The 62,896-nt window shown below is 46.5% G+C and overlaps 19 non-coding genes across 19 annotated transcripts; all 19 read right to left on the reverse strand.

Annotated features, from left to right (window-relative positions):
* Positions 1–229: 229 nt before the first annotated feature.
* LOC126292408 (U4 spliceosomal RNA) lies at positions 230–369 on the reverse strand. Its single transcript, XR_007552145.1, has one exon. It is a non-coding gene; the product is annotated as a U4 spliceosomal RNA (small nuclear RNA).
* Positions 370–2,651: 2,282 nt separating this feature from the next.
* On the reverse strand, positions 2,652–2,791 carry LOC126292409 (U4 spliceosomal RNA). The gene has a single exon (XR_007552146.1). It is a non-coding gene; the product is annotated as a U4 spliceosomal RNA (small nuclear RNA).
* Positions 2,792–10,539: 7,748 nt separating this feature from the next.
* On the reverse strand, positions 10,540–10,679 carry LOC126292411 (U4 spliceosomal RNA). Its single transcript, XR_007552147.1, has one exon. It is a non-coding gene; the product is annotated as a U4 spliceosomal RNA (small nuclear RNA).
* Positions 10,680–12,961: 2,282 nt separating this feature from the next.
* On the reverse strand, positions 12,962–13,101 carry LOC126292439 (U4 spliceosomal RNA). The gene has a single exon (XR_007552174.1). It is a non-coding gene; the product is annotated as a U4 spliceosomal RNA (small nuclear RNA).
* Positions 13,102–15,383: 2,282 nt separating this feature from the next.
* Positions 15,384–15,523, reverse strand: LOC126292412 (U4 spliceosomal RNA). The gene has a single exon (XR_007552148.1). It is a non-coding gene; the product is annotated as a U4 spliceosomal RNA (small nuclear RNA).
* A 7,740-nt stretch (positions 15,524–23,263) lies between these two features.
* On the reverse strand, positions 23,264–23,403 carry LOC126292413 (U4 spliceosomal RNA). The gene has a single exon (XR_007552149.1). It is a non-coding gene; the product is annotated as a U4 spliceosomal RNA (small nuclear RNA).
* A 2,282-nt stretch (positions 23,404–25,685) lies between these two features.
* Positions 25,686–25,825, reverse strand: LOC126292414 (U4 spliceosomal RNA). Its single transcript, XR_007552150.1, has one exon. It is a non-coding gene; the product is annotated as a U4 spliceosomal RNA (small nuclear RNA).
* Positions 25,826–28,107: 2,282 nt separating this feature from the next.
* Positions 28,108–28,247, reverse strand: LOC126292415 (U4 spliceosomal RNA). The gene has a single exon (XR_007552152.1). It is a non-coding gene; the product is annotated as a U4 spliceosomal RNA (small nuclear RNA).
* A 3,258-nt stretch (positions 28,248–31,505) lies between these two features.
* On the reverse strand, positions 31,506–31,645 carry LOC126292416 (U4 spliceosomal RNA). The gene has a single exon (XR_007552153.1). It is a non-coding gene; the product is annotated as a U4 spliceosomal RNA (small nuclear RNA).
* Positions 31,646–33,928: 2,283 nt separating this feature from the next.
* LOC126292417 (U4 spliceosomal RNA) lies at positions 33,929–34,068 on the reverse strand. Its single transcript, XR_007552154.1, has one exon. It is a non-coding gene; the product is annotated as a U4 spliceosomal RNA (small nuclear RNA).
* A 2,282-nt stretch (positions 34,069–36,350) lies between these two features.
* Positions 36,351–36,490, reverse strand: LOC126292418 (U4 spliceosomal RNA). Its single transcript, XR_007552155.1, has one exon. It is a non-coding gene; the product is annotated as a U4 spliceosomal RNA (small nuclear RNA).
* Positions 36,491–38,772: 2,282 nt separating this feature from the next.
* LOC126292419 (U4 spliceosomal RNA) lies at positions 38,773–38,912 on the reverse strand. The gene has a single exon (XR_007552156.1). It is a non-coding gene; the product is annotated as a U4 spliceosomal RNA (small nuclear RNA).
* A 2,282-nt stretch (positions 38,913–41,194) lies between these two features.
* Positions 41,195–41,334, reverse strand: LOC126292430 (U4 spliceosomal RNA). The gene has a single exon (XR_007552166.1). It is a non-coding gene; the product is annotated as a U4 spliceosomal RNA (small nuclear RNA).
* A 2,279-nt stretch (positions 41,335–43,613) lies between these two features.
* LOC126292441 (U4 spliceosomal RNA) lies at positions 43,614–43,753 on the reverse strand. Its single transcript, XR_007552176.1, has one exon. It is a non-coding gene; the product is annotated as a U4 spliceosomal RNA (small nuclear RNA).
* A 2,282-nt stretch (positions 43,754–46,035) lies between these two features.
* On the reverse strand, positions 46,036–46,175 carry LOC126292437 (U4 spliceosomal RNA). Its single transcript, XR_007552172.1, has one exon. It is a non-coding gene; the product is annotated as a U4 spliceosomal RNA (small nuclear RNA).
* A 2,285-nt stretch (positions 46,176–48,460) lies between these two features.
* On the reverse strand, positions 48,461–48,600 carry LOC126292420 (U4 spliceosomal RNA). The gene has a single exon (XR_007552157.1). It is a non-coding gene; the product is annotated as a U4 spliceosomal RNA (small nuclear RNA).
* Positions 48,601–56,327: 7,727 nt separating this feature from the next.
* LOC126292423 (U4 spliceosomal RNA) lies at positions 56,328–56,467 on the reverse strand. The gene has a single exon (XR_007552158.1). It is a non-coding gene; the product is annotated as a U4 spliceosomal RNA (small nuclear RNA).
* Positions 56,468–58,752: 2,285 nt separating this feature from the next.
* LOC126292424 (U4 spliceosomal RNA) lies at positions 58,753–58,892 on the reverse strand. Its single transcript, XR_007552159.1, has one exon. It is a non-coding gene; the product is annotated as a U4 spliceosomal RNA (small nuclear RNA).
* Positions 58,893–61,174: 2,282 nt separating this feature from the next.
* LOC126292425 (U4 spliceosomal RNA) lies at positions 61,175–61,314 on the reverse strand. Its single transcript, XR_007552160.1, has one exon. It is a non-coding gene; the product is annotated as a U4 spliceosomal RNA (small nuclear RNA).
* Between the last annotated feature and the right edge of the window lie 1,582 nt (positions 61,315–62,896).

A 62,896-nucleotide genomic window follows, 5' to 3' on the forward strand; every position in this document is an offset into this window, starting at 1 on the left:
ATTTCAACTGTCCACATTGGCATCTTTATTCACACATAGCAGTTGCACAACATCTTACACTGAGGAGAATGTTTCTCACCAGCTCCCAAAGACATGTACACAATTCATCAGTGAACACAGACTGGTCTGTGTACATTGTCCCTAACAACCATCAGCCAAACACTTCCACAAGTGCACAATGACTTCACAGATAAACACAGCTTGAAGCATTGTTTCCATGAGACTTACACCCCCTCAGAGGCTTCCAAAAATTGCCATAGAGACGGTATTGCACGTCTCTCTGGCGGGGTATTGGTAAAAGTTTTCAACTAGCAATAATCGCACCTCAGTTATGCTTCATTGGTTACGATATTGCCACTGCGCAAAGATTAACTACCTAGCGCCTGACACTGCTATTTATACCTGACGTTCGTTCCAAACACCTACAGGTACTTGCATCATTGCAACCCATCAGTATTACCTTACACTACTCTAGTTCCATTGGGGGAAACAAATACAGAAATATGCAGGAAACAAAACCAGTAAAACACATTTTATTGGAGGCAGACACTCTGTTCTTGCCTCCTTGTGTCTAATAGTTGCTTACACACCCGCTTACCGCCATCTTAAACGCTCTAAACTGCACAGTAGTTCTCTCCTTGGCCGTCAGGCGCGCTACTGTCCACTCGCCTAGCCCCACACAGACGAAAGTGGCACAACCTCAGTTAGCAAATACCGGCACACCCATTAAGACTCATCGTTAGATTTTATTATTTTGTGGCTGCTGGTTAGTACTAGACACCAAAAAAACTGCCAACTGCATTTACATTAACCATAACACTTCTCAGCAAAAGCTGTTTCACGCACTGTGCAGTAAAATGCTAGTTTTACTCGAATCATGCCGTGAAATTGATTAATGTCGATGGGTGAAATATTTGTGTAACAGATTAGGCACCCTAGAAACACAATGAAATGAGATTTACAAATCCTCTCATGTATCTGGGTGAAGTTGTTGACATGAGTTTACCTTGCAGGAAAGTACAACTAGAAATCAGTCAGTAAATTGCTTCATAGCGCTGGGGACACGTGCTGCAGTCTTAAATATACAAGATACACGCTTATTCCACATTGCGCCAAACAACCTGCAAAACTATATATATATTTTGGACTCCTTTACTGTTGTTGTCCAAGAAGAGACATAGAAAGCTAACAGTATCCAAACCTGCCTGCTGTGTCATTGGCCCCAGCTAATATACTGCCTGACAAAAATTAAAATATCTGAATGTGTGCTAAATAGTATCTCGAGTCCAAGTGCCAACCATTCATAACAGATCCAAACAATAAGACATTTTCTATGGGTCCATTTCTACTATAGTAGGCAGCAAATATTGCTCTCCTTGCATATAGGAAGAGTCATATTCTCAAATGAAGAGAGGCAGAAAAAATGAGTCACCACAAGCCAACTGCTTCTGCTCTCAAAGAATGTAAGACTCCTGCTACAATTCTCACCTACACTTGCTCTACCACTGTGTTTTTCATTGCATTCTTTGATTTATATTCACAGATACAGTCACAAAATTTACCCCACAAGCATTGGTTCCCTCCCTTCAGTATTCCACATGCAATACATTCTCATAGCACACTGGACCCTCATTAAGCTCGCCATCCCATTTAAACTATCACACTGTATTATCTGTCACATTTCCACAGCAAATACACAGTTCAAGGAATACACCAAGAAATGCACTAATCACACTGTTCAAAAAGGAAATGCCATGGCTGCAGCCAACCAAATTCTACTGCGCAATCACTGTTATCACTGCATGAGGGAGATTTTCCACCAGTAGCCCTTAGATGAAACATGTAGGATAAATAAAGATTCAACAAAACCTCAACATCAGGGACTGCATTAGCTACCATCCAAATAGCTACTAGCCCTTACCTTTCTTTCAATCCCTCTGCTCTGCACACTACAGAACATGTATGTATTCTCAAAATGAGGCAACCCCTTGCACAACATTACAGTTCTTCCTGTTTCATGTAACACACACCAGATAGGACACTGTCATCAATGTGAGTGCTCTTACTAGGCACTGTGCAGCCTAACACATCAATCATCTCAAGTCAACAAACTCATTGCCTAATATTATCAACAGCAGTTCCATGGTCATAAGTTCTAATTATCAAGGTGTACACACAGCAAGGATCAAACATGCATCTAATGATCAGGACACAAACACAAAATATAACACTGGCAGTGCTGTGAAAATGATTTAAGTACAACACCTGCCTCCCACACACTCACCAACTCTCACTGTACTGCCCTAGTCTCCTCCACTAAATTGTGACAGAAGTTTTGTCAAATCCTACATTTATCAGTAACCACTGCATGTGTGTACCACAAGTATGCTATGGAGCAAGAATTGCCGCTAGACAGAACCACATTTCAACTGTCCACATTGGCATCTTTATTCACACATAGCAGTTGCACAACATCTTACACTGAGGAGAATGTTTCTCACCAGCTCCCAAAGACATGTACACAATTCATCAGTGAACACAGACTGGTCTGTGTACATTGTCCCTAACAACCATCAGCCAAACACTTCCACAAGTGCACAATGACTTCACAGATAAACACAGCTTGAAGCATTGTTTCCATGAGACTTACACCCCCTCAGAGGCTTCCAAAAATTGCCATAGAGACGGTATTGCACGTCTCTCTGGCGGGGTATTGGTAAAAGTTTTCAACTAGCAATAATCGCACCTCAGTTATGCTTCATTGGTTACGATATTGCCACTGCGCAAAGATTAACTACCTAGCGCCTGACACTGCTAATTATACCTGACGTTCGTTCCAAACACCTACAGGTACTTGCATCATTGCAACCCATCAGTATTACCTTACACTACTCTAGTTCCATTGGGGGAAACAAATACAGAAATATGCAGGAAACAAAACCAGTAAAACACATTTTATTGGAGGCAGACACTCTGTTCTTGCCTCCTTGTGTCTAATAGTTGCTTACACACCCGCTTACCGCCATCTTAAACGCTCTAAACTGCACAGTAGTTCTCTCCTTGGCCGTCAGGCGCGCTACTGCCCACTCGCCTAGCCCCACACAGACGAAAGTGGCACAACCTCAGTTAGCAAATACCGGCACACCCATTAAGACTCATCGTTAGATTTTATTATTTTGTGGCTGCTGGTTAGTACTAGACACCAAAAAAAAACTGCCAACTGCATTTACATTAACCATAACACTTCTCAGCAAAAGCTGTTTCACGCACTGTGCAGTAAAATGCTAGTTTTACTCGAATCATGCATTCTTCGGCGGACCTCGGAAGAGTTCCGCCCTTCGATACCTTGCAGAGTACTGCTACGTATCGAAGTGCTAGGGCTTCGCAGAAGTCGCAGTCGCAGTCGCAGTCGCAGTCGCAGTCGCAGTTCCGGAACCGCCAGCAGCAGCAGCAGCAGCAGCAGCAGTTTCCAGTGCCGCCAGTTTTGCAGTAGCAGTCGTCGCCGGACCCAGCCGCAGCTTCCGGACCCAGCCGCCGCCGCCGCCGCCGCCGCCGCAGCTTCCGGCCCCCGCCGCCGCCGCCGCCGCCGCCGCCGCCGCAGCTTCCGGCCCCCGCCGCCGCCGCCGCCGCCGCCGCCGCCAGGACCCAGTGCTTCGTCTTCCTCTCCTGCTTTCGTTGTCGTCGCTATTCTCGTCTTCGTCTTTGCCTTCATCCTTTCGCTCCTCGACGTCTCTCATCTGTCATCTGTAATCTGTTCCTGACTTTGTCCCTTGTCTGTCCCCATTCTTCTTTTCTGTGTTTCCAGTTTTCCTTACTGCCATCATGACCACCCCCACCACCACCGCCACTACCACCGCCATCGTCTATACGACGCCCTCCCTCGCTGCCACTACTCTTACTTGGTGTGCTCAGTCGCCCCCGTCCTACTATATCCCGCCCCTCCTCACCCTTCCCACCCCAGCTCCCTTTGTCGCCCCATCCCCTGCTCCTTCTCCCCAAGCCTCCACACACGACCCCTTTCCCCCACTCCCCCACACCACTCATGCGGCCCCTGCCAGGGTTGTGTCTCGTCGGGCTATGACCCATGCCGCACCATCGCCGGCGCCAGCACCACCACCTGCAGCAGCGCCACAACCAGCAGCAGCACCAACAGCAGCACCAACAGCAGCACCAGCACCAGCACCGACACCGGGACCTGCCGCTTCCCGTCATCTCCCCATCACTCCTGTGCCCCACGCCTCCTCCCATCCTGTCCCCGCTGTTAAGCGTCCCAGTGGCACCCCCGCCTCCTCTGCACCCAAGAAGTCCCAGCATCTTCCCCCTCCCCCACCCCTAGATGCCATGGATGTCTCCCCTCCAGCCCCCTCTACTTCCTCTTCTAACTCCCCCTCCTACAAGTATCTCCTCTCCCGTCCTGATCCCTCTCTCCTGGAGGCCCGCAACCTGACCTTGCTCCTCCGCCAATACTTCCCTGCAGCCCCCATCTCCCTTCTTACCCCCCGTAGGGACTCTGTCTTGATCACCTCCCCAAGCCCTACCCTACACTCCGACATCCTCTCCCGAATTCCTCTCACCCGATTTGGACCTAATGCCTCCCTTGCCCCTGCTCCTTCCCCTTCCTCCCCCCGTCAACCCCAACCCCCACGTCGCCCGCCGACCCTCACCGCCGTGATCACTCGGCTTAGCCCGACGATCACGGAGGAAGAGGTGCTGGCGGAGTTGAAGGCCCACCCGTACCTGGAGGTGCGAGCTGTTCGCCGCATTTTCAACTCTGCGGGCCCCACTCGCCTTATGCGAGTTTTCTCCGAACACGCTCCCTCCATCGACCATCTCCTTAAGGAGGGTGCCCTCCTCTTCCACCGCCGGTATAAGGTTGACCCCTCCCGCTCCCCACCACAATCCATTCGCTGCCAGAGGTGTCTGCGTTATAACGCACACCCAACATCAGAGTGCCGCGAGGCCCCAGTCTGCCCGCATTGTAAGCAAGCGCACTTCCTCCGGCAGTGCCCCAACCTTCAGTCTCCTCCCTCCTGCAATACCTGCAACCTCCAACACCCTACCTACTCCCAGAAATGCAAGGCTCGACCTCCTCCATCCGCTCCTGAACTCACTGTTCCTCTCCGCCCTTTGGATGACCCCACCCCTCCTGGCAATTCCCTCCGTCCTCCCCCCACCGCAGAGGACATCATCAGGTTCGTCACAATAGTGCTCCAGAACGTCCATCCCTTTCAGCGTCCCCACACCCTCCACCAGATTTCCCTCGCTGCCCGTTCCGTGTTCCACCTCAACACCTACGCCACCTATTCCCACAACCAGGCCCATTTCACCTTCTCCCGTCTCGACACCCTCGTTTAAATTCCCATTATGGCACGACAGCACCGTATCCTGTTCAATAACATCCGCTCCCTTCCCACCAACAAGCACCTCCTTATGCATACCCTTACGACCCACCGTGTGGATGCCTTCCTTCTGAACGAAACCTTTCTTCAGCCCCACCACACCGTCCACACCTCGCCCTACCTCCTTCACCGGTCTGACAATCCACTCCAGATAGCGCGTGGCGGAGTTGCCATTGGCCACCACCGCCAGATCCCTGTCCGGCTCCAACCCCTCCTTCCTGACCCCACGGAACACTTGATCCTTAGTCTCTTCTTCCCCGGCCTTACCCTTACCTGTGCCACCATCTATGTCCGCCCCGCTGCACCTATTCCTTTCGACTTCCTTTCCCACATCGACCGTACCTTCTCCTCCTACGTGATCGCCGCCGACCTTAACATCCATAGTCGTTCTGCCGCCCAGTTACGGCGGTGGCATCGGTTCCTTGCCACCCTCCAAGGCGACGTCCTTCCAATTCCCCAACACACCCGCCCTGAATCCAATACCACTCCCGATGTCGTCCTAGCCTCCCCCACCCTGCTTGGCCGCATAGCGGTGGACGTCCTTGATCCCATTGGCAGTGACCATCTCCCTGTCCTCCTCACTGTATCAGACGGTCGTCGCCCCCGTCCCGACCCGCGCCATGACCCTCCCCCGAAATATGTCCATGACTACTCCCGTGCCAACTGGAATGCCTACCGGGACTCCCTTGCTCTCCAGGTCGATAGCCACCCCCTCACCTACCACCAACCTGATGACGTTACCCGTGCTGCCTCCTTTCTCCAGCAGACCTTGTCTGAGGCCGTGGAGGCCCACGTCCCTACCATTGCCATCCATCCGCACCGCCCCACCTTACCCCCACAGGCCGTCCTTCTCCTGCGTGAATCCCGCCGGCTCTACCGTGCCTTCCTTCACACACGTGACCAGGACACACTACGACGCCACCGGCAACTACAGCGACACATCAGGAACTTACTCACGGCAAAGAAACGCCGGGACTGGCGACAGACATGCACCCGTCTTAATGCCACCTTACCTATCAACTCGTCCAAGTACTGGTCAGCCTTCCGCCGCCTTACCGGATCTAAACCCTCTCCCTACTACCCTCTCCTTCATGATGACCACCCCTTCCCTGATGCCCTTAGTAAGGCCAACCATTTCGCCTCCTACCTCTCCGATATCCTTACCATCCCTGACGATCCCCAGTTCGATTATTCCCTCTTTCCTGATGTCCGTGATCGAACTGATACCTCTGTCCCCCCGCTTGCTCCTGGCTTCCAGTACTTGGACAACATCACACACACAGAACTAAATACCCCAATCACCACTCAAGATATCATTGCTACACTTCGCCCTAAACGCAACACTGCTCCCGGTCACGATCGTGTTACTTACCGTCACCTCCGTGAAGCTCCTGCCTCCTTCCTCTCCACATTGGCCAGGCTCTACAATGTGGTCCTGTCCACCGGCTACTACCCCGACCTGTGGAAAACCTCCCGGATCCTGATGTTCCTCAAGCCCGACAAACCGCCTTCCGCTGTCTCCTCCTACCGTCCCATCAGCCTTACCTCGGTCTTCAGCAAGGTCCTGGAATCCATTCTTACCCGCCGCCTACACAAGCACCTTCACCAACACCGCCTCCTCCCCCCTACCCAATGTGGCTTTCGGCCGTCCTTCTCAGCCGATGACCTCCTCCTTCACCTCACTCACCTCCTCTCCGAACAACTCAATTCCCGTCGTTCCGCCATCTTCCTTTCCCTCGACCTCGAACGCGCATATGACCGTGTGTGGCATTCCGGTCTCCTTTTCAAGCTCCAAACCTTTGCTCTTCCTCTCAACTATGTCCGTCTGGTCGCTTCCTTCCTTTCCCACCGTCCTTCCTATGTCACCATCCACAACACTGATTCCTACACCTTCTACCCCTCCGCCGGTGTGCCCCAAGGTTCCGTCCTTTCCCCTCTTCTCTACCTCCTTTACACGGCAGACATGCCTCCACCTGCACCTCCCCTACACCTTCTCCAGTACGCCGATGACACTGCCTTCCTTGCCCTCGCTCCCACCCTGCAACGCTCCCAGCACCTTCTCCAATCCTATCTTGACCGGTTCACCACTTGGTGTAACCAGTGGTTGCTCAAGGTCAATCCTTCCAAGACCCAGGCGATCATTGTAGGCAAAACCACTCGTTCCTTCCGTCTCCTTGATTTCTATCTTACTATTTATGGCCGTCCCATCACCCTCACACCTACTCTCAAGTACCTTGGTGTCACCCTCGACCGTCGCCTCTCCTGGAACCCACATCTCCGGACGATCCAAGCCAAGGCACGCTCCCGCCTCCGCCTCCTTAAGCTCCTTTCTGGCCGTACATGGGGTCTGGACCCTTCCACCATCCTCTACACCTACAAGTCCCTCATCCGTCCTATCCTTTGCTATGCTCATCCCGCCTGGATCTCTGCCCCTCCTACCTTCTACAAGTCCATTCAGATCCTAGAACGCCATGCGCTCCGCCTCGCCTATCGCATCCGTCTCCCTTCCCCCACGCGGATCCTCTATGACCTGATTCCCTTCCCGCACCTCCTCCTTTTCCTCGAACGGTTACGGATCCTCTACACCTCCCGCAAGCTTGATCCTCCACACCCTCTTGTCTCTCCCATCCTCTCCCACCCCAACCCGCTGCCGCGCCTGCATTCCTATATCCCACCTGCTCTCCATCTTTACACCCTCCACACCCTCTCCCTCGGTGGCTTCCGTCAACTCCCCCTCCCTGATGATGCCCTCCTCCCCTCCATCTACCCCTCCTACCAACTTTGAGCCTTACCTTCCCTCTCCTCTCCTTTTCCTGTGGGCACCCTCTCTCCCTTCTCTCCCTCCCTCCCCTCCCCTTTCTCCTTGGGCTTCCACTCCCCCTACCCTCCCCTTTCTCCTCCATCCCTCTCCTCCACTGGCATCTTCCCCTCCCCCTCTCTCTCCTCTTCCCCACACCTTTTCCCCTTGGCAGGCCACGACTCTGCTGTCTTCCATCAGTTACTTTCATCGTCCTACGCCGAAGACCATCGCATGTGTTTGTGCCTCGACTCTCCTGCAGTGTGTTTGTGTTTCGTCGTTTGTGCTCCGCTGGTTCACGTGTGGCCATCTGCCATCTGCGTTTGTGCACCGTGTTTCTCCGCTTTTATCCATTGTGCTACGCACGTGACCGACTCCGTTTTAACTCTGTTTTGTCTACTGTTTGTACCCCGCCGTCTTGATTGTTTTTCTATCTCACTCATCTCTGTTCTGTGTATACTCTGAGGCCGAAGAGCGGCATACTTGGTCCGCTGCCGGCCTACCTGTTTGTCACAGGTATTAAAATCACAATAAAGGAAAAAAAAAAAAAAAAAAAAAAAAATCGAATCATGCCGTGAAATTGATTAATGTCGATGGGTGAAATATTTGTGTAACAGATTAGGCACCCTAGAAACACAATGAAATGAGATTTACAAATCCTCTCATGTATCTGGGTGAAGTTGTTGACATGAGTTTACCTTGCAGGAAAGTACAACTAGAAATCAGTCAGTAAATTGCTTCATAGCGCTGGGGACACGTGCTGCAGTCTTAAATATACAAGATACACGCTTATTCCACATTGCGCCAAACAACCTGCAAAACTATATATATATTTTGGACTCCTTTACTGTTGTTGTCCAAGAAGAGACATAGAAAGCTAACAGTATCCAAACCTGCCTGCTGTGTCATTGGCCCCAGCTAATATACTGCCTGACAAAAATTAAAATATCTGAATGTGTGCTAAATAGTATCTCGAGTCCAAGTGCCAACCATTCATAACAGATCCAAACAATAAGACATTTTCTATGGGTCCATTTCTACTATAGTAGGCAGCAAATATTGCTCTCCTTGCATATAGGAAGAGTCATATTCTCAAATGAAGAGAGGCAGAAAAAATGAGTCACCACAAGCCAACTGCTTCTGCTCTCAAAGAATGTAAGACTCCTGCTACAATTCTCACCTACACTTGCTCTACCACTGTGTTTTTCATTGCATTCTTTGATTTATATTCACAGATACAGTCACAAAATTTACCCCACAAGCATTGGTTCCCTCCCTTCAGTATTCCACATGCAATACATTCTCATAGCACACTGGACCCTCATTAAGCTCGCCATCCCATTTAAACTATCACACTGTATTATCTGTCACATTTCCACAGCAAATACACAGTTCAAGGAATACACCAAGAAATGCACTAATCACACTGTTCAAAAAGGAAATGCCATGGCTGCAGCCAACCAAATTCTACTGCGCAATCACTGTTATCACTGCATGAGGGAGATTTTCCACCAGTAGCCCTTAGATGAAACATGTAGGATAAATAAAGGTTCAACAAAACCTCAACATCAGGGACTGCATTAGCTACCATCCAAATAGCTACTAGCCCTTACCTTTCTTTCAATCCCTCTGCTCTGCACACTACAGAACATGTATGTATTCTCAAAATGAGGCAACCCCTTGCACAACATTACAGTTCTTCCTGTTTCATGTAACACACACCAGATAGGACACTGTCATCAATGTGAGTGCTCTTACTAGGCACTGTGCAGCCTAACACATCAATCATCTCAAGTCAACAAACTCATTGCCTAATATTATCAACAGCAGTTCCATGGTCATAAGTTCTAATTATCAAGGTGTACACACAGCAAGGATCAAACATGCATCTAATGATCAGGACACAAACACAAAATATAACACTGGCAGTGCTGTGAAAATGATTTAAGTACAACACCTGCCTCCCACACACTCACCAACTCTCACTGTACTGCCCTAGTCTCCTCCACTAAATTGTGACAGAAGTTTTGTCAAATCCTACATTTATCAGTAACCACTGCATGTGTGTACCACAAGTATGCTATGGAGCAAGAATTGCCGCTAGACAGAACCACATTTCAACTGTCCACATTGGCATCTTTATTCACACATAGCAGTTGCACAACATCTTACACTGAGGAGAATGTTTCTCACCAGCTCCCAAAGACATGTACACAATTCATCAGTGAACACAGACTGGTCTGTGTACATTGTCCCTAACAACCATCAGCCAAACACTTCCACAAGTGCACAATGACTTCACAGATAAACACAGCTTGAAGCATTGTTTCCATGAGACTTACACCCCCTCAGAGGCTTCCAAAAATTGCCATAGAGACGGTATTGCACGTCTCTCTGGCGGGGTATTGGTAAAAGTTTTCAACTAGCAATAATCGCACCTCAGTTATGCTTCATTGGTTACGATATTGCCACTGCGCAAAGATTAACTACCTAGCGCCTGACACTGCTATTTATACCTGACGTTCGTTCCAAACACCTACAGGTACTTGCATCATTGCAACCCATCAGTATTACCTTACACTACTCTAGTTCCATTGGGGGAAACAAATACAGAAATATGCAGGAAACAAAACCAGTAAAACACATTTTATTGGAGGCAGACACTCTGTTCTTGCCTCCTTGTGTCTAATAGTTGCTTACACACCCGCTTACCGCCATCTTAAACGCTCTAAACTGCACAGTAGTTCTCTCCTTGGCCGTCAGGCGCGCTACTGCCCACTCGCCTAGCCCCACACAGACGAAAGTGGCACAACCTCAGTTAGCAAATACCGGCACACCCATTAAGACTCATCGTTAGATTTTATTATTTTGTGGCTGCTGGTTAGTACTAGACACCAAAAAAACTGCCAACTGCATTTACATTAACCATAACACTTCTCAGCAAAAGCTGTTTCACGCACTGTGCAGTAAAATGCTAGTTTTACTCGAATCATGCCGTGAAATTGATTAATGTCGATGGGTGAAATATTTGTGTAACAGATTAGGCACCCTAGAAACACAATGAAATGAGATTTACAAATCCTCTCATGTATCTGGGTGAAGTTGTTGACATGAGTTTACCTTGCAGGAAAGTACAACTAGAAATCAGTCAGTAAATTGCTTCATAGCGCTGGGGACACGTGCTGCAGTCTTAAATATACAAGATACACGCTTATTCCACATTGCGCCAAACAACCTGCAAAACTATATATATATTTTGGACTCCTTTACTGTTGTTGTCCAAGAAGAGACATAGAAAGCTAACAGTATCCAAACCTGCCTGCTGTGTCATTGGCCCCAGCTAATATACTGCCTGACAAAAATTAAAATATCTGAATGTGTGCTAAATAGTATCTCGAGTCCAAGTGCCAACCATTCATAACAGATCCAAACAATAAGACATTTTCTATGGGTCCATTTCTACTATAGTAGGCAGCAAATATTGCTCTCCTTGCATATAGGAAGAGTCATATTCTCAAATGAAGAGAGGCAGAAAAAATGAGTCACCACAAGCCAACTGCTTCTGCTCTCAAAGAATGTAAGACTCCTGCTACAATTCTCACCTACACTTGCTCTACCACTGTGTTTTTCATTGCATTCTTTGATTTATATTCACAGATACAGTCACAAAATTTACCCCACAAGCATTGGTTCCCTCCCTTCAGTATTCCACATGCAATACATTCTCATAGCACACTGGACCCTCATTAAGCTCGCCATCCCATTTAAACTATCACACTGTATTATCTGTCACATTTCCACAGCAAATACACAGTTCAAGGAATACACCAAGAAATGCACTAATCACACTGTTCAAAAAGGAAATGCCATGGCTGCAGCCAACCAAATTCTACTGCGCAATCACTGTTATCACTGCATGAGGGAGATTTTCCACCAGTAGCCCTTAGATGAAACATGTAGGATAAATAAAGGTTCAACAAAACCTCAACATCAGGGACTGCATTAGCTACCATCCAAATAGCTACTAGCCCTTACCTTTCTTTCAATCCCTCTGCTCTGCACACTACAGAACATGTATGTATTCTCAAAATGAGGCAACCCCTTGCACAACATTACAGTTCTTCCTGTTTCATGTAACACACACCAGATAGGACACTGTCATCAATGTGAGTGCTCTTACTAGGCACTGTGCAGCCTAACACATCAATCATCTCAAGTCAACAAACTCATTGCCTAATATTATCAACAGCAGTTCCATGGTCATAAGTTCTAATTATCAAGGTGTACACACAGCAAGGATCAAACATGCATCTAATGATCAGGACACAAACACAAAATATAACACTGGCAGTGCTGTGAAAATGATTTAAGTACAACACCTGCCTCCCACACACTCACCAACTCTCACTGTACTGCCCTAGTCTCCTCCACTAAATTGTGACAGAAGTTTTGTCAAATCCTACATTTATCAGTAACCACTGCATGTGTGTACCACAAGTATGCTATGGAGCAAGAATTGCCGCTAGACAGAACCACATTTCAACTGTCCACATTGGCATCTTTATTCACACATAGCAGTTGCACAACATCTTACACTGAGGAGAATGTTTCTCACCAGCTCCCAAAGACATGTACACAATTCATCAGTGAACACAGACTGGTCTGTGTACATTGTCCCTAACAACCATCAGCCAAACACTTCCACAAGTGCACAATGACTTCACAGATAAACACAGCTTGAAGCATTGTTTCCATGAGACTTACACCCCCTCAGAGGCTTCCAAAAATTGCCATAGAGACGGTATTGCACGTCTCTCTGGCGGGGTATTGGTAAAAGTTTTCAACTAGCAATAATCGCACCTCAGTTATGCTTCATTGGTTACGATATTGCAACTGCGCAAAGATTAACTACCTAGCGCCTGACACTGCTATTTATACCTGACGTTCGTTCCAAACACCTACAGGTACTTGCATCATTGCAACCCATCAGTATTACCTTACACTACTCTAGTTCCATTGGGGGAAACAAATACAGAAATATGCAGGAAACAAAACCAGTAAAACACATTTTATTGGAGGCAGACACTCTGTTCTTGCCTCCTTGTGTCTAATAGTTGCTTACACACCCGCTTACCGCCATCTTAAACGCTCTAAACTGCACAGTAGTTCTCTCCTTGGCCGTCAGGCGCGCTACTGCCCACTCGCCTAGCCCCACACAGACGAAAGTGGCACAACCTCAGTTAGCAAATACCGGCACACCCATTAAGACTCATCGTTAGATTTTATTATTTTGTGGCTGCTGGTTAGTACTAGACACCAAAAAAACTGCCAACTGCATTTACATTAACCATAACACTTCTCAGCAAAAGCTGTTTCACGCACTGTGCAGTAAAATGCTAGTTTTACTCGAATCATGCCGTGAAATTGATTAATGTCGATGGGTGAAATATTTGTGTAACAGATTAGGCACCCTAGAAACACAATGAAATGAGATTTACAAATCCTCTCATGTATCTGGGTGAAGTTGTTGACATGAGTTTACCTTGCAGGAAAGTACAACTAGAAATCAGTCAGTAAATTGCTTCATAGCGCTGGGGACACGTGCTGCAGTCTTAAATATACAAGATACACGCTTATTCCACATTGCGCCAAACAACCTGCAAAGCTATATATATATTTTGGACTCCTTTACTGTTGTTGTCCAAGAAGAGACATAGAAAGCTAACAGTATCCAAACCTGCCTGCTGTGTCATTGGCCCCAGCTAATATACTGCCTGACAAAAATTAAAATATCTGAATGTGTGCTAAATAGTATCTCGAGTCCAAGTGCCAACCATTCATAACAGATCCAAACAATAAGACATTTTCTATGGGTCCATTTCTACTATAGTAGGCAGCAAATATTGCTCTCCTTGCATATAGGAAGAGTCATATTCTCAAATGAAGAGAGGCAGAAAAAATGAGTCACCACAAGCCAACTGCTTCTGCTCTCAAAGAATGTAAGACTCCTGCTACAATTCTCACCTACACTTGCTCTACCACTGTGTTTTTCATTGCATTCTTTGATTTATATTCACAGATACAGTCACAAAATTTACCCCACAAGCATTGGTTCCCTCCCTTCAGTATTCCACATGCAATACATTCTCATAGCACACTGGACCCTCATTAAGCTCGCCATCCCATTTAAACTATCACACTGTATTATCTGTCACATTTCCACAGCAAATACACAGTTCAAGGAATACACCAAGAAATGCACTAATCACACTGTTCAAAAAGGAAATGCCATGGCTGCAGCCAACCAAATTCTACTGCGCAATCACTGTTATCACTGCATGAGGGAGATTTTCCACCAGTAGCCCTTAGATGAAACATGTAGGATAAATAAAGGTTCAACAAAACCTCAACATCAGGGACTGCATTAGCTACCATCCAAATAGCTACTAGCCCTTACCTTTCTTTCAATCCCTCTGCTCTGCACACTACAGAACATGTATGTATTCTCAAAATGAGGCAACCCCTTGCACAACATTACAGTTCTTCCTGTTTCATGTAACACACACCAGATAGGACACTGTCATCAATGTGAGTGCTCTTACTAGGCACTGTGCAGCCTAACACATCAATCATCTCAAGTCAACAAACTCATTGCCTAATATTATCAACAGCAGTTCCATGGTCATAAGTTCTAATTATCAAGGTGTACACACAGCAAGGATCAAACATGCATCTAATGATCAGGACACAAACACAAAATATAACACTGGCAGTGCTGTGAAAATGATTTAAGTACAACACCTGCCTCCCACACACTCACCAACTCTCACTGTACTGCCCTAGTCTCCTCCACTAAATTGTGACAGAAGTTTTGTCAAATCCTACATTTATCAGTAACCACTGCATGTGTGTACCACAAGTATGCTATGGAGCAAGAATTGCCGCTAGACAGAACCACATTTCAACTGTCCACATTGGCATCTTTATTCACACATAGCAGTTGCACAACATCTTACACTGAGGAGAATGTTTCTCACCAGCTCCCAAAGACATGTACACAATTCATCAGTGAACACAGACTGGTCTGTGTACATTGTCCCTAACAACCATCAGCCAAACACTTCCACAAGTGCACAATGACTTCACAGATAAACACAGCTTGAAGCATTGTTTCCATGAGACTTACACCCCCTCAGAGGCTTCCAAAAATTGCCATAGAGACGGTATTGCACGTCTCTCTGGCGGGGTATTGGTAAAAGTTTTCAACTAGCAATAATCGCACCTCAGTTATGCTTCATTGGTTACGATATTGCCACTGCGCAAAGATTAACTACCTAGCGCCTGGCACTGCTATTTATACCTGACGTTCGTTCCAAACACCTACAGGTACTTGCATCATTGCAACCCATCAGTATTACCTTACACTACTCTAGTTCCATTGGGGGAAACAAATACAGAAATATGCAGGAAACAAAACCAGTAAAACACATTTTATTGGAGGCAGACACTCTGTTCTTGCCTCCTTGTGTCTAATAGTTGCTTACACACCCGCTTACCGCCATCTTAAACGCTCTAAACTGCACAGTAGTTCTCTCCTTGGCCGTCAGGCGCGCTACTGCCCACTCGCCTAGCCCCACACAGACGAAAGTGGCACAACCTCAGTTAGCAAATACCGGCACACCCATTAAGACTCATCGTTAGATTTTATTATTTTGTGGCTGCTGGTTAGTACTAGACACCAAAAAAACTGCCAACTGCATTTACATTAACCATAACACTTCTCAGCAAAAGCTGTTTCACGCACTGTGCAGTAAAATGCTAGTTTTACTCGAATCATGCCGTGAAATTGATTAATGTCGATGGGTGAAATATTTGTGTAACAGATTAGGCACCCTAGAAACACAATGAAATGAGATTTACAAATCCTCTAATGTATCTGGGTGAAGTTGTTGACATGAGTTTACCTTGCAGGAAAGTACAACTAGAAATCAGTCAGTAAATTGCTTCATAGCGCTGGGGACACGTGCTGCAGTCTTAAATATACAAGATACACGCTTATTCCACATTGCGCCAAACAACCTGCAAAACTATATATATATTTTGGACTCCTTTACTGTTGTTGTCCAAGAAGAGACATAGAAAGCTAACAGTATCCAAACCTGCCTGCTGTGTCATTGGCCCCAGCTAATATACTGCCTGACAAAAATTAAAATATCTGAATGTGTGCTAAATAGTATCTCGAGTCCAAGTGCCAACCATTCATAACAGATCCAAACAATAAGACATTTTCTATGGGTCCATTTCTACTATAGTAGGCAGCAAATATTGCTCTCCTTGCATATAGGAAGAGTCATATTCTCAAATGAAGAGAGGCAGAAAAAATGAGTCACCACAAGCCAACTGCTTCTGCTCTCCATTCTTCGGCGGACCTCGGAAGAGTTCCGCCCTTCGATACCTTGCAGAGTACTGCTACGTATCGAAGTGCTAGGGCTTCGCAGAAGTCGCAGTCGCAGTCGCAGTCGCAGTCGCAGTCGCAGTTCCGGAACCGCCAGCAGCAGCAGCAGCAGCAGCAGCAGTTTCCAGTGCCGCCAGTTTTGCAGTAGCAGTCGTCGCCGGACCCAGCCGCAGCTTCCGGACCCAGCCGCCGCCGCCGCCGTCGCCGCCGCAGCTTCCGGCCCCCGCCGCCGCCGCCGCCGCCGCCGCCGCCGCAGCTTCCGGCCCCCGCCGCCGCCGCCGCCGCCGCCGCCGCCAGGACCCAGTGCTTCGTCTTCCTCTCCTGCTTTCGTTGTCGTCGCTATTCTCGTCTTCGTCTTTGCCTTCATCCTTTCGCTCCTCGACGTCTCTCATCTGTCATCTGTAATCTGTTCCTGACTTTGTCCCTTGTCTGTCCCCATTCTTCTTTTCTGTGTTTCCAGTTTTCCTTACTGCCATCATGACCACCCCCACCACCACCGCCACTACCACCGCCATCGTCTATACGACGCCCTCCCTCGCTGCCACTACTCTTACTTGGTGTGCTCAGTCGCCCCCGTCCTACTATATCCCGCCCCTCCTCACCCTTCCCACCCCAGCTCCCTTTGTCGCCCCATCCCCTGCTCCTTCTCCCCAAGCCTCCACACACGACCCCTTTCCCCCACTCCCCCACACCACTCATGCGGCCCCTGCCAGGGTTGTGTCTCGTCGGGCTACGACCCATGCCGCACCATCGCCGGCGCCAGCACCACCACCTGCAGCAGCGCCACAACCAGCAGCAGCACCAACAGCAGCACCAACAGCAGCACCAGCACCAGCACCGACACCGGGACCTGCCGCTTCCCGTCATCTCCCCGTCACTCCTGTGCCCCACGCCTCCTCCCATCCTGTCCCCGCTGTTAAGCGTCCCAGTGGCACCCCCGCCTCCTCTGCACCCAAGAAGTCCCAGCATCTTCCCCCTCCCCCACCCCTAGATGCCATGGATGTCTCCCCTCCAGCCCCCTCTACTTCCTCTTCTAACTCCCCCTCCTACAAGTATCTCCTCTCCCGTCCTGATCCCTCTCTCCTGGAGGCCCGCAACCTGACCTTGCTCCTCCGCCAATACTTCCCTGCAGCCCCCATCTCCCTTCTTACCCCCCGTAGGGACTCTGTCTTGATCACCTCCCCAAGCCCTACCCTACACTCCGACATCCTCTCCCGAATTCCTCTCACCCGATTTGGACCTAATGCCTCCCTTGCCCCTGCTCCTTCCCCTTCCTCCCCCCGTCAACCCCAACCCCCACGTCGCCCGCCGACCCTCACCGCCGTGATCACTCGGCTTAGCCCGACGATCACGGAGGAAGAGGTGCTGGCGGAGTTGAAGGCCCACCCGTACCTGGAGGTGCGAGCTGTTCGCCGCATTTTCAACTCTGCGGGCCCCACTCGCCTTATGCGAGTTTTCTCCGAACACGCTCCCTCCATCGACCATCTCCTTAAGGAGGGTGCCCTCCTCTTCCACCGCCGGTATAAGGTTGACCCCTCCCGCTCCCCACCACAATCCATTCGCTGCCAGAGGTGTCTGCGTTATAACGCACACCCAACATCAGAGTGCCGCGAGGCCCCAGTCTGCCCGCATTGTAAGCAAGCGCACTTCCTCCGGCAGTGCCCCAACCTTCAGTCTCCTCCCTCCTGCAATACCTGCAACCTCCAACACCCTACCTACTCCCAGAAATGCAAGGCTCGACCTCCTCCATCCGCTCCTGAACTCACTGTTCCTCTCCGCCCTTTGGATGACCCCACCCCTCCTGGCAATTCCCTCCGTCCTCCCCCCACCGCAGAGGACATCATCAGGTTCGTCACAATAGTGCTCCAGAACGTCCATCCCTTTCAGCGTCCCCACACCCTCCACCAGATTTCCCTCGCTGCCCGTTCCGTGTTCCACCTCAACACCTACGCCACCTATTCCCACAACCAGGCCCATTTCACCTTCTCCCGTCTCGACACCCTCGTTTAAATTCCCATTATGGCACGACAGCACCGTATCCTGTTCAATAACATCCGCTCCCTTCCCACCAACAAGCACCTCCTTATGCATACCCTTACGACCCACCGTGTGGATGCCTTCCTTCTGAACGAAACCTTTCTTCAGCCCCACCACACCGTCCACACCTCGCCCTACCTCCTTCACCGGTCTGACAATCCACTCCAGATAGCGCGTGGCGGAGTTGCCATTGGCCACCACCGCCAGATCCCTGTCCGGCTCCAACCCCTCCTTCCTGACCCCACAGAACACTTGATCCTTAGTCTCTTCTTCCCCGGCCTTACCCTTACCTGTGCCACCATCTATGTCCGCCCCGCTGCACCTATTCCTTTCGACTTCCTTTCCCACATCGACCGTACCTTCTCCTCCTACGTGATCGCCGCCGACCTTAACATCCATAGTCGTTCTGCCGCCCAGTTACGGCGGTGGCATCGGTTCCTTGCCACCCTCCAAGGCGACGTCCTTCCAATTCCCCAACACACCCGCCCTGAATCCAATACCACTCCCGATGTCGTCCTAGCCTCCCCCACCCTGCTTGGCCGCATAGCGGTGGACGTCCTTGATCCCATTGGCAGTGACCATCTCCCTGTCCTCCTCACTGTATCAGACGGTCGTCGCCCCCGTCCCGACCCGCGCCATGACCCTCCCCCGAAATATGTCCATGACTACTCCCGTGCCAACTGGAATGCCTACCGGGACTCCCTTGCTCTCCAGGTCGATAGCCACCCCCTCACCTACCACCAACCTGATGACGTTACCCGTGCTGCCTCCTTTCTCCAGCAGACCTTGTCTGAGGCCGTGGAGGCTCACGTCCCTACCATTGCCATCCATCCGCACCGCCCCACCTTACCCCCACAGGCCGTCCTTCTCCTGCGTGAATCCCGCCGGCTCTACCGTGCCTTCCTTCACACACGTGACCAGGACACACTACGACGCCACCGGCAACTACAGCGACACATCAGGAACTTACTCACGGCAAAGAAACGCCGGGACTGGCGACAGACATGCACCCGTCTTAATGCCACCTTACCTATCAACTCGTCCAAGTACTGGTCAGCCTTCCGCCGCCTTACCGGATCTAAACCCTCTCCCTACTACCCTCTCCTTCATGATGACCACCCCTTCCCTGATGCCCTTAGTAAGGCCAACCATTTCGCCTCCTACCTCTCCGATATCCTTACCATCCCTGACGATCCCCAGTTCGATTATTCCCTCTTTCCTGATGTCCGTGATCGAACTGATACCTCTGTCCCCCCGCTTGCTCCTGGCTTCCAGTACTTGGACAACATCACACACACAGAACTCAATACCCCAATCACCACTCAAGATATCATTGCTACACTTCGCCCTAAACGCAACACTGCTCCCGGTCACGATCGTGTTACTTACCGTCACCTCCGTGAAGCTCCTGCCTCCTTCCTCTCCACATTGGCCAGGCTCTACAATGTGGTCCTGTCCACCGGCTACTACCCCGACCTGTGGAAAACCTCCCGGATCCTGATGTTCCTCAAGCCCGACAAACCGCCTTCCGCTGTCTCCTCCTACCGTCCCATCAGCCTTACCTCGGTCTTCAGCAAGGTCCTGGAATCCATTCTTACCCGCCGCCTACACAAGCACCTTCACCAACACCGCCTCCTCCCCCCTACCCAATGTGGCTTTCGGCCGTCCTTCTCAGCCGATGACCTCCTCCTTCACCTCACTCACCTCCTCTCCGAACAACTCAATTCCCGTCGTTCCGCCATCTTCCTTTCCCTCGACCTCGAACGCGCATATGACCGTGTGTGGCATTCCGGTCTCCTTTTCAAGCTCCAAACCTTTGCTCTTCCTCTCAACTATGTCCGTCTGGTCGCTTCCTTCCTTTCCCACCGTCCTTCCTATGTCACCATCCACAACACTGATTCCTACACCTTCTACCCCTCCGCCGGTGTGCCCCAAGGTTCCGTCCTTTCCCCTCTTCTCTACCTCCTTTACACGGCAGACATGCCTCCACCTGCACCTCCCCTACACCTTCTCCAGTACGCCGATGACACTGCCTTCCTTGCCCTCGCTCCCACCCTGCAACGCTCCCAGCACCTTCTCCAATCCTATCTTGACCGGTTCACCACTTGGTGTAACCAGTGGTTGCTCAAGGTCAATCCTTCCAAGACCCAGGCGATCATTGTAGGCAAAACCACTCGTTCCTTCCGTCTCCTTGATTTCTATCTTACTATTTATGGCCGTCCCATCACCCTCACACCTACTCTCAAGTACCTTGGTGTCACCCTCGACCGTCGCCTCTCCTGGAACCCACATCTCCGGACGATCCAAGCCAAGGCACGCTCCCGCCTCCGCCTCCTTAAGCTCCTTTCTGGCCGTACATGGGGTCTGGACCCTTCCACCATCCTCTACACCTACAAGTCCCTCATCCGTCCTATCCTTTGCTATGCTCATCCCGCCTGGATCTCTGCCCCTCCTACCTTCTACAAGTCCATTCAGATCCTAGAACGCCATGCGCTCCGCCTCGCCTATCGCATCCGTCTCCCTTCCCCCACGCGGATCCTCTATGACCTGATTCCCTTCCCGCACCTCCTCCTTTTCCTCGAACGGTTACGGATCCTCTACACCTCCCGCAAGCTTGATCCTCCACACCCTCTTGTCTCTCCCATCCTCTCCCACCCCAACCCGCTGCCGCGCCTGCATTCCTATATCCCACCTGCTCTCCATCTTTACACCCTCCACACCCTCTCCCTCGGTGGCTTCCGTCAACTCCCCCTCCCTGATGATGCCCTCCTCCCCTCCATCTACCCCTCCTACCAACTTTGAGCCTTACCTTCCCTCTCCTCTCCTTTTCCTGTGGGCACCCTCTCTCCCTTCTCTCCCTCCCTCCCCTCCCCTTTCTCCTTGGGCTTCCACTCCCCCTACCCTCCCCCTTCTCCTCCATCCCTCTCCTCCACTGGCATCTTCCCCTCCCCCTCTCTCTCCTCTTCCCCACACCTTTTCCCCTTGGCAGGCCACGACTCTGCTGTCTTCCATCAGTTACTTTCATCGTCCTACGCCGAAGACCATCGCATGTGTTTGTGCCTCGACTCTCCTGCAGTGTGTTTGTGTTTCGTCGTTTGTGCTCCGCTGGTTCACGTGTGGCCATCTGCCATCTGCGTTTGTGCACCGTGTTTCTCCGCTTTTATCCTTTGTACTACGCACGTGACCGACTCCGTTTTAACTCTGTTTTGTCTACTGTTTGTACCCCGCCGTCTTGATTGTTTTTATATCTCACTCATCTCTGTTCTGTGTATACTCTGAGGCCGAAGAGCGGCATACTTGGTCCGCTGCCGGCCTACCTGTTTGTCACAGGTATTAAAATCACAATAAAGGAAAAAAAAAAAAAAAAAAATTCTGCTCTCAAAGAATGTAAGACTCCTGCTACAATTCTCACCTACACTTGCTCTACCACTGTGTTTTTCATTGCATTCTTTGATTTATATTCACAGATACAGTCACAAAATTTACCCCACAAGCATTGGTTCCCTCCCTTCAGTATTCCACATGCAATACATTCTCATAGCACACTGGACCCTCATTAAGCTCGCCATCCCATTTAAACTATCACACTGTATTATCTGTCACATTTCCACAGCAAATACACAGTTCAAGGAATACACCAAGAAATGCACTAATCACACTGTTCAAAAAGGAAATGCCATGGCTGCAGCCAACCAAATTCTACTGCGCAATCACTGTTATCACTGCATGAGGGAGATTTTCCACCAGTAGCCCTTAGATGAAACATGTAGGATAAATAAAGGTTCAACAAAACCTCAACATCAGGGACTGCATTAGCTACCATCCAAATAGCTACTAGCCCTTACCTTTCTTTCAATCCCTCTGCTCTGCACACTACAGAACATGTATGTATTCTCAAAATGAGGCAACCCCTTGCACAACATTACAGTTCTTCCTGTTTCATGTAACACACACCAGATAGGACACTGTCATCAATGTGAGTGCTCTTACTAGGCACTGTGCAGCCTAACACATCAATCATCTCAAGTCAACAAACTCATTGCCTAATATTATCAACAGCAGTTCCATGGTCATAAGTTCTAATTATCAAGGTGTACACACAGCAAGGATCAAACATGCATCTAATGATCAGGACACAAACACAAAATATAACACTGGCAGTGCTGTGAAAATGATTTAAGTACAACACCTGCCTCCCACACACTCACCAACTCTCACTGTACTGCCCTAGTCTCCTCCACTAAATTGTGACAGAAGTTTTGTCAAATCCTACATTTATCAGTAACCACTGCATGTGTGTACCACAAGTATGCTATGGAGCAAGAATTGCCGCTAGACAGAACCACATTTCAACTGTCCACATTGGCATCTTTATTCACACATAGCAGTTGCACAACATCTTACACTGAGGAGAATGTTTCTCACCAGCTCCCAAAGACATGTACACAATTCATCAGTGAACACAGACTGGTCTGTGTACATTGTCCCTAACAACCATCAGCCAAACACTTCCACAAGTGCACAATGACTTCACAGATAAACACAGCTTGAAGCATTGTTTCCATGAGACTTACACCCCCTCAGAGGCTTCCAAAAATTGCCATAGAGACGGTATTGCACGTCTCTCTGGCGGGGTATTGGTAAAAGTTTTCAACTAGCAATAATCGCACCTCAGTTATGCTTCATTGGTTACGATATTGCCACTGCGCAAAGATTAACTACCTAGCGCCTGACACTGCTATTTATACCTGACGTTCGTTCCAAACACCTACAGGTACTTGCATCATTGCAACCCATCAGTATTACCTTACACTACTCTAGTTCCATTGGGGGAAACAAATACAGAAATATGCAGGAAACAAAACCAGTAAAACACATTTTATTGGAGGCAGACACTCTGTTCTTGCCTCCTTGTGTCTAATAGTTGCTTACACACCCGCTTACCGCCATCTTAAACGCTCTAAACTGCACAGTAGTTCTCTCCTTGGCCGTCAGGCGCGCTACTGCCCACTCGCCTAGCCCCACACAGACGAAAGTGGCACAACCTCAGTTAGCAAATACCGGCACACCCATTAAGACTCATCGTTAGATTTTATTATTTTGTGGCTGCTGGTTAGTACTAGACACCAAAAAAACTGCCAACTGCATTTACATTAACCATAACACTTCTCAGCAAAAGCTGTTTCACGCACTGTGCAGTAAAATGCTAGTTTTACTCGAATCATGCCGTGAAATTGATTAATGTCGATGGGTGAAATATTTGTGTAACAGATTAGGCACCCTAGAAACACAATGAAATGAGATTTACAAATCCTCTCATGTATCTGGGTGAAGTTGTTGACATGAGTTTACCTTGCAGGAAAGTACAACTAGAAATCAGTCAGTAAATTGCTTCATAGCGCTGGGGACACGTGCTGCAGTCTTAAATATACAAGATACACGCTTATTCCACATTGCGCCAAACAACCTGCAAAACTATATATATATTTTGGACTCCTTTACTGTTGTTGTCCAAGAAGAGACATAGAAAGCTAACAGTATCCAAACCTGCCTGCTGTGTCATTGGCCCCAGCTAATATACTGCCTGACAAAAATTAAAATATCTGAATGTGTGCTAAATAGTATCTCGAGTCCAAGTGCCAACCATTCATAACAGATCCAAACAATAAGACATTTTCTATGGGTCCATTTCTACTATAGTAGGCAGCAAATATTGCTCTCCTTGCATATAGGAAGAGTCATATTCTCAAATGAAGAGAGGCAGAAAAAATGAGTCACCACAAGCCAACTGCTTCTGCTCTCAAAGAATGTAAGACTCCTGCTACAATTCTCACCTACACTTGCTCTACCACTGTGTTTTTCATTGCATTCTTTGATTTATATTCACAGATACAGTCACAAAATTTACCCCACAAGCATTGGTTCCCTCCCTTCAGTATTCCACATGCAATACATTCTCATAGCACACTGGACCCTCATTAAGCTCGCCATCCCATTTAAACTATCACACTGTATTATCTGTCACATTTCCACAGCAAATACACAGTTCAAGGAATACACCAAGAAATGCACTAATCACACTGTTCAAAAAGGAAATGCCATGGCTGCAGCCAACCAAATTCTACTGCGCAATCACTGTTATCACTGCATGAGGGAGATTTTCCACCAGTAGCCCTTAGATGAAACATGTAGGATAAATAAAGGTTCAACAAAACCTCAACATCAGGGACTGCATTAGCTACCATCCAAATAGCTACTAGCCCTTACCTTTCTTTCAATCCCTCTGCTCTGCACACTACAGAACATGTATGTATTCTCAAAATGAGGCAACCCCTTGCACAACATTACAGTTCTTCCTGTTTCATGTAACACACACCAGATAGGACACTGTCATCAATGTGAGTGCTCTTACTAGGCACTGTGCAGCCTAACACATCAATCATCTCAAGTCAACAAACTCATTGCCTAATATTATCAACAGCAGTTCCATGGTCATAAGTTCTAATTATCAAGGTGTACACACAGCAAGGATCAAACATGCATCTAATGATCAGGACACAAACACAAAATATAACACTGGCAGTGCTGTGAAAATGATTTAAGTACAACACCTGCCTCACACACACTCACCAACTCTCACTGTACTGCCCTAGTCTCCTCCACTAAATTGTGACAGAAGTTTTGTCAAATCCTACATTTATCAGTAACCACTGCATGTGTGTACCACAAGTATGCTATGGAGCAAGAATTGCCGCTAGACAGAACCACATTTCAACTGTCCACATTGGCATCTTTATTCACACATAGCAGTTGCACAACATCTTACACTGAGGAGAATGTTTCTCACCAGCTCCCAAAGACATGTACACAATTCATCAGTGAACACAGACTGGTCTGTGTACATTGTCCCTAACAACCATCAGCCAAACACTTCCACAAGTGCACAATGACTTCACAGATAAACACAGCTTGAAGCATTGTTTCCATGAGACTTACACCCCCTCAGAGGCTTCCAAAAATTGCCATAGAGACGGTATTGCACGTCTCTCTGGCGGGGTATTGGTAAAAGTTTTCAACTAGCAATAATCGCACCTCAGTTATGCTTCATTGGTTACGATATTGCCACTGCGCAAAGATTAACTACCTAGCGCCTGGCACTGCTATTTATACCTGACGTTCGTTCCAAACACCTACAGGTACTTGCATCATTGCAACCCATCAGTATTACCTTACACTACTCTAGTTCCATTGGGGGAAACAAATACAGAAATATGCAGGAAACAAAACCAGTAAAACACATTTTATTGGAGGCAGACACTCTGTTCTTGCCTCCTTGTGTCTAATAGTTGCTTACACACCCGCTTACCGCCATCTTAAACGCTCTAAACTGCACAGTAGTTCTCTCCTTGGCCGTCAGGCGCGCTACTGCCCACTCGCCTAGCCCCACACAGACGAAAGTGGCACAACCTCAGTTAGCAAATACCGGCACACCCATTAAGACTCATCGTTAGATTTTATTATTTTGTGGCTGCTGGTTAGTACTAGACACCAAAAAAACTGCCAACTGCATTTACATTAACCATAACACTTCTCAGCAAAAGCTGTTTCACGCACTGTGCAGTAAAATGCTAGTTTTACTCGAATCATGCCGTGAAATTGATTAATGTCGATGGGTGAAATATTTGTGTAACAGATTAGGCACCCTAGAAACACAATGAAATGAGATTTACAAATCCTCTCATGTATCTGGGTGAAGTTGTTGACATGAGTTTACCTTGCAGGAAAGTACAACTAGAAATCAGTCAGTAAATTGCTTCATAGCGCTGGGGACACGTGCTGCAGTCTTAAATATACAAGATACACGCTTATTCCACATTGCGCCAAACAACCTGCAAAACTATATATATATTTTGGACTCCTTTACTGTTGTTGTCCAAGAAGAGACATAGAAAGCTAACAGTATCCAAACCTGCCTGCTGTGTCATTGGCCCCAGCTAATATACTGCCTGACAAAAATTAAAATATCTGAATGTGTGCTAAATAGTATCTCGAGTCCAAGTGCCAACCATTCATAACAGATCCAAACAATAAGACATTTTCTATGGGTCCATTTCTACTATAGTAGGCAGCAAATATTGCTCTCCTTGCATATAGGAAGAGTCATATTCTCAAATGAAGAGAGGCAGAAAAAATGAGTCACCACAAGCCAACTGCTTCTGCTCTCAAAGAATGTAAGACTCCTGCTACAATTCTCACCTACACTTGCTCTACCACTGTGTTTTTCATTGCATTCTTTGATTTATATTCACAGATACAGTCACAAAATTTACCCCACAAGCATTGGTTCCCTCCCTTCAGTATTCCACATGCAATACATTCTCATAGCACACTGGACCCTCATTAAGCTCGCCATCCCATTTAAACTATCACACTGTATTATCTGTCACATTTCCACAGCAAATACACAGTTCAAGGAATACACCAAGAAATGCACTAATCACACTGTTCAAAAAGGAAATGCCATGGCTGCAGCCAACCAAATTCTACTGCGCAATCACTGTTATCACTGCATGAGGGAGATTTTCCACCAGTAGCCCTTAGATGAAACATGTAGGATAAATAAAGGTTCAACAAAACCTCAACATCAGGGACTGCATTAGCTACCATCCAAATAGCTACTAGCCCTTACCTTTCTTTCAATCCCTCTGCTCTGCACACTACAGAACATGTATGTATTCTCAAAATGAGGCAACCCCTTGCACAACATTACAGTTCTTCCTGTTTCATGTAACACACACCAGATAGGACACTGTCATCAATGTGAGTGCTCTTACTAGGCACTGTGCAGCCTAACACATCAATCATCTCAAGTCAACAAACTCATTGCCTAATATTATCAACAGCAGTTCCATGGTCATAAGTTCTAATTATCAAGGTGTACACACAGCAAGGATCAAACATGCATCTAATGATCAGGACACAAACACAAAATATAACACTGGCAGTGCTGTGAAAATGATTTAAGTACAACACCTGCCTCCCACACACTCACCAACTCTCACTGTACTGCCCTAGTCTCCTCCACTAAATTGTGACAGAAGTTTTGTCAAATCCTACATTTATCAGTAACCACTGCATGTGTGTACCACAAGTATGCTATGGAGCAAGAATTGCCGCTAGACAGAACCACATTTCAACTGTCCACATTGGCATCTTTATTCACACATAGCAGTTGCACAACATCTTACACTGAGGAGAATGTTTCTCACCAGCTCCCAAAGACATGTACACAATTCATCAGTGAACACAGACTAGTCTGTGTACATTGTCCCTAACAACCATCAGCCAAACACTTCCACAAGTGCACAATGACTTCACAGATAAACACAGCTTGAAGCATTGTTTCCATGAGACTTACACCCCCTCAGAGGCTTCCAAAAATTGCCATAGAGACGGTATTGCACGTCTCTCTGGCGGGGTATTGGTAAAAGTTTTCAACTAGCAATAATCGCACCTCAGTTATGCTTCATTGGTTACGATATTGCCACTGCGCAAAGATTAACTACCTAGCGCCTGGCACTGCTATTTATACCTGACGTTCGTTCCAAACACCTACAGGTACTTGCATCATTGCAACCCATCAGTATTACCTTACACTACTCTAGTTCCATTGGGGGAAACAAATACAGAAATATGCAGGAAACAAAACCAGTAAAACACATTTTATTGGAGGCAGACACTCTGTTCTTGCCTCCTTGTGTCTAATAGTTGCTTACACACCCGCTTACCGCCATCTTAAACGCTCTAAACTGCACAGTAGTTCTCTCCTTGGCCGTCAGGCGCGCTACTGCCCACTCGCCTAGCCCCACACAGACGAAAGTGGCACAACCTCAGTTAGCAAATACCGGCACACCCATTAAGACTCATCGTTAGATTTTATTATTTTGTGGCTGCTGGTTAGTACTAGACACCAAAAAAACTGCCAACTGCATTTACATTAACCATAACACTTCTCAGCAAAAGCTGTTTCACGCACTGTGCAGTAAAATGCTAGTTTTACTCGAATCATGCCGTGAAATTGATTAATGTCGATGGGTGAAATATTTGTGTAACAGATTAGGCACCCTAGAAACACTTTTTTTTTTTTTTTTTTTTTCCTTTATTGTGATTTTAATACCTGTGACAAACAGGTAGGCCGGCAGCGGACCAAGTATGCCGCTCTTCGGCCTCAGAGTATACACAGAACAGAGATGAGTGAGATAGAAAAACAATCAAGACGGCGGGGTACAAACAGTAGACAAAACAGAGTTAAAACGGAGTCGGTCACGTGCGTAGCACAATGGATAAAAGCGGAGAAACACGGTGCACAAACGCAGATGGCAGATGGCCACACGTGAACCAGCGGAGCACAAACGACGAAACACAAACACACTGCAGGAGAGTCGAGGCACAAACACATGCGATGGTCTTCGGCGTAGGACGATGAAAGTAACTGATGGAAGACAGCAGAGTCGTGGCCTGCCAAGGGGAAAAGGTGTGGGGAAGAGGAGAGAGAGGGGGAGGGGAAGATGCCAGTGGAGGAGAGGGATGGAGGAGAAAGGGGAGGGTAGGGGGAGTGGAAGCCCAAGGAGAAAGGGGAGGGGAGGGAGGGAGAGAAGGGAGAGAGGGTGCCCACAGGAAAAGGAGAGGAGAGGGAAGGTAAGGCTCAAAGTTGGTAGGAGGGGTAGATGGAGGGGAGGAGGGCATCATCAGGGAGGGGGAGTTGACGGAAGCCACCGAGGGAGAGGGTGTGGAGGGTGTAAAGATGGAGAGCAGGTGGGATATAGGAATGCAGGCGCGGCAGCGGGTTGGGGTGGGAGAGGATGGGAGAGACAAGAGGGTGTGGAGGATCAAGCTTGCGGGAGGTGTAGAGGATCCGTAACCGTTCGAGGAAAAGGAGGAGGTGCGGGAAGGGAATCAGGTCATAGAGGATCCGCGTGGGGGAAGGGAGACGGATGCGATAGGCGAGGCGGAGCGCATGGCGTTCTAGGATCTGAATGGACTTGTAGAAGGTAGGAGGGGCAGAGATCCAGGCGGGATGAGCATAGCAAAGGATAGGATCCTAGAAACACAATGAAATGAGATTTACAAATCCTCTAATGTATCTGGGTGAAGTTGTTGACATGAGTTTACCTTGCAGGAAAGTACAACTAGAAATCAGTCAGTAAATTGCTTCATAGCGCTGGGGACACGTGCTGCAGTCTTAAATATACAAGATACACGCTTATTCCACATTGCGCCAAACAACCTGCAAAACTATATATATATTTTGGACTCCTTTACTGTTGTTGTCCAAGAAGAGACATAGAAAGCTAACAGTATCCAAACCTGCCTGCTGTGTCATTGGCCCCAGCTAATATACTGCCTGACAAAAATTAAAATATCTGAATGTGTGCTAAATAGTATCTCGAGTCCAAGTGCCAACCATTCATAACAGATCCAAACAATAAGACATTTTCTATGGGTCCATTTCTACTATAGTAGGCAGCAAATATTGCTCTCCTTGCATATAGGAAGAGTCATATTCTCAAATGAAGAGAGGCAGAAAAAATGAGTCACCACAAGCCAACTGCTTCTGCTCTCAAAGAATGTAAGACTCCTGCTACAATTCTCACCTACACTTGCTCTACCACTGTGTTTTTCATTGCATTCTTTGATTTATATTCACAGATACAGTCACAAAATTTACCCCACAAGCATTGGTTCCCTCCCTTCAGTATTCCACATGCAATACATTCTCATAGCACACTGGACCCTCATTAAGCTCGCCATCCCATTTAAACTATCACACTGTATTATCTGTCACATTTCCACAGCAAATACACAGTTCAAGGAATACACCAAGAAATGCACTAATCACACTGTTCAAAAAGGAAATGCCATGGCTGCAGCCAACCAAATTCTACTGCGCAATCACTGTTATCACTGCATGAGGGAGATTTTCCACCAGTAGCCCTTAGATGAAACATGTAGGATAAATAAAGGTTCAACAAAACCTCAACATCAGGGACTGCATTAGCTACCATCCAAATAGCTACTAGCCCTTACCTTTCTTTCAATCCCTCTGCTCTGCACACTACAGAACATGTATGTATTCTCAAAATGAGGCAACCCCTTGCACAACATTACAGTTCTTCCTGTTTCATGTAACACACACCAGATAGGACACTGTCATCAATGTGAGTGCTCTTACTAGGCACTGTGCAGCCTAACACATCAATCATCTCAAGTCAACAAACTCATTGCCTAATATTATCAACAGCAGTTCCATGGTCATAAGTTCTAATTATCAAGGTGTACACACAGCAAGGATCAAACATGCATCTAATGATCAGGACACAAACACAAAATATAACACTGGCAGTGCTGTGAAAATGATTTAAGTACAACACCTGCCTCCCACACACTCACCAACTCTCACTGTACTGCCCTAGTCTCCTCCACTAAATTGTGACAGAAGTTTTGTCAAATCCTACATTTATCAGTAACCACTGCATGTGTGTACCACAAGTATGCTATGGAGCAAGAATTGCCGCTAGACAGAACCACATTTCAACTGTCCACATTGGCATCTTTATTCACACATAGCAGTTGCACAACATCTTACACTGAGGAGAATGTTTCTCACCAGCTCCCAAAGACATGTACACAATTCATCAGTGAACACAGACTGGTCTGTGTACATTGTCCCTAACAACCATCAGCCAAACACTTCCACAAGTGCACAATGACTTCACAGATAAACACAGCTTGAAGCATTGTTTCCATGAGACTTACACCCCCTCAGAGGCTTCCAAAAATTGCCATAGAGACGGTATTGCACGTCTCTCTGGCGGGGTATTGGTAAAAGTTTTCAACTAGCAATAATCGCACCTCAGTTATGCTTCATTGGTTACGATATTGCCACTGCGCAAAGATTAACTACCTAGCGCCTGGCACTGCTATTTATACCTGACGTTCGTTCCAAACACCTACAGGTACTTGCATCATTGCAACCCATCAGTATTACCTTACACTACTCTAGTTCCATTGGGGGAAACAAATACAGAAATATGCAGGAAACAAAACCAGTAAAACACATTTTATTGGAGGCAGACACTCTGTTCTTGCCTCCTTGTGTCTAATAGTTGCTTACACACCCGCTTACCGCCATCTTAAACGCTCTAAACTGCACAGTAGTTCTCTCCTTGGCCGTCAGGCGCGCTACTGCCCACTCGCCTAGCCCCACACAGACGAAAGTGGCACAACCTCAGTTAGCAAATACCGGCACACCCATTAAGACTCATCGTTAGATTTTATTATTTTGTGGCTGCTGGTTAGTACTAGACACCAAAAAAAACTGCCAACTGCATTTACATTAACCATAACACTTCTCAGCAAAAGCTGTTTCACGCACTGTGCAGTAAAATGCTAGTTTTACTCGAATCATGCCGTGAAATTGATTAATGTCGATGGGTGAAATATTTGTGTAACAGATTAGGCACCCTAGAAACACAATGAAATGAGATTTACAAATCCTCTAATGTATCTGGGTGAAGTTGTTGACATGAGTTTACCTTGCAGGAAAGTACAACTAGAAATCAGTCAGTAAATTGCTTCATAGCGCTGGGGACACGTGCTGCAGTCTTAAATATACAAGATACACGCTTATTCCACATTGCGCCAAACAACCTGCAAAACTATATATATATTTTGGACTTCTTTACTGTTGTTGTCCAAGAAGAGACATAGAAAGCTAACAGTATCCAAACCTGCCTGCTGTGTCATTGGCCCCAGCTAATATACTGCCTGACAAAAATTAAAATATCTGAATGTGTGCTAAATAGTATCTCGAGTCCAAGTGCCAACCATTCATAACAGATCCAAACAATAAGACATTTTCTATGGGTCCATTTCTACTATAGTAGGCAGCAAATATTGCTCTCCTTGCATATAGTAAGAGTCATATTCTCAAATGAAGAGAGGCAGAAAAAATGAGTCACCACAAGCCAACTGCTTCTGCTCTCAAAGAATGTAAGACTCCTGCTACAATTCTCACCTACACTTGCTCTACCACTGTGTTTTTCATTGCATTCTTTGATTTATATTCACAGATACAGTCACAAAATTTACCCCACAAGCATTGGTTCCCTCCCTTCAGTATTCCACATGCAATACATTCTCATAGCACACTGGACCCTCATTAAGCTCGCCATCCCATTTAAACTATCACACTGTATTATCTGTCACATTTCCACAGCAAATACACAGTTCAAGGAATACACCAAGAAATGCACTAATCACACTGTTCAAAAAGGAAATGCCATGGCTGCAGCCAACCAAATTCTACTGCGCAATCACTGTTATCACTGCATGAGGGAGATTTTCCACCAGTAGCCCTTAGATGAAACATGTAGGATAAATAAAGGTTCAACAAAACCTCAACATCAGGGACTGCATTAGCTACCATCCAAATAGCTACTAGCCCTTACCTTTCTTTCAATCCCTCTGCTCTGCACACTACAGAACATGTATGTATTCTCAAAATGAGGCAACCCCTTGCACAACATTACAGTTCTTCCTGTTTCATGTAACACACACCAGATAGGACACTGTCATCAATGTGAGTGCTCTTACTAGGCACTGTGCAGCCTAACACATCAATCATCTCAAGTCAACAAACTCATTGCCTAATATTATCAACAGCAGTTCCATGGTCATAAGTTCTAATTATCAAGGTGTACACACAGCAAGGATCAAACATGCATCTAATGATCAGGACACAAACACAAAATATAACACTGGCAGTGCTGTGAAAATGATTTAAGTACAACACCTGCCTCCCACACACTCACCAACTCTCACTGTACTGCCCTAGTCTCCTCCACTAAATTGTGACAGAAGTTTTGTCAAATCCTACATTTATCAGTAACCACTGCATGTGTGTACCACAAGTATGCTATGGAGCAAGAATTGCCGCTAGACAGAACCACATTTCAACTGTCCACATTGGCATCTTTATTCACACATAGCAGTTGCACAACATCTTACACTGAGGAGAATGTTTCTCACCAGCTCCCAAAGACATGTACACAATTCATCAGTGAACACAGACTGGTCTGTGTACATTGTCCCTAACAACCATCAGCCAAACACTTCCACAAGTGCACAATGACTTCACAGATAAACACAGCTTGAAGCATTGTTTCCATGAGACTTACACCCCCTCAGAGGCTTCCAAAAATTGCCATAGAGACGGTATTGCACGTCTCTCTGGCGGGGTATTGGTAAAAGTTTTCAACTAGCAATAATCGCACCTCAGTTATGCTTCATTGGTTACGATATTGCCACTGCGCAAAGATTAACTACCTAGCGCCTGGCACTGCTATTTATACCTGACGTTCGTTCCAAACACCTACAGGTACTTGCATCATTGCAACCCATCAGTATTACCTTACACTACTCTAGTTCCATTGGGGGAAACAAATACAGAAATATGCAGGAAACAAAACCAGTAAAACACATTTTATTGGAGGCAGACACTCTGTTCTTGCCTCCTTGTGTCTAATAGTTGCTTACACACCCGCTTACCGCCATCTTAAACGCTCTAAACTGCACAGTAGTTCTCTCCTTGGCCGTCAGGCGCGCTACTGCCCACTCGCCTAGCCCCACACAGACGAAAGTGGCACAACCTCAGTTAGCAAATACCGGCACACCCATTAAGACTCATCGTTAGATTTTATTATTTTGTGGCTGCTGGTTAGTACTAGACACCAAAAAAACTGCCAACTGCATTTACATTAACCATAACACTTCTCAGCAAAAGCTGTTTCACGCACTGTGCAGTAAAATGCTAGTTTTACTCGAATCATGCCGTGAAATTGATTAATGTCGATGGGTGAAATATTTGTGTAACAGATTAGGCACCCTAGAAACACAATGAAATGAGATTTACAAATCCTCTAATGTATCTGGGTGAAGTTGTTGACATGAGTTTACCTTGCAGGAAAGTACAACTAGAAATCAGTCAGTAAATTGCTTCATAGCGCTGGGGACACGTGCTGCAGTCTTAAATATACAAGATACACGCTTATTCCACATTGCGCCAAACAACCTGCAAAACTATATATATATTTTGGACTCCTTTACTGTTGTTGTCCAAGAAGAGACATAGAAAGCTAACAGTATCCAAACCTGCCTGCTGTGTCATTGGCCCCAGCTAATATACTGCCTGACAAAAATTAAAATATCTGAATGTGTGCTAAATAGTATCTCGAGTCCAAGTGCCAACCATTCATAACAGATCCAAACAATAAGACATTTTCTATGGGTCCATTTCTACTATAGTAGGCAGCAAATATTGCTCTCCTTGCATATAGGAAGAGTCATATTCTCAAATGAAGAGAGGCAGAAAAAATGAGTCACCACAAGCCAACTGCTTCTGCTCTCAAAGAATGTAAGACTCCTGCTACAATTCTCACCTACACTTGCTCTACCACTGTGTTTTTCATTGCATTCTTTGATTTATATTCACAGATACAGTCACAAAATTTACCCCACAAGCATTGGTTCCCTCCCTTCAGTATTCCACATGCAATACATTCTCATAGCACACTGGACCCTCATTAAGCTCGCCATCCCATTTAAACTATCACACTGTATTATCTGTCACATTTCCACAGCAAATACACAGTTCAAGGAATACACCAAGAAATGCACTAATCACACTGTTCAAAAAGGAAATGCCATGGCTGCAGCCAACCAAATTCTACTGCGCAATCACTGTTATCACTGCATGAGGGAGATTTTCCACCAGTAGCCCTTAGATGAAACATGTAGGATAAATAAAGGTTCAACAAAACCTCAACATCAGGGACTGCATTAGCTACCATCCAAATAGCTACTAGCCCTTACCTTTCTTTCAATCCCTCTGCTCTGCACACTACAGAACATGTATGTATTCTCAAAATGAGGCAACCCCTTGCACAACATTACAGTTCTTCCTGTTTCATGTAACACACACCAGATAGGACACTGTCATCAATGTGAGTGCTCTTACTAGGCACTGTGCAGCCTAACACATCAATCATCTCAAGTCAACAAACTCATTGCCTAATATTATCAACAGCAGTTCCATGGTCATAAGTTCTAATTATCAAGGTGTACACACAGCAAGGATCAAACATGCATCTAATGATCAGGACACAAACACAAAATATAACACTGGCAGTGCTGTGAAAATGATTTAAGTACAACACCTGCCTCCCACACACTCACCAACTCTCACTGTACTGCCCTAGTCTCCTCCACTAAATTGTGACAGAAGTTTTGTCAAATCCTACATTTATCAGTAACCACTGCATGTGTGTACCACAAGTATGCTATGGAGCAAGAATTGCCGCTAGACAGAACCACATTTCAACTGTCCACATTGGCATCTTTATTCACACATAGCAGTTGCACAACATCTTACACTGAGGAGAATGTTTCTCACCAGCTCCCAAAGACATGTACACAATTCATCAGTGAACACAGACTGGTCTGTGTACATTGTCCCTAACAACCATCAGCCAAACACTTCCACAAGTGCACAATGACTTCACAGATAAACACAGCTTGAAGCATTGTTTCCATGAGACTTACACCCCCTCAGAGGCTTCCAAAAATTGCCATAGAGACGGTATTGCACGTCTCTCTGGCGGGGTATTGGTAAAAGTTTTCAACTAGCAATAATCGCACCTCAGTTATGCTTCATTGGTTACGATATTGCCACTGCGCAAAGATTAACTACCTAGCGCCTGGCACTGCTATTTATACCTGACGTTCGTTCCAAACACCTACAGGTACTTGCATCATTGCAACCCATCAGTATTACCTTACACTACTCTAGTTCCATTGGGGGAAACAAATACAGAAATATGCAGGAAACAAAACCAGTAAAACACATTTTATTGGAGGCAGACACTCTGTTCTTGCCTCCTTGTGTCTAATAGTTGCTTACACACCCGCTTACCGCCATCTTAAACGCTCTAAACTGCACAGTAGTTCTCTCCTTGGCCGTCAGGCGCGCTACTGCCCACTCGCCTAGCCCCACACAGACGAAAGTGGCACAACCTCAGTTAGCAAATACCGGCACACCCATTAAGACTCATCGTTAGATTTTATTATTTTGTGGCTGCTGGTTAGTACTAGACACCAAAAAAACTGCCAACTGCATTTACATTAACCATAACACTTCTCAGCAAAAGCTGTTTCACGCACTGTGCAGTAAAATGCTAGTTTTACTCGAATCATGCCGTGAAATTGATTAATGTCGATGGGTGAAATATTTGTGTAACAGATTAGGCACCCTAGAAACACAATGAAATGAGATTTACAAATCCTCTCATGTATCTGGGTGAAGTTGTTGACATGAGTTTACCTTGCAGGAAAGTACAACTAGAAATCAGTCAGTAAATTGCTTCATAGCGCTGGGGACACGTGCTGCAGTCTTAAATATACAAGATACACGCTTATTCCACATTGCGCCAAACAACCTGCAAAACTATATATATATTTTGGACTCCTTTACTGTTGTTGTCCAAGAAGAGACATAGAAAGCTAACAGTATCCAAACCTGCCTGCTGTGTCATTGGCCCCAGCTAATATACTGCCTGACAAAAATTAAAATATCTGAATGTGTGCTAAATAGTATCTCGAGTCCAAGTGCCAACCATTCATAACAGATCCAAACAATAAGACATTTTCTATGGGTCCATTTCTACTATAGTAGGCAGCAAATATTGCTCTCCTTGCATATAGGAAGAGTCATATTCTCAAATGAAGAGAGGCAGAAAAAATGAGTCACCACAAGCCAACTGCTTCTGCTCTCAAAGAATGTAAGACTCCTGCTACAATTCTCACCTACACTTGCTCTACCACTGTGTTTTTCATTGCATTCTTTGATTTATATTCACAGATACAGTCACAAAATTTACCCCACAAGCATTGGTTCCCTCCCTTCAGTATTCCACATGCAATACATTCTCATAGCACACTGGACCCTCATTAAGCTCGCCATCCCATTTAAACTATCACACTGTATTATCTGTCACATTTCCACAGCAAATACACAGTTCAAGGAATACACCAAGAAATGCACTAATCACACTGTTCAAAAAGGAAATGCCATGGCTGCAGCCAACCAAATTCTACTGCGCAATCACTGTTATCACTGCATGAGGGAGATTTTCCACCAGTAGCCCTTAGATGAAACATGTAGGATAAATAAAGGTTCAACAAAACCTCAACATCAGGGACTGCATTAGCTACCATCCAAATAGCTACTAGCCCTTACCTTTCTTTCAATCCCTCTGCTCTGCACACTACAGAACATGTATGTATTCTCAAAATGAGGCAACCCCTTGCACAACATTACAGTTCTTCCTGTTTCATGTAACACACACCAGATAGGACACTGTCATCAATGTGAGTGCTCTTACTAGGCACTGTGCAGCCTAACACATCAATCATCTCAAGTCAACAAACTCATTGCCTAATATTATCAACAGCAGTTCCATGGTCATAAGTTCTAATTATCAAGGTGTACACACAGCAAGGATCAAACATGCATCTAATGATCAGGACACAAACACAAAATATAACACTGGCAGTGCTGTGAAAATGATTTAAGTACAACACCTGCCTCCCACACACTCACCAACTCTCACTGTACTGCCCTAGTCTCCTCCACTAAATTGTGACAGAAGTTTTGTCAAATCCTACATTTATCAGTAACCACTGCATGTGTGTACCACAAGTATGCTATGGAGCAAGAATTGCCGCTAGACAGAACCACATTTCAACTGTCCACATTGGCATCTTTATTCACACATAGCAGTTGCACAACATCTTACACTGAGGAGAATGTTTCTCACCAGCTCCCAAAGACATGTACACAATTCATCAGTGAACACAGACTGGTCTGTGTACATTGTCCCTAACAACCATCAGCCAAACACTTCCACAAGTGCACAATGACTTCACAGATAAACACAGCTTGAAGCATTGTTTCCATGAGACTTACACCCCCTCAGAGGCTTCCAAAAATTGCCATAGAGACGGTATTGCACGTCTCTCTGGCGGGGTATTGGTAAAAGTTTTCAACTAGCAATAATCGCACCTCAGTTATGCTTCATTGGTTACGATATTGCCACTGCGCAAAGATTAACTACCTAGCGCCTGGCACTGCTATTTATACCTGACGTTCGTTCCAAACACCTACAGGTACTTGCATCATTGCAACCCATCAGTATTACCTTACACTACTCTAGTTCCATTGGGGGAAACAAATACAGAAATATGCAGGAAACAAAACCAGTAAAACACATTTTATTGGAGGCAGACACTCTGTTCTTGCCTCCTTGTGTCTAATAGTTGCTTACACACCCGCTTACCGCCATCTTAAACGCTCTAAACTGCACAGTAGTTCTCTCCTTGGCCGTCAGGCGCGCTACTGCCCACTCGCCTAGCCCCACACAGACGAAAGTGGCACAACCTCAGTTAGCAAATACCGGCACACCCATTAAGACTCATCGTTAGATTTTATTATTTTGTGGCTGCTGGTTAGTACTAGACACCAAAAAAACTGCCAACTGCATTTACATTAACCATAACACTTCTCAGCAAAAGCTGTTTCACGCACTGTGCAGTAAAATGCTAGTTTTACTCGAATCATGCCGTGAAATTGATTAATGTCGATGGGTGAAATATTTGTGTAACAGATTAGGCACCCTAGAAACACAATGAAATGAGATTTACAAATCCTCTCATGTATCTGGGTGAAGTTGTTGACATGAGTTTACCTTGCAGGAAAGTACAACTAGAAATCAGTCAGTAAATTGCTTCATAGCGCTGGGGACACGTGCTGCAGTCTTAAATATACAAGATACACGCTTATTCCACATTGCGCCAAACAACCTGCAAAACTATATATATATTTTGGACTCCTTTACTGTTGTTGTCCAAGAAGAGACATAGAAAGCTAACAGTATCCAAACCTGCCTGCTGTGTCATTGGCCCCAGCGAATATACTGCCTGACAAAAATTAAAATATCTGAATGTGTGCTAAATAGTATCTCGAGTCCAAGTGCCAACCATTCATAACAGATCCAAACAATAAGACATTTTCTATGGGTCCATTTCTACTATAGTAGGCAGCAAATATTGCTCTCCTTGCATATAGGAAGAGTCATATTCTCAAATGAAGAGAGGCAGAAAAAATGAGTCACCACAAGCCAACTGCTTCTGCTCTCAAAGAATGTAAGACTCCTGCTACAATTCTCACCTACACTTGCTCTACCACTGTGTTTTTCATTGCATTCTTTGATTTATATTCACAGATACAGTCACAAAATTTACCCCACAAGCATTGGTTCCCTCCCTTCAGTATTCCACATGCAATACATTCTCATAGCACACTGGACCCTCATTAAGCTCGCCATCCCATTTAAACTATCACACTGTATTATCTGTCACATTTCCACAGCAAATACACAGTTCAAGGAATACACCAAGAAATGCACTAATCACACTGTTCAAAAAGGAAATGCCATGGCTGCAGCCAACCAAATTCTACTGCGCAATCACTGTTATCACTGCATGAGGGAGATTTTCCACCAGTAGCCCTTAGATGAAACATGTAGGATAAATAAAGGTTCAACAAAACCTCAACATCAGGGACTGCATTAGCTACCATCCAAATAGCTACTAGCCCTTACCTTTCTTTCAATCCCTCTGCTCTGCACACTACAGAACATGTATGTATTCTCAAAATGAGGCAACCCCTTGCACAACATTACAGTTCTTCCTGTTTCATGTAACACACACCAGATAGGACACTGTCATCAATGTGAGTGCTCTTACTAGGCACTGTGCAGCCTAACACATCAATCATCTCAAGTCAACAAACTCATTGCCTAATATTATCAACAGCAGTTCCATGGTCATAAGTTCTAATTATCAAGGTGTACACACAGCAAGGATCAAACATGCATCTAATGATCAGGACACAAACACAAAATATAACACTGGCAGTGCTGTGAAAATGATTTAAGTACAACACCTGCCTCCCACACACTCACCAACTCTCACTGTACTGCCCTAGTCTCCTCCACTAAATTGTGACAGAAGTTTTGTCAAATCCTACATTTATCAGTAACCACTGCATGTGTGTACCACAAGTATGCTATGGAGCAAGAATTGCCGCTAGACAGAACCACATTTCAACTGTCCACATTGGCATCTTTATTCACACATAGCAGTTGCACAACATCTTACACTGAGGAGAATGTTTCTCACCAGCTCCCAAAGACATGTACACAATTCATCAGTGAACACAGACTGGTCTGTGTACATTGTCCCTAACAACCATCAGCCAAACACTTCCACAAGTGCACAATGACTTCACAGATAAACACAGCTTGAAGCATTGTTTCCATGAGACTTACACCCCCTCAGAGGCTTCCAAAAATTGCCCTAGAGACGGTATTGCACGTCTCTCTGGCGGGGTATTGGTAAAAGTTTTCAACTAGCAATAATCGCACCTCAGTTATGCTTCATTGGTTACGATATTGCCACTGCGCAAAGATTAACTACCTAGCGCCTGGCACTGCTATTTATACCTGACGTTCGTTCCAAACACCTACAGGTACTTGCATCATTGCAACCCATCAGTATTACCTTACACTACTCTAGTTCCATTGGGGGAAACAAATACAGAAATATGCAGGAAACAAAACCAGTAAAACACATTTTATTGGAGGCAGACACTCTGTTCTTGCCTCCTTGTGTCTAATAGTTGCTTACACACCCGCTTACCGCCATCTTAAACGCTCTAAACTGCACAGTAGTTCTCTCCTTGGCCGTCAGGCGCGCTACTGCCCACTCGCCTAGCCCCACACAGACGAAAGTGGCACAACCTCAGTTAGCGAATACCGGCACACCCATTAAGACTCATCGTTAGATTTTATTATTTTGTGGCTGCTGGTTAGTACTAGACACCAAAAAAACTGCCAACTGCATTTACATTAACCATAACACTTCTCAGCAAAAGCTGTTTCACGCACTGTGCAGTAAAATGCTAGTTTTACTCGAATCATGCCGTGAAATTGATTAATGTCGATGGGTGAAATATTTGTGTAACAGATTAGGCACCCTAGAAACACAATGAAATGAGATTTACAAATCCTCTCATGTATCTGGGTGAAGTTGTTGACATGAGTTTACCTTGCAGGAAAGTACAACTAGAAATCAGTCAGTAAATTGCTTCATAGCGCTGGGGACACGTGCTGCAGTCTTAAATATACAAGATACACGCTTATTCCACATTGCGCCAAACAACCTGCAAAACTATATATATATTTTGGACTCCTTTACTGTTGTTGTCCAAGAAGAGACATAGAAAGCTAACAGTATCCAAACCTGCCTGCTGTGTCATTGGCCCCAGCTAATATACTGCCTGACAAAAATTAAAATATCTGAATGTGTGCTAAATAGTATCTCGAGTCCAAGTGCCAACCATTCATAACAGATCCAAACAATAAGACATTTTCTATGGGTCCATTTCTACTATAGTAGGCAGCAAATATTGCTCTCCTTGCATATAGGAAGAGTCATATTCTCAAATGAAGAGAGGCAGAAAAAATGAGTCACCACAAGCCAACTGCTTCTGCTCTCAAAGAATGTAAGACTCCTGCTACAATTCTCACCTACACTTGCTCTACCACTGTGTTTTTCATTGCATTCTTTGATTTATATTCACAGATACAGTCACAAAATTTACCCCACAAGCATTGGTTCCCTCCCTTCAGTATTCCACATGCAATACATTCTCATAGCACACTGGACCCTCATTAAGCTCGCCATCCCATTTAAACTATCACACTGTATTATCTGTCACATTTCCACAGCAAATACACAGTTCAAGGAATACACCAAGAAATGCACTAATCACACTGTTCAAAAAGGAAATGCCATGGCTGCAGCCAACCAAATTCTACTGCGCAATCACTGTTATCACTGCATGAGGGAGATTTTCCACCAGTAGCCCTTAGATGAAACATGTAGGATAAATAAAGGTTCAACAAAACCTCAACATCAGGGACTGCATTAGCTACCATCCAAATAGCTACTAGCCCTTACCTTTCTTTCAATCCCTCTGCTCTGCACACTACAGAACATGTATGTATTCTCAAAATGAGGCAACCCCTTGCACAACATTACAGTTCTTCCTGTTTCATGTAACACACACCAGATAGGACACTGTCATCAATGTGAGTGCTCTTACTAGGCACTGTGCAGCCTAACACAATCATCTCAAGTCAACAAACTCATTGCCTAATATTATCAACAGCAGTTCCATGGTCATAAGTTCTAATTATCAAGGTGTACACACAGCAAGGATCAAACATGCATCTAATGATCAGGACACAAACACAAAATATAACACTGGCAGTGCTGTGAAAATGATTTAAGTACAACACCTGCCTCCCACACACTCACCAACTCTCACTGTACTGCCCTAGTCTCCTCCACTAAATTGTGACAGAAGTTTTGTCAAATCCTACATTTATCAGTAACCACTGCATGTGTGTACCACAAGTATGCTATGGAGCAAGAATTGCCGCTAGACAGAACCACATTTCAACTGTCCACATTGGCATCTTTATTCACACATAGCAGTTGCACAACATCTTACACTGAGGAGAATGTTTCTCACCAGCTCCCAAAGACATGTACACAATTCATCAGTGAACACAGACTGGTCTGTGTACATTGTCCCTAACAACCATCAGCCAAACACTTCCACAAGTGCACAATGACTTCACAGATAAACACAGCTTGAAGCATTGTTTCCATGAGACTTACACCCCCTCAGAGGCTTCCAAAAATTGCCATAGAGACGGTATTGCACGTCTCTCTGGCGGGGTATTGGTAAAAGTTTTCAACTAGCAATAATCGCACCTCAGTTATGCTCCATTGGTTACGATATTGCCACTGCGCAAAGATTAACTACCTAGCGCCTGGCACTGCTATTTATACCTGACGTTCGTTCCAAACACCTACAGGTACTTGCATCATTGCAACCCATCAGTATTACCTTACACTACTCTAGTTCCATTGGGGGAAACAAATACAGAAATATGCAGGAAACAAAACCAGTAAAACACATTTTATTGGAGGCAGACACTCTGTTCTTGCCTCCTTGTGTCTAATAGTTGCTTACACACCCGCTTACCGCCATCTTAAACGCTCTAAACTGCACAGTAGTTCTCTCCTTGGCCGTCAGGCGCGCTACTGCCCACTCGCCTAGCCCCACACAGACGAAAGTGGCACAACCTCAGTTAGCAAATACCGGCACACCCATTAAGACTCATCGTTAGATTTTATTATTTTGTGGCTGCTGGTTAGTACCAGACACCAAAAAAACTGCCAACTGCATTTACATTAACCATAACACTTCTCAGCAAAAGCTGTTTCACGCACTGTGCAGTAAAATGCTAGTTTTACTCGAATCATGCCGTGAAATTGATTAATGTCGATGGGTGAAATATTTGTGTAACAGATTAGGCACCCTAGAAACACAATGAAATGAGATTTACAAATCCTCTCATGTATCTGGGTGAAGTTGTTGACATGAGTTTACCTTGCAGGAAAGTACAACTAGAAATCAGTCAGTAAATTGCTTCATAGCGCTGGGGACACGTGCTGCAGTCTTAAATATACAAGATACACGCTTATTCCACATTGCGCCAAACAACCTGCAAAACTATATATATATTTTGGACTCCTTTACTGTTGTTGTCCAAGAAGAGACATAGAAAGCTAACAGTATCCAAACCTGCCTGCTGTGTCATTGGCCCCAGCTAATATACTGCCTGACAAAAATTAAAATATCTGAATGTGTGCTAAATAGTATCTCGAGTCCAAGTGCCAACCATTCATAACAGATCCAAACAATAAGACATTTTCTATGGGTCCATTTCTACTATAGTAGGCAGCAAATATTGCTCTCCTTGCATATAGGAAGAGTCATATTCTCAAATGAAGAGAGGCAGAAAAAATGAGTCACCACAAGCCAACTGCTTCTGCTCTCAAAGAATGTAAGACTCCTGCTACAATTCTCACCTACACTTGCTCTACCACTGTGTTTTTCATTGCATTCTTTGATTTATATTCACAGATACAGTCACAAAATTTACCCCACAAGCATTGGTTCCCTCCCTTCAGTATTCCACATGCAATACATTCTCATAGCACACTGGACCCTCATTAAGCTCGCCATCCCATTTAAACTATCACACTGTATTATCTGTCACATTTCCACAGCAAATACACAGTTCAAGGAATACACCAAGAAATGCACTAATCACACTGTTCAAAAAGGAAATGCCATGGCTGCAGCCAACCAAATTCTACTGCGCAATCACTGTTATCACTGCATGAGGGAGATTTTCCACCAGTAGCCCTTAGATGAAACATGTAGGATAAATAAAGGTTCAACAAAACCTCAACATCAGGTACTGCATTAGCTACCATCCAAATAGCTACTAGCCCTTACCTTTCTTTCAATCCCTCTGCTCTGCACACTACAGAACATGTATGTATTCTCAAAATGAGGCAACCCCTTGCACAACATTACAGTTCTTCCTGTTTCATGTAACACACACCAGATAGGACACTGTCATCAATGTGAGTGCTCTTACTAGGCACTGTGCAGCCTAACACATCAATCATCTCAAGTCAACAAACTCATTGCCTAATATTATCAACAGCAGTTCCATGGTCATAAGTTCTAATTATCAAGGTGTACACACAGCAAGGATCAAACATGCATCTAATGATCAGGACACAAACACAAAATATAACACTGGCAGTGCTGTGAAAATGATTTAAGTACAACACCTGCCTCCCACACACTCACCAACTCTCACTGTACTGCCCTAGTCTCCTCCACTAAATTGTGACAGAAGTTTTGTCAAATCCTACATTTATCAGTAACCACTGCATGTGTGTACCACAAGTATGCTATGGAGCAAGAATTGCCGCTAGACAGAACCACATTTCAACTGTCCACATTGGCATCTTTATTCACACATAGCAGTTGCACAACATCTTACACTGAGGAGAATGTTTCTCACCAGCTCCCAAAGACATGTACACAATTCATCAGTGAACACAGACTGGTCTGTGTACATTGTCCCTAACAACCATCAGCCAAACACTTCCACAAGTGCACAATGACTTCACAGATAAACACAGCTTGAAGCATTGTTTCCATGAGACTTACACCCCCTCAGAGGCTTCCAAAAATTGCCCTAGAGACGGTATTGCACGTCTCTCTGGCGGGGTATTGGTAAAAGTTTTCAACTAGCAATAATCGCACCTCAGTTTTGCTTCATTGGTTACGATATTGCCACTGCGCAAAGATTAACTACCTAGCGCCTGGCACTGCTATTTATACCTGACGTTCGTTCCAAACACCTACAGGTACTTGCATCATTGCAACCCATCAGTATTACCTTACACTACTCTAGTTCCATTGGGGGAAACAAATACAGAAATATGCAGGAAACAAAACCAGTAAAACACATTTTATTGGAGGCAGACACTCTGTTCTTGCCTCCTTGTGTCTAATAGTTGCTTACACACCCGCTTACCGCCATCTTAAACGCTCTAAACTGCACAGTAGTTCTCTCCTTGGCCGTCAGGCGCGCTACTGCCCACTCGCCTAGCCCCACACAGACGAAAGTGGCACAACCTCAGTTAGCAAATACCGGCACACCCATTAAGACTCATCGTTAGATTTTATTATTTTGTGGCTGCTGGTTAGTACTAGACACCAAAAAAACTGCCAACTGCATTTACATTAACCATAACACTTCTCAGCAAAAGCTGTTTCACGCACTGTGCAGTAAAATGCTAGTTTTACTCGAATCATGCCGTGAAATTGATTAATGTCGATGGGTGAAATATTTGTGTAACAGATTAGGCACCCTAGAAACACAATGAAATGAGATTTACAAATCCTCTCATGTATCTGGGTGAAGTTGTTGACATGAGTTTACCTTGCAGGAAAGTACAACTAGAAATCAGTCAGTAAATTGCTTCATAGCGCTGGGGACACGTGCTGCAGTCTTAAATATACAAGATACACGCTTATTCCACATTGCGCCAAACAACCTGCAAAACTATATATATATTTTGGACTCCTTTACTGTTGTTGTCCAAGAAGAGACATAGAAAGCTAACAGTATCCAAACCTGCCTGCTGTGTCATTGGCCCCAGCTAATATACTGCCTGACAAAAATTAAAATATCTGAATGTGTGCTAAATAGTATCTCGAGTCCAAGTGCCAACCATTCATAACAGATCCAAACAATAAGACATTTTCTATGGGTCCATTTCTACTATAGTAGGCAGCAAATATTGCTCTCCTTGCATATAGGAAGAGTCATATTCTCAAATGAAGAGAGGCAGAAAAAATGAGTCACCACAAGCCAACTGCTTCTGCTCTCAAAGAATGTAAGACTCCTGCTACAATTCTCACCTACACTTGCTCTACCACTGTGTTTTTCATTGCATTCTTTGATTTATATTCACAGATACAGTCACAAAATTTACCCCACAAGCATTGGTTCCCTCCCTTCAGTATTCCACATGCAATACATTCTCATAGCACACTGGACCCTCATTAAGCTCGCCATCCCATTTAAACTATCACACTGTATTATCTGTCACATTTCCACAGCAAATACACAGTTCAAGGAATACACCAAGAAATGCACTAATCACACTGTTCAAAAAGGAAATGCCATGGCTGCAGCCAACCAAATTCTACTGCGCAATCACTGTTATCACTGCATGAGGGAGATTTTCCACCAGTAGCCCTTAGATGAAACATGTAGGATAAATAAAGGTTCAACAAAACCTCAACATCAGGGACTGCATTAGCTACCATCCAAATAGCTACTAGCCCTTACCTTTCTTTCAATCCCTCTGCTCTGCACACTACAGAACATGTATGTATTCTCAAAATGAGGCAACCCCTTGCACAACATTACAGTTCTTCCTGTTTCATGTAACACACACCAGATAGGACACTGTCATCAATGTGAGTGCTCTTACTAGGCACTGTGCAGCCTAACACATCAATCATCTCAAGTCAACAACAAACTCATTGCCTAATATTATCAACAGCAGTTCCATGGTCATAAGTTCTAATTAGCAAGGTGTACACACAGCAAGGATCAAACATGCATCTAATGATCAGGACACAAACACAAAATATAACACTGGCAGTGCTGTGAAAATGATTTAAGTACAACACCTGCCTCCCACACACTCACCAACTCTCACTGTACTGCCCTAGTCTCCTCCACTAAATTGTGACAGAAGTTTTGTCAAATCCTACATTTATCAGTAACCACTGCATGTGTGTACCACAAGTATGCTATGGAGCAAGAATTGCCGCTAGACAGAACCACATTTCAACTGTCCACATTGGCATCTTTATTCACACATAGCAGTTGCACAACATCTTACACTGAGGAGAATGTTTCTCACCAGCTCCCAAAGACATGTACACAATTCATCAGTGAACACAGACTGGTCTGTGTACATTGTCCCTAACAACCATCAGCCAAACACTTCCACAAGTGCACAATGACTTCACAGATAAACACAGCTTGAAGCATTGTTTCCATGAGACTTACACCCCCTCAGAGGCTTCCAAAAATTGCCATAGAGACGGTATTGCACGTCTCTCTGGCGGGGTATTGGTAAAAGTTTTCAACTAGCAATAATCGCACCTCAGTTATGCTTCATTGGTTACGATATTGCCACTGCGCAAAGATTAACTACCTAGCGCCTGGCACTGCTATTTATACCTGACGTTCGTTCCAAACACCTACAGGTACTTGCATCATTGCAACCCATCAGTATTACCTTACACTACTCTAGTTCCATTGGGGGAAACAAATACAGAAATATGCAGGAAACAAAACCAGTAAAACACATTTTATTGGAGGCAGACACTCTGTTCTTGCCTCCTTGTGTCTAATAGTTGCTTACACACTTTTTTTTTTTTTTTTCCTTTATTGTGATTTTAATACCTGTGACAAACAGGTAGGCCGGCAGCGGACCAAGGATGCCGCTCTTCGGCCTCAGAGTATACACAGAACAGAGATGAGTGAGATATAAAAACAATCAAGACGGCGGGGTACAAACAGTAGACAAAACAGAGTTAAAACGGAGTCGGTCACGTGCGTAGCACAATGGATAAAAGCGGAGAAACACGGTGCACAAACGCAGATGGCAGATGGCCACACGTGAACCAGCGGAGCACAAACGACGAAACACAAACACACTGCATGAGAGTCGAGGCACAAACACATGCGATGGTCTTCGGCGTAGGACGATGAAAGTAACTGATGGAAGACAGCAGAGTCGTGGCCTGCCAAGGGGAAAAGGTGTGGGGAAGAGGAGAGAGAGGGGGAGGGGAAGATGCCAGTGGAGGAGAGGGATGGAGGAGAAGGGGGAGGGTAGGGGGAGTGGAAGCCCAAGGAGAAAGGGGAGGGGAGGGAGGGAGAGAAGGGAGAGAGGGTGCCCACAGGAAAAGGAGAGGAGAGGGAAGGTAAGGCTCAAAGTTGGTAGGAGGGGTAGATGGAGGGGAGGAGGGCATCATCAGGGAGGGGGAGTTGACGGAAGCCACCGAGGGAGAGGGTGTGGAGGGTGTAAAGATGGAGAGCAGGTGGGATATAGGAATGCAGGCGCGGCAGCGGGTTGGGGTGGGAGAGGATGGGAGAGACAAGAGGGTGTGGAGGATCAAGCTTGCGGGAGGTGTAGAGGATCCGTAACCGTTCGAGGAAAAGGAGGAGGTGCGGGAAGGGAATCAGGTCATAGAGGATCCGCGTGGGGGAAGGGAGACGGATGCGATAGGCGAGGCGGAGCGCATGGCGTTCTAGGATCTGAATGGACTTGTAGAAGGTAGGAGGGGCAGAGATCCAGGCGGGATGAGCATAGCAAAGGATAGGACGGATGAGGGACTTGTAGGTGTAGAGGATGGTGGAAGGGTCCAGACCCCATGTACGGCCAGAAAGGAGCTTAAGGAGGCGGAGGCGGGAGCGTGCCTTGGCTTGGATCGTCCGGAGATGTGGGTTCCAGGAGAGGCGACGGTCGAGGGTGACACCAAGGTACTTGAGAGTAGGTGTGAGGGTGATGGGACGGTCATAAATAGTAAGATAGAAATCAAGGAGACGGAAGGAACGAGTGGTTTTGCCTACAATGATCGCCTGGGTCTTGGAAGGATTGACCTTGAGCAACCACTGGTTACACCAAGTGGTGAACCGGTCAAGATAGGATTGGAGAAGGTGCTGGGAGCGTTGCAGGGTGGGAGCGAGGGCAAGGAAGGCAGTGTCATCGGCGTACTGGAGAAGGTGTAGGGGAGGTGCAGGTGGAGGCATGTCTGCCGTGTAAAGGAGGTAGAGAAGAGGGGAAAGGACGGAACCTTGGGGCACACCGGCGGAGGGGTAGAAGGTGTAGGAATCAGTGTTGTGGATGGTGACATAGGAAGGACGGTGGGAAAGGAAGGAAGCGACCAGACGGACATAGTTGAGAGGAAGAGCAAAGGTTTGGAGCTTGAAAAGGAGACCGGAATGCCACACACGGTCATATGCGCGTTCGAGGTCGAGGGAAAGGAAGATGGCGGAACGACGGGAATTGAGTTGTTCGGAGAGGAGGTGAGTGAGGTGAAGGAGGAGGTCATCGGCTGAGAAGGACGGCCGAAAGCCACATTGGGTAGGGGGGAGGAGGCGGTGTTGGTGAAGGTGCTTGTGTAGGCGGCGGGTAAGAATGGATTCCAGGACCTTGCTGAAGACCGAGGTAAGGCTGATGGGACGGTAGGAGGAGACAGCGGAAGGCGGTTTGTCGGGCTTGAGGAACATCAGGATCCGGGAGGTTTTCCACAGGTCGGGGTAGTAGCCGGTGGACAGGACCACATTGTAGAGCCTGGCCAATGTGGAGAGGAAGGAGGCAGGAGCTTCACGGAGGTGACGGTAAGTAACACGATCGTGACCGGGAGCAGTGTTGCGTTTAGGGCGAAGTGTAGCAATGATATCTTGAGTGGTGATTGGGGTATTTAGTTCTGTGTGTGTGATGTTGTCCAAGTACTGGAAGCCAGGAGCAAGCGGGGGGACAGAGGTATCAGTTCGATCACGGACATCAGGAAAGAGGGAATAATCGAACTGGGGATCGTCAGGGATGGTAAGGATATCGGAGAGGTAGGAGGCGAAATGGTTGGCCTTACTAAGGGCATCCGGGAAGGGGTGGTCATCATGAAGGAGAGGGTAGTAGGGAGAGGGTTGAGATCCGGTAAGGCGGCGGAAGGCTGACCAGTACTTGGACGAGTTGATAGGTAAGGTGGCATTAAGACGGGTGCATGTCTGTCGCCAGTCCCGGCGTTTCTTTGCCGTGAGTAAGTTCCTGATGTGTCGCTGTAGTTGCCGGTGGCGTCGTAGTGTGTCCTGGTCACGTGTGTGAAGGAAGGCACGGTAGAGCCGGCGGGATTCACGCAGGAGAAGGACGGCCTGTGGGGGTAAGGTGGGGCGGTGCGGATGGATGGCAATGGTAGGGACGTGGGCCTCCACGGCCTCAGACAAGGTCTGCTGGAGAAAGGAGGCAGCACGGGTAACGTCATCAGGTTGGTGGTAGGTGAGGGGGTGGCTATCGACCTGGAGAGCAAGGGAGTCCCGGTAGGCATTCCAGTTGGCACGGGAGTAGTCATGGACATATTTCGGGGGAGGGTCATGGCGCGGGTCGGGACGGGGGCGACGACCGTCTGATACAGTGAGGAGGACAGGGAGATGGTCACTGCCAATGGGATCAAGGACGTCCACCGCTATGCGGCCAAGCAGGGTGGGGGAGGCTAGGACGACATCGGGAGTGGTATTGGATTCAGGGCGGGTGTGTTGGGGAATTGGAAGGACGTCGCCTTGGAGGGTGGCAAGGAACCGATGCCACCGCCGTAACTGGGCGGCAGAACGACTATGGATGTTAAGGTCGGCGGCGATCACGTAGGAGGAGAAGGTACGGTCGATGTGGGAAAGGAAGTCGAAAGGAATAGGTGCAGCGGGGCGGACATAGATGGTGGCACAGGTAAGGGTAAGGCCGGGGAAGAAGAGACTAAGGATCAAGTGTTCTGTGGGGTCAGGAAGGAGGGGTTGGAGCCGGACAGGGATCTGGCGGTGGTGGCCAATGGCAACTCCGCCACGCGCTATCTGGAGTGGATTGTCAGACCGGTGAAGGAGGTAGGGCGAGGTGTGGACGGTGTGGTGGGGCTGAAGAAAGGTTTCGTTCAGAAGGAAGGCATCCACACGGTGGGTCGTAAGGGTATGCATAAGGAGGTGCTTGTTGGTGGGAAGGGAGCGGATGTTATTGAACAGGATACGGTGCTGTCGCGCCATAATGGGAATTTAAACGAGGGTGTCGAGACGGGAGAAGGTGAAATGGGCCTGGTTGTGGGAATAGGTGGCGTAGGTGTTGAGGTGGAACACGGAACGGGCAGCGAGGGAAATCTGGTGGAGGGTGTGGGGACGCTGAAAGGGATGGACGTTCTGGAGCACTATTGTGACGAACCTGATGATGTCCTCTGCGGTGGGGGGAGGACGGAGGGAATTGCCAGGAGGGGTGGGGTCATCCAAAGGGCGGAGAGGAACAGTGAGTTCAGGAGCGGATGGAGGAGGTCGAGCCTTGCATTTCTGGGAGTAGGTAGGGTGTTGGAGGTTGCAGGTATTGCAGGAGGGAGGAGACTGAAGGTTGGGGCACTGCCGGAGGAAGTGCGCTTGCTTACAATGCGGGCAGACTGGGGCCTCGCGGCACTCTGATGTTGGGTGTGCGTTATAACGCAGACACCTCTGGCAGCGAATGGATTGTGGTGGGGAGCGGGAGGGGTCAACCTTATACCGGCGGTGGAAGAGGAGGGCACCCTCCTTAAGGAGATGGTCGATGGAGGGAGCGTGTTCGGAGAAAACTCGCATAAGGCGAGTGGGGCCCGCAGAGTTGAAAATGCGGCGAACAGCTCGCACCTCCAGGTACGGGTGGGCCTTCAACTCCGCCAGCACCTCTTCCTCCGTGATCGTCGGGCTAAGCCGAGTGATCACGGCGGTGAGGGTCGGCGGGCGACGTGGGGGTTGGGGTTGACGGGGGGAGGAAGGGGAAGGAGCAGGGGCAAGGGAGGCATTAGGTCCAAATCGGGTGAGAGGAATTCGGGAGAGGATGTCGGAGTGTAGGGTAGGGCTTGGGGAGGTGATCAAGACAGAGTCCCTACGGGGGGTAAGAAGGGAGATGGGGGCTGCAGGGAAGTATTGGCGGAGGAGCAAGGTCAGGTTGCGGGCCTCCAGGAGAGAGGGATCAGGACGGGAGAGGAGATACTTGTAGGAGGGGGAGTTAGAAGAGGAAGTAGAGGGGGCTGGAGGGGAGACATCCATGGCATCTAGGGGTGGGGGAGGGGGAAGATGCTGGGACTTCTTGGGTGCAGAGGAGGCGGGGGTGCCACTGGGACGCTTAACAGCGGGGACAGGATGGGAGGAGGTGTGGGGCACAGGAGTGACGGGGAGATGACGGGAAGCGGCAGGTCCCGGTGTCGGTGCTGGTGCTGGTGCTGCTGTTGGTGCTGCTGCTGGTTGTGGCGCTGCTGCAGGTGGTGGTGCTGGCGCCGGCGATGGTGCGGCATGGGTCGTAGCCCGACGAGACACAACCCTGGCAGGGGCCGCATGAGTGGTGTGGGGGAGTGGGGGAAAGGGGTCGTGTGTGGAGGCTTGGGGAGAAGGAGCAGGGGATGGGGCGACAAAGGGAGCTGGGGTGGGAAGGGTGAGGAGGGGCGGGATATAGTAGGACGGGGGCGACTGAGCACACCAAGTAAGAGTAGTGGCAGCGAGGGAGGGCGTCGTATAGACGATGGCGGTGGTAGTGGCGGTGGTGGTGGGGGTGGTCATGATGGCAGTAAGGAAAACTGGAAACACAGAAAAGAAGAATGGGGACAGACAAGGGACAAAGTCAGGAACAGATTACAGATGACAGATGAGAGACGTCGAGGAGCGAAAGGATGAAGGCAAAGACGAAGACGAGAATAGCGACGACAACGAAAGCAGGAGAGGAAGACGAAGCACTGGGTCCTGGCGGCGGCGGCGGCGGCGGCGGCGGCGGGGGCCGGAAGCTGCGGCGGCGGCGGCGGCGGCGGCGGCGGCGGGGGCCGGAAGCTGCGGCGGCGGCGGCGGCGGCGGCGGCTGGGTCCGGAAGCTGCGGCTGGGTCCGGCGACGACTGCTACTGCAAAACTGGCGGCACTGGAAACTGCTGCTGCTGCTGCTGCTGCTGCTGGCGGTTCCGGAACTGCGACTGCGACTGCGACTGCGACTGCGACTGCGACTTCTGCGAAGCCCTAACACTTCGATACGTAGCAGTACTCTGCAAGGTATCGAAGGGCGGAACTCTTCCGAGGTCCGCCGAAGAATGTCGCTTACACACCCGCTTACCGCCATCTTAAACGCTCTAAACTGCACAGTAGTTCTCTCCTTGGCCGTCAGGCGCGCTACTGCCCACTCGCCTAGCCCCACACAGACGAAAGTGGCACAACCTCAGTTAGCAAATACCGGCACACCCATTAAGACTCATCGTTAGATTTTATTATTTTGTGGCTGCTGGTTAGTACCAGACACCAAAAAAACTGCCAACTGCATTTACATTAACCATAACACTTCTCAGCAAAAGCTGTTTCACGCACTGTGCAGTAAAATGCTAGTTTTACTCGAATCATGCCGTGAAATTGATTAATGTCGATGGGTGAAATATTTGTGTAACAGATTAGGCACCCTAGAAACACAATGAAATGAGATTTACAAATCCTCTCATGTATCTGGGTGAAGTTGTTGACATGAGTTTACCTTGCAGGAAAGTACAACTAGAAATCAGTCAGTAAATTGCTTCATAGCGCTGGGGACACGTGCTGCAGTCTTAAATATACAAGATACACGCTTATTCCACATTGCGCCAAACAACCTGCAAAACTATATATATATTTTGGACTCCTTTACTGTTGTTGTCCAAGAAGAGACATAGAAAGCTAACAGTATCCAAACCTGCCTGCTGTGTCATTGGCCCCAGCTAATATACTGCCTGACAAAAATTAAAATATCTGAATGTGTGCTAAATAGTATCTCGAGTCCAAGTGCCAACCATTCATAACAGATCCAAACAATAAGACATTTTCTATGGGTCCATTTCTACTATAGTAGGCAGCAAATATTGCTCTCCTTGCATATAGGAAGAGTCATATTCTCAAATGAAGAGAGGCAGAAAAAATGAGTCACCACAAGCCAACTGCTTCTGCTCTCAAAGAATGTAAGACTCCTGCTACAATTCTCACCTACACTTGCTCTACCACTGTGTTTTTCATTGCATTCTTTGATTTATATTCACAGATACAGTCACAAAATTTACCCCACAAGCATTGGTTCCCTCCCTTCAGTATTCCACATGCAATACATTCTCATAGCACACTGGACCCTCATTAAGCTCGCCATCCCATTTAAACTATCACACTGTATTATCTGTCACATTTCCACAGCAAATACACAGTTCAAGGAATACACCAAGAAATGCACTAATCACACTGTTCAAAAAGGAAATGCCATGGCTGCAGCCAACCAAATTCTACTGCGCAATCACTGTTATCACTGCATGAGGGAGATTTTCCACCAGTAGCCCTTAGATGAAACATGTAGGATAAATAAAGGTTCAACAAAACCTCAACATCAGGTACTGCATTAGCTACCATCCAAATAGCTACTAGCCCTTACCTTTCTTTCAATCCCTCTGCTCTGCACACTACAGAACATGTATGTATTCTCAAAATGAGGCAACCCCTTGCACAACATTACAGTTCTTCCTGTTTCATGTAACACACACCAGATAGGACACTGTCATCAATGTGAGTGCTCTTACTAGGCACTGTGCAGCCTAACACATCAATCATCTCAAGTCAACAAACTCATTGCCTAATATTATCAACAGCAGTTCCATGGTCATAAGTTCTAATTATCAAGGTGTACACACAGCAAGGATCAAACATGCATCTAATGATCAGGACACAAACACAAAATATAACACTGGCAGTGCTGTGAAAATGATTTAAGTACAACACCTGCCTCCCACACACTCACCAACTCTCACTGTACTGCCCTAGTCTCCTCCACTAAATTGTGACAGAAGTTTTGTCAAATCCTACATTTATCAGTAACCACTGCATGTGTGTACCACAAGTATGCTATGGAGCAAGAATTGCCGCTAGACAGAACCACATTTCAACTGTCCACATTGGCATCTTTATTCACACATAGCAGTTGCACAACATCTTACACTGAGGAGAATGTTTCTCACCAGCTCCCAAAGACATGTACACAATTCATCAGTGAACACAGACTGGTCTGTGTACATTGTCCCTAACAACCATCAGCCAAACACTTCCACAAGTGCACAATGACTTCACAGATAAACACAGCTTGAAGCATTGTTTCCATGAGACTTACACCCCCTCAGAGGCTTCCAAAAATTGCCATAGAGACGGTATTGCACGTCTCTCTGGCGGGGTATTGGTAAAAGTTTTCAACTAGCAATAATCGCACCTCAGTTATGCTTCATTGGTTACGATATTGCCACTGCGCAAAGATTAACTACCTAGCGCCTGGCACTGCTATTTATACCTGACGTTCGTTCCAAACACCTACAGGTACTTGCATCATTGCAACCCATCAGTATTACCTTACACTACTCTAGTTCCATTGGGGGAAACAAATACAGAAATATGCAGGAAACAAAACCAGTAAAACACATTTTATTGGAGGCAGACACTCTGTTCTTGCCTCCTTGTGTCTAATAGTTGCTTACACACCCGCTTACCGCCATCTTAAACGCTCTAAACTGCACAGTAGTTCTCTCCTTGGCCGTCAGGCGCGCTACTGCCCACTCGCCTAGCCCCACACAGACGAAAGTGGCACAACCTCAGTTAGCAAATACCGGCACACCCATTAAGACTCATCGTTAGATTTTATTATTTTGTGGCTGCTGGTTAGTACTAGACACCAAAAAAACTGCCAACTGCATTTACATTAACCATAACACTTCTCAGCAAAAGCTGTTTCACGCACTGTGCAGTAAAATGCTAGTTTTACTCGAATCATGCCGTGAAATTGATTAATGTCGATGGGTGAAATATTTGTGTAACAGATTAGGCACCCTAGAAACACAATGAAATGAGATTTACAAATCCTCTCATGTATCTGGGTGAAGTTGTTGACATGAGTTTACCTTGCAGGAAAGTACAACTAGAAATCAGTCAGTAAATTGCTTCATAGCGCTGGGGACACGTGCTGCAGTCTTAAATATACAAGATACACGCTTATTCCACATTGCGCCAAACAACCTGCAAAACTATATATATATTTTGGACTCCTTTACTGTTGTTGTCCAAGAAGAGACATAGAAAGCTAACAGTATCCAAACCTGCCTGCTGTGTCATTGGCCCCAGCTAATATACTGCCTGACAAAAATTAAAATATCTGAATGTGTGCTAAATAGTATCTCGAGTCCAAGTGCCAACCATTCATAACAGATCCAAACAATAAGACATTTTCTATGGGTCCATTTCTACTATAGTAGGCAGCAAATATTGCTCTCCTTGCATATAGGAAGAGTCATATTCTCAAATGAAGAGAGGCAGAAAAAATGAGTCACCACAAGCCAACTGCTTCTGCTCTCAAAGAATGTAAGACTCCTGCTACAATTCTCACCTACACTTGCTCTACCACTGTGTTTTTCATTGCATTCTTTGATTTATATTCACAGATACAGTCACAAAATTTACCCCACAAGCATTGGTTCCCTCCCTTCAGTATTCCACATGCAATACATTCTCATAGCACACTGGACCCTCATTAAGCTCGCCATCCCATTTAAACTATCACACTGTATTATCTGTCACATTTCCACAGCAAATACACAGTTCAAGGAATACACCAAGAAATGCACTAATCACACTGTTCAAAAAGGAAATGCCATGGCTGCAGCCAACCAAATTCTACTGCGCAATCACTGTTATCACTGCATGAGGGAGATTTTCCACCAGTAGCCCTTAGATGAAACATGTAGGATAAATAAAGGTTCAACAAAACCTCAACATCAGGGACTGCATTAGCTACCATCCAAATAGCTACTAGCCCTTACCTTTCTTTCAATCCCTCTGCTCTGCACACTACAGAACATGTATGTATTCTCAAAATGAGGCAACCCCTTGCACAACATTACAGTTCTTCCTGTTTCATGTAACACACACCAGATAGGACACTGTCATCAATGTGAGTGCTCTTACTAGGCACTGTGCAGCCTAACACATCAATCATCTCAAGTCAACAACAAACTCATTGCCTAATATTATCAACAGCAGTTCCATGGTCATAAGTTCTAATTATCAAGGTGTACACACAGCAAGGATCAAACATGCATCTAATGATCAGGACACAAACACAAAATATAACACTGGCAGTGCTGTGAAAATGATTTAAGTACAACACCTGCCTCCCACACACTCACCAACTCTCACTGTACTGCCCTAGTCTCCTCCACTAAATTGTGACAGAAGTTTTGTCAAATCCTACATTTATCAGTAACCACTGCATGTGTGTACCACAAGTATGCTATGGAGCAAGAATTGCCGCTAGACAGAACCACATTTCAACTGTCCACATTGGCATCTTTATTCACACATAGCAGTTGCACAACATCTTACACTGAGGAGAATGTTTCTCACCAGCTCCCAAAGACATGTACACAATTCATCAGTGAACACAGACTGGTCTGTGTACATTGTCCCTAACAACCATCAGCCAAACACTTCCACAAGTGCACAATGACTTCACAGATAAACACAGCTTGAAGCATTGTTTCCATGAGACTTACACCCCCTCAGAGGCTTCCAAAAATTGCCATAGAGACGGTATTGCACGTCTCTCTGGCGGGGTATTGGTAAAAGTTTTCAACTAGCAATAATCGCACCTCAGTTATGCTTCATTGGTTACGATATTGCCACTGCGCAAAGATTAACTACCTAGCGCCTGGCACTGCTATTTATACCTGACGTTCGTTCCAAACACCTACAGGTACTTGCATCATTGCAACCCATCAGTATTACCTTACACTACTCTAGTTCCATTGGGGGAAACAAATACAGAAATATGCAGGAAACAAAACCAGTAAAACACATTTTATTGGAGGCAGACACTCTGTTCTTGCCTCCTTGTGTCTAATAGTTGCTTACACACCCGCTTACCGCCATCTTAAACGCTCTAAACTGCACAGTAGTTCTCTCCTTGGCCGTCAGGCGCGCTACTGCCCACTCGCCTAGCCCCACACAGACGAAAGTGGCACAACCTCAGTTAGCGAATACCGGCACACCCATTAAGACTCATCGTTAGATTTTATTATTTTGTGGCTGCTGGTTAGTACTAGACACCAAAAAAACTGCCAACTGCATTTACATTAACCATAACACTTCTCAGCAAAAGCTGTTTCACGCACTGTGCAGTAAAATGCTAGTTTTACTCGAATCATGCCGTGAAATTGATTAATGTCGATGGGTGAAATATTTGTGTAACAGATTAGGCACCCTAGAAACACAATGAAATGAGATTTACAAATCCTCTCATGTATCTGGGTGAAGTTGTTGACATGAGTTTACCTTGCAGGAAAGTACAACTAGAAATCAGTCAGTAAATTGCTTCATAGCGCTGGGGACACGTGCTGCAGTCTTAAATATACAAGATACACGCTTATTCCACATTGCGCCAAACAACCTGCAAAACTATATATATATTTTGGACTCCTTTACTGTTGTTGTCCAAGAAGAGACATAGAAAGCTAACAGTATCCAAACCTGCCTGCTGTGTCATTGGCCCCAGCTAATATACTGCCTGACAAAAATTAAAATATCTGAATGTGTGCTAAATAGTATCTCGAGTCCAAGTGCCAACCATTCATAACAGATCCAAACAATAAGACATTTTCTATGGGTCCATTTCTACTATAGTAGGCAGCAAATATTGCTCTCCTTGCATATAGGAAGAGTCATATTCTCAAATGAAGAGAGGCAGAAAAAATGAGTCACCACAAGCCAACTGCTTCTGCTCTCAAAGAATGTAAGACTCCTGCTACAATTCTCACCTACACTTGCTCTACCACTGTGTTTTTCATTGCATTCTTTGATTTATATTCACAGATACAGTCACAAAATTTACCCCACAAGCATTGGTTCCCTCCCTTCAGTATTCCACATGCAATACATTCTCATAGCACACTGGACCCTCATTAAGCTCGCCATCCCATTTAAACTATCACACTGTATTATCTGTCACATTTCCACAGCAAATACACAGTTCAAGGAATACACCAAGAAATGCACTAATCACACTGTTCAAAAAGGAAATGCCATGGCTGCAGCCAACCAAATTCTACTGCGCAATCACTGTTATCACTGCATGAGGGAGATTTTCCACCAGTAGCCCTTAGATGAAACATGTAGGATAAATAAAGGTTCAACAAAACCTCAACATCAGGGACTGCATTAGCTACCATCCAAATAGCTACTAGCCCTTACCTTTCTTTCAATCCCTCTGCTCTGCACACTACAGAACATGTATGTATTCTCAAAATGAGGCAACCCCTTGCACAACATTACAGTTCTTCCTGTTTCATGTAACACACACCAGATAGGACACTGTCATCAATGTGAGTGCTCTTACTAGGCACTGTGCAGCCTAACACATCAATCATCTCAAGTCAACAAACTCATTGCCTAATATTATCAACAGCAGTTCCATGGTCATAAGTTCTAATTAGCAAGGTGTACACACAGCAAGGATCAAACATGCATCTAATGATCAGGACACAAACACAAAATATAACACTGGCAGTGCTGTGAAAATGATTTAAGTACAACACCTGCCTCCCACACACTCACCAACTCTCACTGTACTGCCCTAGTCTCCTCCACTAAATTGTGACAGAAGTTTTGTCAAATCCTACATTTATCAGTAACCACTGCATGTGTGTACCACAAGTATGCTATGGAGCAAGAATTGCCGCTAGACAGAACCACATTTCAACTGTCCACATTGGCATCTTTATTCACACATAGCAGTTGCACAACATCTTACACTGAGGAGAATGTTTCTCACCAGCTCCCAAAGACATGTACACAATTCATCAGTGAACACAGACTGGTCTGTGTACATTGTCCCTAACAACCATCAGCCAAACACTTCCACAAGTGCACAATGACTTCACAGATAAACACAGCTTGAAGCATTGTTTCCATGAGACTTACACCCCCTCAGAGGCTTCCAAAAATTGCCATAGAGACGGTATTGCACGTCTCTCTGGCGGGGTATTGGTAAAAGTTTTCAACTAGCAATAATCGCACCTCAGTTATGCTTCATTGGTTACGATATTGCCACTGCGCAAAGATTAACTACCTAGCGCCTGGCACTGCTATTTATACCTGACGTTCGTTCCAAACACCTACAGGTACTTGCATCATTGCAACCCATCAGTATTACCTTACACTACTCTAGTTCCATTGGGGGAAACAAATACAGAAATATGCAGGAAACAAAACCAGTAAAACACATTTTATTGGAGGCAGACACTCTGTTCTTGCCTCCTTGTGTCTAATAGTTGCTTACACACCCGCTTACCGCCATCTTAAACGCTCTAAACTGCACAGTAGTTCTCTCCTTGGCCGTCAGGCGCGCTACTGCCCACTCGCCTAGCCCCACACAGACGAAAGTGGCACAACCTCAGTTAGCGAATACCGGCACACCCATTAAGACTCATCGTTAGATTTTATTATTTTGTGGCTGCTGGTTAGTACTAGACACCAAAAAAAAACTGCCAACTGCATTTACATTAACCATAACACTTCTCAGCAAAAGCTGTTTCACGCACTGTGCAGTAAAATGCTAGTTTTACTCGAATCATGCATTCTTCGGCGGACCTCGGAAGAGTTCCGCCCTTCGATACCTTGCAGAGTACTGCTACGTATCGAAGTGTTAGGGCTTCGCAGAAGTCGCAGTCGCAGTCGCAGTCGCAGTCGCAGTCGCAGTTCCGGAACCGCCAGCAGCAGCAGCAGCAGCAGCAGCAGTTTCCAGTGCCGCCAGTTTTGCAGTAGCAGTCGTCGCCGGACCCAGCCGCAGCTTCCGGACCCAGCCGCCGCCGCCGCCGCCGCCGCCGCAGCTTCCGGCCCCCGCCGCCGCCGCCGCCGCCGCCGCCGCCGCAGCTTCCGGCCCCCGCCGCCGCCGCCGCCGCCGCCGCCGCCAGGACCCAGTGCTTCGTCTTCCTCTCCTGCTTTCGTTGTCGTCGCTATTCTCGTCTTCGTCTTTGCCTTCATCCTTTCGCTCCTTACGTCTCTCATCTGTCATCTGTAATCTGTTCCTGACTTTGTCCCTTGTCTGTCCCCATTCTTCTTTTCTGTGTTTCCAGTTTTTCTTACTGCCATCATGACCACCCCCACCACCACCGCCACTACCACCGCCATCGTCTATACGACGCCCTCCCTCGCTGCCACTACTCTTACTTGGTGTGCTCAGTCGCCCCCGTCCTACTATATTCCGCCCCTCCTCACCCTTCCCACCCCAGCTCCCTTTGTCGCCCCATCCCCTGCTCCTTCTCCCCAAGCCTCCACACACGACCCCTTTCCCCCACTCCCCCACACCACTCATGCGGCCCCTGCCAGGGTTGTGTCTCGTCGGGCTACGACCCATGCCGCACCATCGCCGGCGCCAGCACCACCACCTGCAGCAGCGCCACAACCAGCAGCAGCACCAACAGCAGCACCAACAGCAGCACCAGCACCAGCACCGACACCGGGACCTGCCGCTTCCCGTCATCTCCCCGTCACTCCTGTGCCCCCCACCTCCTCCCATCCTGTCCCCGCTGTTAAGCGTCCCAGTGGCACCCCCGCCTCCTCTGCACCCAAGAAGTCCCAGCATCTTCCCCCTCCCCCACCCCTAGATGCCATGGATGTCTCCCCTCCAGCCCCCTCTACTTCC

The sequence above is a fragment of the Schistocerca gregaria genome, chromosome 9, assembly GCF_023897955.1.
Source record: "Schistocerca gregaria isolate iqSchGreg1 chromosome 9, iqSchGreg1.2, whole genome shotgun sequence".
Taxonomy (NCBI): Eukaryota; Metazoa; Arthropoda; class Insecta; order Orthoptera; family Acrididae; genus Schistocerca; species Schistocerca gregaria.